Here is a 72,089-nt window from a genome sequence, read left to right on the forward strand (position 1 = left end):
TCCCCACAACCTCCTGACTAGGCCCAGGAGTTTTTTTGCATGGGGAGGCAGTCACGCTGCAGGGCTGTCTCAGCTGCTGGCACAGAGGTACACAACTGAATCCTTTATCTCCAGGTCATCCATTGTGAAGGAATAAGTGAGGACTGGCTGGATTGTCAAATGTGAATGACCTGGAACAGGCTCATTTTGAAGGAGTTCTTTATAGGTGTAGGAAAACACGAGTTCTGGAGCCTTCTTAGCATTCTGTCTATACCAGAGGAATGTGTCCCTGACATTGTTCACATTTCAGGGTCCTTTAATTCTCCATCATTGTCATCAGGTGTTTTAGTATCTGGGTACTTCCAGGGTTCACCGGACTTATAGGAATAAGAAACCAAATTTCGGCTAAGCCAGAGGACCATTATATGAAAAAGTTCCCTGAATAAGCTACAAGAACTAAGACAGTAATGCCCCACTGGGTCCAGAACTCACCTGCTCCCAGGACCACACAGCAGAGGAGCCTGGAGTCCACTGTAACATCACAGGATGGGGCCTGGGTCTCCCCTCAGGGTCCCCACCCTGCAGGAGGGTTTGCTTGGAAGTCACTACTCCTGTGAGTTGCTACAGCTCACACTGCTTTGCCCTTCATGCTTGGCAGGACTGCGCATGCCTAGGAAGGGCCCAAGAGACCACTCCCAGGTGCTTCCAGAGGTTGCTGAGGAAGTTGCTGTAGCCACTGCCCACCCCACAAGGCGGAACTAGGCATCTCTGTCTTCTTCCTGCTTCATGCACAGATTCCCTCCCTTTGGATAGGTGCCCTTCACTGCTTTCCACAGACCCAGGAAAAGCCCCCTGGAGCTTGTGCTCCCTCGTCCTGATTAATCCAAAGACACTGCCTTGCCGGGTTTATGGATCCTGCCCTAGAGCCAGCTGTGCCTCCTTTTAACACAGTAATTCAATGCTCATTAACCAGGTAGCCCTCCTCAGTGCATGCTGAGGGGATCCCAGAGGAAGAAGCTGCAGCCCCGCCCCCAGGGAGCATCTCCCCACACTAGACATGGAGCTTATTCCTACAGCCCAAGAACAACAAAAGGGCCAAAGGCACTGAGCTAAAAGGACTGCGGAGACAATGCCATGCAGGCTGGTGAAGTCCAGTGCAGGAGGGACATTAATGTCCCTCCCACTCCCGCTCTCTCCCAACCAGAACAAGGAGCAAACCCTGATGCCAGAGTCCTGCTTCCTCCCTTCCCTCCCTTCTCCCCAGGCTCTCTCCCACCCACCTCAGGAGTTTCAGCGAGGGCACAGTGCCACCTAGAGGTCACAGAGCACATTGCCCTCATCTCCATGTAACTCTAGGCCTCTGATAGCGCCCCTGAGGAGCACAGAGGTATGGACAAAGGGGTAAAGCAGGAACATTTAAGGCAGGGGAATCCATAGTCCAAGGAGGCATTTAGCAACTCTAAGTATATCACCTACTGGTAAAGCAGCAGGGACCATCACCATGTGAACATTGGATGATCTTTTTAAAAACTTATTCAGTAAGTATTTGTTGAGCATGTGCTATATGTCAGGCATTGCTCCAGGACCAGGAAGAGACATGAGTAAAACAGACTCTCATAGGTATAGAGGCTATATTAACTTGTTCAACAGGCATCTGTGAATAATGTGAATAATATACTCAAAATATTTATAGACTTGGAGGAGCAGTGAGACATATTTTCAGATAATGTCCAATCTGTAAGGTTATAAAATGCATGCTATGGAAGGCTTAAATATAATTGGCTTTTAAGTGCCTGAATCATTTCATCTACTCACATTCTCATTTCCTCATTCATGAAACCTAGATATGGGAAAAGGCTGAAATAATTATCTGTCACCATCTGACCAATTCTAAAGCATTGTGAGTTAATCTGGATAAACTTCTCTCCAGATGTCCACTAGTCTGCTGTTCCACGGGGCTCAGGATTCCCCCAATCCATCACAATACTCCATATGGTATAGGCACTTAATATGTGCTTATTTAATGAATGAAGGAACGGCTGTGTGGGATAGGACATAGTAAAATACCACCTGTAAAATGTAAGTTTGACCATTAAAAATTGTGTTTCTAATGAGCTTTGTTGGCATTGGCTTATTTGTATTGGTGGCTTTGCAAAAATCAAGAGCATGGTCTCAGGATTTAAGGCTGGAATGTAACTAATGAAAGTTAATGTGTCTGGCATGAGCTCAACTTGTTAATTTTCATTTAAATGGGAGTTTAAATAACCTTTCAACAGTTTGATAACTTTTCAAAGTGTGTCAGGCATTGTGCAGAGGAGGTATAGGAGGAAAGGAATCACCTCCCTTCTTAGATCCTCTTCCCTTGCTTTAAGGCACATTAAGATATTCTAGGTGTATTAAGAATTGTAATGCAAAAAAAAGACTACATGTATAATGGCATAAACTAGCACGAACATACTTTAAATACAGAGATACAAAAAATTGTGCTCTATATGTATAATAAGGATTGTAATGCATTCCACTGTTGTCGTGTATTTAAAAATAAAGAAATTAATTAAAAAAAAAAGATATTCTAGGCTTTCAGTGCTTGTATCTGGTCTTCTTCCAAAAACATCTGGTTCCTTTTAGTGGAAAAGGGTATTCGGAAAAACAGGAGATGGATACTAGATCTGTGATTCTGGGGTAACACCACTCCCAGGTTATCACTGTGGACAGAGCTATGGAATATGCACTTGTACATGCACATACAAATGTACACACACGTGTGTGTGTCTCTAATCCCATATCCATCCATATTGAGAAACCAGTTTACACGACAGTTCCAATCCAGTATAATAAGGCTTATTCTAGCATTCTCCCTTTCCATATTTGCAACTCCCTCATGTAATGCCAAGAAGCTTGGCTTCTGCTGTCCTTAATAGGCTTACCTATTTGATTACTCTCCTCACATGTAAATAATCATCTGTAGTACTTTCCACCCTCCTCACTCTGCTGAATTTCTAACTCCCTGTGCTGGAGAGAGCACCTCAATACAGTTTCTGACACTTCACACAGGGCATGCCTTTTTCCACATGGATGACCTTCTCAATCTTCTGAGGCTTCTACAGCCTGCACAAGGCTGCTTTCATACCCCACTTGGATTCCAACACCCTACTCCATCTGGATTGTCTCCTCACTTGGCTTGGTGTCTATCACCTTCCACTGGGCCGGGGCCTCCTTTCTACATAGAAACAAAGAACTACATTTGTTTAGTCCTCTGACCACAAAGGTATTTCCCTTCACAGTATGCTTGTTGCATAATTTGAGGCACCCGGGATGGTGATGGGAAGGGAAGGACTCAAGATCTGTCTGCCCCCACATGCACAAGACCCATCTTCCCAGTGTTTAGAGTGTCAGCTGTGACCATTGGACATACATCTAACTCACTTGGGCTCTCTGAGACCTTTGTATCTCTCAATTCTTTTTTCAACCTGTTTTCCAGGAAACAATGTCAGGTTCTTTGTTCTAGAAGCCCTAGATTTTCTCTGGCTTCCCTTCCAACCTAACACATTATTTTTGCATCTTTGTCTTTTCTCTGGATTTGATCTTCAAAGGTCACAGATTGGACCTTCATTTCTTTTTTCCTCCTCCCTAGCACAATCCCCCCTCTTCAGCTGCCAGTATTTGCATAGCACCTTAAGAGCGCATCTCCTTGCTGGAAACAGCAGCTGTTCCTGGTCACAAGCTTTTGTGCCTACTACCTGTTTTTCACCATTTCCTACCTTGAAAATGGGAGCTGGGAGATGCCTTCCAGTATTCCCAGGTGTGCAAACACGCTAATCATCACCCACACATCTTGCTAGGACCTCAGGCCTCAGAATCACAACCAGATGGTTTCTTCCCAGCATTGGAAGATCTGCCCTGAAGTCTAGGTTCCCTAAGGGGACATCCCAAGCTATGTTCTAGCCACCAAATGACCACTGATTGTGAATCTATAAAGGGCCCTTATTATAATGGGTACTATGAAAAAGGAAGAAGCAAAACAGTAATTTTTTAAAAAAGTTATAGGGTATATAGCTTTGTTTTTAGCATTTGTAAATGTTGTATATGGGGATAGAGCCAATACTGAGATGAAACAAATTTTTAAAAATCACTATGAATCAGGCTTGGTGATGCAGGACTGTTATCCCAGCTACTGAGGAGACTGATGCAGGAAGATCCCAAGTTCAAGGCCAGCCTGGGGAATTTAATGAGACATTAGTGGTAGAGTGTCCCTGAGTTCAATCCCAGTACTGCAAACAAACAAACAAAAAATTAATCTATGATTTTTGACTAATTGTAAAATAATGGATAGACACTGTTTTCATCAGCATGGAAAGTTCATGTAGAAAAACAATGATCAATACCCAGTACCATGAGGGAAGAACAACAATCATCATTTGAGAACTACAACAGTTGGTGAAGTCTTTCTGGAGGAAATGAATTTAAGTCATAGTTTAGATTGTTATTCTAACCAGTCCAGTATACAACTTGTCATTTCTAAGAACTTTTCTGCCAGATTGTCCACGAAGAGGTCAGTATCTAGCATCAATTAATACTATTTAGCATGCAATTTTTCAGTAGCGTGAAGCAACTTTAGGGATGCATTTTGGGGTTTGTAATTGCTATAGAAAGAGACAAAAACATCTCTGCGTGGTTGAAATTTTGACTTCTCTTGAATCACTCAACTAATTTTGAACCCACAATCCTCTGTTGGGTCTGGTCCCTGCTCACCACTTCTTTTTACCAGTGCTTCTCTGACCCTGAGTCCTCTAAGGGTAGGACTAAGAACAAATGGTTATGGGATCTAAGGAGACAGTTTACTCGTTCATCATCAGGAAGCATTTTCCATCTGGATGATTAAGAAGGCATGTGGTCTCCAGCATAAAGCCTGAATGACCTTTGATGGGAAGGTTGTAGATGAGGCTCGAATGTTCAGTGGTGCAAGGAACATCTGTCAAAGACAGTGTTTCAGAATGGGGAGTTAAACATGAAAACATTTGCTCTGGGAGATTATACTCAAGTTGAAGAAGTAGACAAATAAATCAAAACTATTGACAAAAGTCAAAAGCTATACTAGCAACATATGGGATTCTAACAAGGAACAGAAGAGTTCGGGCATGTCACAAATTAGGGAGCCATGGGGGTGGAGTTAGGGGTTGACACAGGTAAATGTCATTCTAAGAGTGATAATTTAGGATGAGGTTTAATGGATGAGTAAGAGTTCACTAGCAGTTCACCAGCAAAAAGGGAAGAAAGTAAGCCCATTCATTCAGCAAGCATTCACTGAGGAATTATTGTCCCTGGTTCTTATTGATTTTGAGGCATAATATTTAGCAAATAGGAAATTTTTGTGCCCTTGGAACTAGCAGCATTAAGCAGATAGTCACAGGCACAATATGAATGGGAGTAAATGTAATAAAAGTATAGGATTATGGGAAACCTCAGGAGGGCCTAGTTTTAACTGGAGAATGCAGGTTAGAGACCTGAGGACTGAGGACCAGGTGAGGTGCATGACATGGGGGGTGGGGTGGGCAGTGGTATAAAACCACAGGCAATGTCCAGGAGCATAAGCCTCAGTGCTGTGCCCTGGGACTTACAGCCGTGCTGATGTGGATGTGGAGCCACCTAAGGATTTTAAGCAAGACAAATGCATGGCCTGTGTCTACTTTAGAAAGCTTGCTTGAGTGTAGAGGGTGGATTGAAGGAGAATGTGTCCAGAAACGAGAAGGTGCTCATAGCACTGTTCCACCGTCAGGAGAGACTGTGGTCCAGAACTAAGGCACAGGTGGGTGACTTGACAGATGAGCCCAGGATCTTTGAGACCAACAAAATCTCCAAGACTTGGTATTTGAGTAAAGTGAATGGAGAAGTTAAAGGTGACTTCCACATTCAAGTGTGACTGAACTACCAGTGAATTTGCTTTGCACTGGCAGGAAACAGGAAGAGGAAGCTCTGACCAATCAAGTTACCTGGAGGAGCTTGGGCAGATGTGCTCAGGTAGAAGCTACACTCAAGGAAAGCTCAGGGAGAAGATAGCATTGTGTTGAGAGGGGGGATAGATTCTAAATGCTCAGGAAATCCAAGTAAGAGAATGTGTACATTGAAAAAAGAATTTTTTCATCACTTGTATTGGAAATATTTAATTCTTCAAGAGATGCAGAGTTCTGTTTAACAGGGCTCTCAGTGTCTGGAAGTAAATACTTACTAAACCAAGAAGGCCATGAGAGGCCCCTCAGATGAAGATCCAAACCTCATGCTGCGTCTGTTTCCCAGAGGCCTTGACCACAGGAAAGGTGACGAGACTGGGGGTCCTGGGGACCATTCCCTCTTCTTCTGTATCACTCTGAGTGCATTTAGAAAATTGCCATGAAGTTTCCATTTCTATCATGAACTTGTAAGCCTTTTTTCCCTCCAATTTTGAAGTAAGAGAGAGTGATATAGAGACTTAATTGCCAGCCTCCATGGTCTCCTGTGTAGGTAAGAGACCAAGAACAAAATTTGTGGTGTTTCCACTCCACTTGAAACAGCATGGAGTACTGGAACATGGGAACATGACTGTCTGAGGGTTCAGAAGGACAGCAGCAGTGAAACTAAGGGACAGCGGAGTTCGAGGGTTGTTCTGACAGAATGCCTGGGTTTAGACAACTCAACGATTTTGGAGGAATTTATTAGGAATTACTTAATTTGGTTTCCACCTCTATAACAGGGGGATGATAATCAGAATATCATAATCATAATTCCTAGGTAATGAGTTGAGTTTAAGCATTAAAGGAGATAATATATGGAAGGAGCTTTGAGAATTAAGTGCTCAAGAAATGTCAATATTGTTACTTTTATTTCTACAGGTTGAACACCCTAAAGTCAAAACTCTAAAATCTGAATTGCTCCAAATTCCAGAACTTTTTGAACACCAACATGCCACAGTGGAAAATTACGCACCTGACCTCATGTAAGAGGTCATAGCCAAAATGCAGACACACTGAAAATACCGTATAAAATTACTTTCAGGATAAGTATATAAGTTGTGTATAAAATGTAAATGAATTGCATGTGTCCACTTGAGTCTCATCCCTGAGATATCTCATTATGTATATGAAAGTATTCCAAAATCTGATAAAATTAAATCTCAAACACTTCTCATTATAAGCATGTTGTATATAGGGTAATCAGTCTATACTGGCTTATTGCTGCCCTTCAGGGATCCTGACCCTTGAGGAGATTGGAGAAAGGGGCACTGCACAGGTGGATATTAGTGTCTATAGATAACAATTATTGTCATGACTTTGTTCAAGAATGTGGTGTACAGAGAGTGTGTGAAGGGGGGAGCCTGGATCCAAGTTCCCTGCAGTGTCTGGAAGTACCTGTACTCTCCAACAGCACCTGCCCCAAAGCCTACCCAGTCCAATCAAAAGCAGCATGAGCTGCCTGGGTAGGAAGGTGGCCTGGAAGATGTACTTGAAACATCTTTTCCCTGGCCTCTGCATCTACTGAGGAGGTGGGCATACTTCTGATAATCTCTTCTGTGCCCTCAGGATGAATCATGTGGCCCTGTGGTCTGCAAAGCAGCACTTTGAGGCATTCTTTCCTGGGCAGAGTCTATGCCTTCAAAGGTAAAGTTGCAGACTTTGTCAAAACCAAAGTCTGCAACTAAGTGATGGGTCCAGGACACCAAGATGGCCAACTGGGGAATTTCCACCCTCCCAGGGTTCAGTTCCAGGGCATGGGACCCCCAGCCACCCATTTGAATGGGATCATATTTCTCAGGTAAAGGAGGAAATAAAATTGTTTCACTAAAACTCTTGCTCATCCTTCAAGGTCTAGCTTTCAAGGAAAAGAGTTAGAGTAATGGTTCACCAAATGCAGTCCCCAAACCACCTAAATCCAAATCATTCCAAGGAGCTTTTTTAAACTTCATGCTATTGGGCTCTACCAATATTCAAAAGTCCTCTGCATTTCTAACCACCACTTTCTTTCAGACCATATGCACCTCATGTTAGAGACCTCTGGCCTAGGGAAGATCTCTCTTCCTCTGAGAGCTTTGTCTCACTCAGCTTGTTACAAGTAAGGTGTTAGTACAAGCTGCCACCCTGATGTTCCTTCAATCTTTACAGCTGAAAGCTACAGAGATTTTGCTTCGTAGTATCTCAAGTATCAAAATATGCTTGTTTGTGTGAAAAGAAGTAAATGCTTTGGTTGATAAAGGCCAAGATAAAATAAAAATCTGTCAGAGAACATCAAAATCTTCCCTTAGAATAGCCACAAGATAGAGGAGGTCCTTACTTCTACTCAGACGGGTTGCTATTTGTTGCTAAAAAGTTTTGTTACACTGAAACGCTCTTTCTTGGTTCCTGTCCTGTCATCTGGAAACCTGAGGAGAAATTCTGTGTTTCCTAGCATAGCAGTGCTCCAGATAGTTGGCACTAGTTATCACACCCCTTGGGAATCTCTTCTCTAGGCCAAGGTCTCCTTAACTATCCCTCAGTGAGAAGAACCTCACTACTCTCACCAAGCAGCTAGTACTCCTAGAGACAGAGTCCATTTGTCTGTGTATCATGGCAGCTGAAATGTACTCTCCACAGGCCTCAGGAGTAGGCAGTTGGAAGCAAGCTGACGGACACAAAGCGGGGATTCTAGATCAGAGAAATGGAGGAAGCCCAGGAAGATAACTGTCAACCTCAGAGGAAATGGAGGAAGGCACTATGTTGAGCTCAGGGGTTGACAATTTGGTTACACAGACCAGTGAGAACAAGAGACTCCATGCGGTGTCTAAGGAATTGAGATAACATATGGATTTTAACATTAAAAAAATTAGAACTGGAGATGGTGTTAAATGAGGACTTTGTTGTAGCGACCGTTGCAAAGGCTGAGAAGCCTGACAAACACATGACTCTGTGTCAAGATGGTGACCAGTTCATGCTACATCATTGGCCTCAGTGTCCTTTGAGTCCACTTATTAGGGATGACATTAAATCTATTTCACAGGTGAATGCTGAGTCTGATATTATATAAAAGAGACCACATGATTGGGGAGAGCTAGGATTATAACCCAGCCATGTTTTAATTTTGAAGGAGATTTTTGTGTACCTCAATTCAGTTATCTGTGGCATTTATTCTCTCAATTCCTAGAGCTGTCAGCATTCGTCACTGCACCTTACATGGGCTCTGAGGCAGCACGTAAGAGGACATGTGTTAACCAAATGTGCATCTTCTTTAAAGTATTACATAATGAGCACTTTTCAATCCCTTAATTGCAAAAATACCATGGAAATATTACCTAGCCCTTTACTGAAAAAAGGTCTTCGAGGTTCCAGATTTTCTGCTAATATCTGATCATGATAAGCTCACTAGAAAGAAAAAAAAAATGAAATTAGTTTGATATGATTTGCTCTCAGTGAATCTGTGTTCTCTACTAAATTTGCTAAATATTTCTAGTCTGATTTCTATCACTCAAGAGGAGTTGAGTAGCAGAGTGACAGTGACTTTAGGGCTCCAAAGGCCACCATATTTGTGAATGGTTTCCTCACTACTTTGTGTCTCACTGGGTGTACACATTCTTTCTAGAGCAGAAATCAAAATGCCTATAAATATTCTTTTTCTACTTCCCAATTAGGAGTTTCCAAATCAGACTAGAAGAATATTTCTTAACTAAGTAATATTTCTCTGTGGGTATCAATTTATTTTGATATAAGAAAATTCATCCCATAAAATTAAGGTGAGTCTATTGAAAGGAGTTGGAATGATGGATCTATAAGACATTAATGAAAAAATATGTTTCCTAAGTTCCTACTATGTGTTCAACATTATTTTGGAGACATAAATATTTTCAATAGAAAATTGTCATAAAAAATTAATATGGAATTGAGGGTGTACCTTAGTGGTGAAGCACATGCTTAATGTACAAGACACCTTAGGTTTAATCCCTAGAATCATCAAAATGAAATCTAATGTATGAAATATGATATGTCAAGAGCTTTGTTATGTTTTGGACAACCAATAAAAAAATAAAAAAATAAAAAAAAGAAATGAATATGAAGTGTATATTACATGTTCTTTCCCTATTTTTATCTTTTCCACTTCTGATGCTCTATTTTGACCTTCAACCTCACTTCAGTCTCCATCTGTTTCTCTTCTTAATCTTATTTCCTTCCAATTTAATGGGATTCTTTTTATCCATAAGTCCCTAACTCAACCTGTTTAGAAGTGGCATGTTTTCAAGTTCTTTTATGATGGCATTTGTACCTCTTGTTTTGACAAGTGTGGATTTCTGATATGCACATGTGTCTACTTCTGCAATAAAATTTAATTCATTTTTTGTTAGGTCCTCTTTGCTGTCTAATCTTGTGGGACTGAGTTGGATCTGGCCACAAACAGGAGACAGAATGATTTAAAGTGAGCACATAGAGTTTTAACAGACATCGTTTTGTTGCCATCTGTGTTCGTCAACTTTGCATGTTATGACCAAAGTCCCTGACAAGAACGACTTTGAGGAGGAAAGCTTTATTTTGGCTCATGATTTCAGAGAATTCAGCACATGGTTGGCTGACTCCAGGTAGAAACATTATGGAGGGAAGAGTGTAGCAGAGGAAAGCTGCTGGGTTCATGGTAGCCAGAAAGTACAGAGAGAAAGAGAGAAGTGCTGGGGAGAAGATAAACACTTCCTGGCACAAATTCACTTTCAGTGACCTACTTCCTCCAAGTAAGTCCCACCTCCCAGGAGCCCATTTAGCTATCTATGGGTTAATCCATCAGGTGAATTAATCCACTGATGAGGTCAAAATCCTCATGAAAGTCATTGTCTAAAAGCTACACTTCTGACCCTTGCTGCACTGAGGACCATACTTTCAACACATGAGCTTTTAGGGAACATTCCAGATCCAAACCATGAGAGCACCCTAACAAAACTGTTAAATGTGGATCAAATATTGTGTTAATGTGACTTATTTGCCCATTATTCTCTGTGGTGTCCATTTTATTCATGAGGATATTTTCCAGAGAAGAAAAAAAAAATACTGGTGATGGAATAAAGTTCAGAATCTAGGCACCAAATTTAAATGTCCTTTCTCAATATTTTATTGTTTCTTGTACTTTAATGTGCATACTCTGCTTCTGTCAAACTCTCTCTTATGCTGGTCTCCGTCACTCTTGTCTCCCCACTCTTACGTCCTCAATCTTGTTCTCATTCTTTATTTCTAAACAACTATTTGAAGTAAAAAAGAAGATGTTTATCTTTATTTTATACTAATTTTTATACTAATTTTATTTCAAGTCATCTCTGATCATTAAAACTGAATTACCATGCAATTTTAAGTCTGGATATAAGACATTTAATTGGTTTTTCCCCTACTCTCTATAGCACAGTCAACAAACTTGTGAAACAAGCTTGTGAAAAAAAAATCTGGTCTTCAGTCTATTTTAATAAATAAAGTTTCTTTAAACACAGCCACATGCATTCATTTCCATAGCCTTTATAACTGCATTCACGTGCAATGGCAGAATAGTTGGAACAGAGACTGTATCACCTGGCATGCCTAAAGCATTTGCTACTTGATCCTTACAGAAAAGTTTCCCTGCAAACACTTTCGAGAGTCACATGTACCTAGAGTAGAAATGCACCCCAAACCTACAGCATTCTTGAGTAGGTTCTGAGACCTGTTCTAGGGTTTCCTTTCTCAAGAAAGAGCATTCTATTCACCAGCACTGACTTTCTGTTGTTGATGGCAAGTAAACCCTCAGGTCAGCATCAAGAGTATTTAGGAAGTATTTAGTTTGTACCTTGCTTCTTTCACACATTGGTTACTTTGACTGCTTACATCATATTTTAAGCATCTTGGGACATCTGTTTTCAATGAAAGGAGTTTTATTGAAATTTTCTCTACTCACTAGAGTGATTAAAAGCCAGCATAACCTCAGTGGCTTGAGATGTATTAGCCAGGAAAGTGGCTGGGGAAGCTAAGGAAAATGAAGAAACAGCATCTTTAGATGAAAAGAGAATGATATTGCCTTCAGAGGTTGGTGTCTCATGTTCCTATAAAAACAAATGCCACTATATTTGCTGGAGCTCAGCCAGCTCCCAATTTAGGCATAATATTAAATAGTCTTCCAAGGTCACTAAGTCACATGTATGGGAAAGAAAGGGACCAATACAGACTAATTAAATATAGGCACAGGCCTCTGGGCCACCACGTGTTTGAAATGAGAAAATGAAGTACAGACACCAAGGCACTCTGTTGGCAGAAGGGAAACGAACATTCCCCGTGGCTCATGGCTCTTATTTGGAGGCAACCCCTCCAAATGGTGGCATGATCAGTGCCATTTGCAATTGAGAATTCCTTGGTGCCACAGAGAACAGAAATGTTACATAAAGTGAGAAAAGAATACATTATTTATCAAGTCTGGGAACTTTGAATTCAATTCTACACTATCAAGCATCACAGAATGATTCACAGCGTCTCGGAAGTACAGGGTATCTTATAGGTCTAAGCACCTACACAGTACGTAAGGAAAACTCCTTCAGGTTTATTTATCTACTTTAAATAAATGACAGATGTACATTCATACATTCAGAGACACCTCATGCTGAGCCCCTACTTACCAGACCTCTTCAGTAGAATATTCTAATTATATCCACTGAATATCCTGACCCACTCTGCTCCATCCATTCCCTTCCACTGAGGAACTGACTCTGACAACACCCCAGTGACCACCATCCATGATCTTGGGTCTTTCCTGCCCTTGCTTCTCTGACCCCCTCTGCTATCACCATGTTTCCCAAAATGTAGTATATTCATCGCTGTTAGTCTTCACCGTGACTTTACATAATTTGGAGATGACCATTTTTATTTTAAAACTATGTATTAATTTTAATGTATATTAGATAAAAAGTTGATGACACACAAAAGTCAATGTTATTGAGAAGAAAAAAAGTAAAGTCTAAAAACCAATAAAGCTGAGTAATGGCAGCTAAGGCAGGGGGTGGCCATTTGTTGATCCTAAAGATTCGAAAATATGGATGAGTACAGGCTCAGCATGAGGTGTCTCTGTATATATGAATGTACATCTGTCATTTATTTAAAGTGGATAAATAAACCTAAAAAGTTTTCCTTATATACTGGGTAGGTGCTTAGACTTATAAGATACTCTGTGCTTCTGAGACACTGTGAATCATTCTGTGATGTTTGACAGTGGAGAACTGAATTGAAAAAACAAAAGTCCATGTAAACATCAAAATATAACAACGTGATAGGTATTGTGCTAACTGGTTTTCATATGAAACACTGTGAGAATGTTTTGGGGATAACTCATATTTGGAAAGTGTCACTCATGATTTTCCCCTGTGCCCATGGCTGCTTTAGATGCTAAAGACCCATCACACCAGCCAGATAGGAAGCACTTTCCTTTGTCTTGGAGGAAATTGCAATTATCCTAGATAACTGCTCTACCCATACCAACTATCAGGCAACCTCACTCTTTCCCTCCTGGAGGGAATCACAGTACTAAAAATCCAGATTAGAGCACCAGAGGGAGCACTCCAGGACATAGCAGTGTAAGAGCAAATTATTATCAAAAGTTCTGCTCTGAGAAGTGTTTTTCCTACACATTTCTAAGATCTCTGATGGGGCTCAAGGGAGGTTCTGGAGATGGCATAGAATCAGACAACTTCCAATATCTTGTAGGATGAGAGGTCACCAGTGAAAGTTAACTGAACAGGATGAGAAAATCCCTCCTTCTTTATATAGACAGTATTCCTTTGCTTACTCCTTAGTATTTTTTATCCTTGGGATCAATTAATGGTAGCTCCTTGCCTTAGCTGCCATTACTTACTAAGTGCTGAGTGCCTGCTTATGTTGTCCAAAGCTCAAGGTATTCTCTATGAATAAAGCTTTCTGCCTATTTTCACCCCTTAGAACTGAGCTTCTCAAATGAGGATGATTCTGACTCTCAGGGGACATCGGCAATACATGTACACATTTTTGGTTGTTACAACAGCAGGAAGAAGATAGTGTTATTTGCATCTAGTGGTGAGAGTTGCAGATAAACATCTTACAACAAACAGGACATTGGTCCCAAAGAAAGAATTATCTGGCCCCAAAGGTCATTAATAGCAAGATTGAGAAACTCTGCCTTTGACTAAACTGCCTTCAAAGCAAAAAAAAAAAGTTCAAATGAAAATCAAACAAATTAAAAACCAGAAACAACAGCAGGGGTGATAATTTGCTGAAATAATGTTGTGTTAGGCTATTTGAGATTAATTGTGTAAGTGTGAATTCTGGCTGAAGTATCCAGTTAATCTCCCTTCTCCTTGAGATTCACTCGTTCTGGGTATTTGTGTCATTCCTGATGAATTCTGAAAGTTCCTGCTCCAAGAACTAATTTCTTGTATTTTCCCTAATTCCATATACTTCTTCAAGTTAGCCCTGAGTATGACAAAATTCAGACTTTATCCTTTATTATATGTGCCCCTTACCACAGTTAAGGACATAGACCTTGAAGTAGGGCTGCATGACTCTAACAACCATTTAATAAATGCATATCTTTGAAAAAAAATTGAATTCTCAAAAAATTGAATTCCCCACCAACTCTTAAATGATGAAAATTATTACACAACATTTATAGTGTGGCCTGTGAGAACTGAGTCGATGCACAGACCCCTCTTCCACATAGCCTGTCACGTGGGAAATACTCCACATCCTCCACTTGCATCATCATTCACAAAGAATTTGATATTACCTGAGTAGGAGCACAGAGTCTGAAGCTGGATTTCCCTTGTTGGAAACTCGATTCTTCCAGGTGCTTCCTGTGTGATTTTGGCCAGTCCCCTATGATGGTGTTGCCTTAGATTTTCTATCAGGGTGATAGGAGGTATGGTCTATGTTGTTGTGAGAATACTGCAATAACACAGGCAAAGTATTTAGAATATAGTAATCCTGGCTTATCCATCAGAGTACATCACAAGTCCTGCTAGATGCCCAAAACTGCAAATAATACCAAATTCTATATGCAATATTTTCCCTATACACATACACATATGATGAAGTTTAATTTATAAATTAGGCACAGTAAAAGATTAATAAAAATAATTAATAATAAAATAGAATGTGCCTGATAATACTCCTTAATAGCTATTTTTAAATTGTATATTACTTATTTCTAGAACTTTTCTTTTGATAGTTTTGGGACCTACTTGGGTAACTGAAACTATGGAAAAATGAAACCATCCATCAAGGGGGACTACTGTATCTCTGATACATAATAAGCTATAGATGATCATTCATATTATCTCCTTTTATCAATGAAATTTCAAAAAGAACAATTTTTCATTTCTCAGAAGGAAAAGTTGTTAATAATGCAAAGTTAATCTGGATTTACAAAATCAGAACTACCATGAGACCAAATATATATATATATATATATATATATATATATATATATATATATACACACACACACATACATACATACATACAAGAGCCAATGTCAAATTAAACACCAAGTGTGCAGGGTTCCAGATTTTCCTCAGAACAAATATTCACACTTGAGACAACCAAGAACCTAAGATTTTGTTTGGGAATGCAGAAACCCCTAGCTCTGCCCTATGACCTATGACCTCACTCCCAGTTTTGTTTTGTTTTGTTTTTTCCTGTTGTGAGCAACAGTTCCCGCCAGGTGGGTCTGTGACTTCTTTCCTATAAACTTCTAAAAAAATGGGAAAATGTTGAAGTTTAAATTTTGTGCTGAGTCACCTTCCATAGATCACAGAATCTAATATAAATTTAGATGTTTGAGTTTCCAGTGAAATCACTTTCCTGGTACCTGTGGCCATAGTGGCAATGACAATCCTGTAGGCACAAATACCTGTGGATGAAAAATCTTCATTTGATTCTACAATCCAAATTCAGTGAGCAATCATGAAGACCTTCAACTTCCTTACTCTCCTGGGAGACGCTGGGGGGTATTTTTAATGATCAGTCAGCAGGTGTCAATCCTCTGTGGAAGTTTGCATGGTATACCTGGGAAACAGTGACAAACATTGAATATGGGCTCTATACCCAAGAAGCTTAAAATGTCAAAACAACAGGGTCTACTAACAAGGTTTGAGAAAACTACAGCTCACTTGTGTAAGGAAGATCATGGTGACCAGGAGTCATTCCAAATAGAAGGCATAGAGACATATTTGTTCTAAAATCCTGGGTAAGTTGTATGATAAGAGAAAAGGAAAAGATCATCTACATGAAAGAAGTTCTTTCTTTGACCTAAGAATTTGAGTTAATAATTGAAATTATTTTGTGTTCTTTGAAGGCACTTTGAACACCTGAACACTAAAGGGCAATTTACCAAGGGTCTTAAATATCAAAAACACTGTTTTTCAAGGACAAAAATCATTGGCTTGTTTTTGTGATGACTTTACTAATGATATTTCTCTTACAAACTCACAGGTCATTAAATCTTAGAAACACAGAGAAATGACAATTTCTATTTCCATATTAGTAATTTTTATAGTATTAGAATATAATAATTCATTTAACCAAATTGGACAGGTATAAATTTAATACATCTGCTTAAATGCCTGATTTCCCCCATAAATTATTTTAAAATTTGGGAAAAACAGTGCTCATATAATACAATCATCAAATTTTGAAGCTGTAAGAAATCTTGACACATCAATAGACCATACTTCACAATGCCAAATGCACCCAAAACAATGTAGGGAAGATAATTAGTATAAGTTTATAAAGGTTGAACAGGGAAATCTTATGAACTGAAAATGATTTAAACAAAAATTTTTACTAGAACCAATGAAAGAAACTGGTAAAAATAAAAGCAGAAAACAGACATTTTCTGCTAATCCAAAATATTCTCCAGGGGTTCCAAAAGACTTCCTTTCTGTTACCATTTGAGGACAGCAGCCCTGCACCACCAACACCACATGCCACCACATGCACATACCAGCAGGATTATTGAAAAGCTTTCAACATATTTCATGTCTGCAGAGCAGGGTGTTGTGCTAAAATGACCTTCTTTTTATATCCTCAGCATTGGTCATAAGGCATTTATGGTATAGAGAGTCTCCAACCTTTGTATGTTTGGGGTTTTATTTGAGTTTGTACATATATGCACATATATTTGTGTGAACTAATGGTACATATGTAAGAACACAATATATTGATCAAATTTAAAGTGTTTTTCAAAAATTTGGATGTTTCTTAATAGTGATAGAAGGCAGGTATATGTTAAAGGTATGGAATAATATTTTTTCAAAAATATTTAAAATTGCTCTTTCCTGCTTATACAAGATAAGAGAATTTAGTAATCTCTTTTTTTCAGGCATTTGCAAAATTGTCAAGGATGAGTAGGGATTCTAATGTGGATCTATTTAACAGAGAATTCCCAACTTTTCCTTGTCAGTTGCTTTCCCCACTGATGATAATGATAACAAGATCACTGGGGGCTACACTTGTGAGAAGAATTCCCTGCCCTACCAGGTGTTGCTGAATGTTGTCTACCACACCCAGTGGGAGGTGTCTGCAGCTCACTTCTACAATCCACAAGTGACCTTCATTCATAGTCTTGTAAGTACCAATCAATCTCTCTTTTCGTCTCCAGTTGCTTTATAGGGTCATTTGCTTCACATTCCTATTTACTGCTCTCACAAGGTGGTATGCTGTGAATCTCTAATAGCACCGATTCTTCTTAGGAAATCCTCTAATCTGCACCATGTTTGGGAGCACAAAATGCTTACCTAACTGTACAACCACCTGAGTGACAGCATGTTGGAAGAGAATAGAGTTTATGCTTATGTTAATAATTGGGGCCTGGGGGAAGGGAGAAAACCTCAAGTTGGAAACTTAGAAAACTTTCCACCTTAGCTTCTGATGAATGAAGGTGCATTGGGGAGAACATGACACTCATGTCATTGAGGAAGCTGAGCAATTCATTGATGCAGCCAAGTTCATCCTATACTCCAACTATGATGAAGTAAACTTGGATATCGACATCATGCTGATTAAAATGAACTCACCCACCACCATCAGCTCTTGAGTGTCCACTGTCTTTGCCAAGATCCTTTTTCTGCTGGGACTCAGTGTCTCGTGTCCAGCTGGGAAAGCACCCCGAGCTTTGGAAGTGTTACCAGGAATAAAAGTAACAGGTTTGAGCACAGTGGAAGTAAAAGACACATTGAGGGTTAATCAATATTTTCATTCAAGGAATGGTTGCTAGAGGGTAGCCTTCAGTATTACAGTGTTAGAAAATATTAACTGAAGTGAGGAAGATTCCTTTGCTGAGACCATGAAGGATTTACAAATTTTTTTTTAATGAGCTTATTATAAAGAGTCAGAGCATAGAACTGAAGGGTGATCGATGTGCAAAGATCCAGAAACAGGAAGTTAAGGAACATAGGCTAAACGGTTCTGTGCTGCCTGAAGTATACACCTGCTTGAGAAATCATCTCTGCACTTGAGATCTGTGGTCACTATTGCTGATATCAGAGAAAGAAGGGCTCTTTCATTTTTCAGTTGGGAAATTTTCTGGATAAAAATCTCACCCAAATTTGAACTCATTGCAAAATTGAATGAAAGAGCAGGAGACAGAACGTGTCAAAGAAATTTACACGATTGCTGTGGGTAATAATTTTCTTCCATTTCCTCTTTGCACAGCAGGCCAATGACCTTCCCTTCTGCAGTTTCTGGACGCCCCGTGCTCTCTGTCACTGCTTGCCACGATGCCTACCCAGGCAGGATCACTAACAATGTGTTCTGCCTAGGCTTCCTGGAGGACGGAAAGGTCTCTTTCCAGGTGAGGTTTTACTCCTCCTCCATCCAGATTGGTCTTTCTTCTCCACCATATTTCTCCTTCTGTGCAACACAAATAACTGTAAAACTGACCATTAATCGATCATGATGTATGAATAAAGCTTTGAGATAGGTTCCAGATTTTCTGTTTGTGATAAGTAAGGTTAGTGTTCAGGGTAAACAGATAGACCACAGAAGGTATTTGATGTACTTATGCACTCTCCTGAGAAGGGTATTGTGCAGTGTGACCTGTGAGAGGAGCACAGCTGCTGGGATGGCAGCGTTCCCAGTGTCCTGCAGTTCCTGTGACACATGCCCTTCGTTGTGTGAGGCTAGAACAGGGAAAACTCTGGAATTTTTTTGTGTCTCTAGTCCTCACATGCTCTTGTCCCAAGGGGTCCACTAGGAAATAGGAGCAGGCAGTAAGAAAGGAGGAAGAACAATAGGGATATAGAAAGAAGAATGAGGGTGGGGTTTCCAGGGGGAGAGAAGGTGCTTTGTGGAGGATCAGGGCCCCTGAGAATAGCCCCTATAATGTGGAGAATTATCCAGGAACCCATTCTCCCATGTGTACATAACCCATGCTCTCACTGTTTCTCCTTCCACCCCAGGGTGACTCTGGTGGCCCCATGGTCTGCAGTGGCAAACTCCAGGGTGTTGTGTCCTGGGGCTCTGGCTGTGCTCTGAAGGGCAAACCCAGTGTCTACACCAAGGTCTGCAACTACGTGAATTGGATTCAGCAGACATTTGCAGTCCTGCTATCAACTTTACCTTCCTTTAACAGCCCAAATCCTTCTCTAAATAAAAATACTTTGTTCTGCATCGCATCTTTCCAAGAGTATTCTTTGCTTGGAGCTAATTAACTTTCTCTTAAAACGTGTTGCTAGGTAGGAAAGTGGACAGAGAGCTGAACTATTGTATGGAGAGAATTTGAAGGTTGTTTAGTCATTCAACAATAATCAATATAACTAAATATAAATGTATTGATTGCCTACTCTAGAGCATGCTCTATGTTCAACATTGATGTATATAAAGGCAAATAAATTCATTATTACCACCACATTTATCACGTATAGTAGAAACTTTATTAATATATGAGCTACATTTTGCAATGATTTTTGCCTCAGGACACATTTGGTCATGTATTGTTTATGATAGATCATGTGTTCATAACCTGACAATAGATAATGACACTAGATTACAAAGAATAAAAATCAGTTGCCAAGAGAAAAGTAATGCAGGAGGCATAACTAAAAACTATTCTACAGAGTAATAGTAACAAAAACAACATGGTATTAGCACCAAAATAGAATTGAAGACCAATCGAACAGAATAAAGGACACAGAGATATACCCACATAAATACAGTCATCTCATACTAGACAAAGGCACCATAAACATACATTGGAGAAAAGATAGCCTCTTCAACAAATAGGGCTGGGAAAACTGGAAATCCATATGTAGTAGATTAAAATTAAACCCCTATCTCTCACCATGCACAAAACACAACTCAAAGTGGATCAAGGATCTTGGCGTTAGACCAGAGACTATGTGCATACTGGAAGAAAAAGTAGGTCCAACTCTCCACTGTATTGGCACAGGAACAGACTTCCTCAATAAGATTCCTAAAGCACAAGAAATAAAATAAAGAACCAATAAATGGGATGACATCACACTATAAAGTTTCTTCACAGCAGAGGAAAAAATAAAGAACGTGAACAGAGAATCTATATAATGGGAGAAAATCTTTACCACTTCCACCTCAGATAGAGCATTAATCTCCAGGATATAAAAAGAACACACATAAAAAAACTTAATACCCCAAAATAAAAACAAAAAATCCAAAAAAACAAATAACGAAATCAAGAAATAGGTAAAGGAACTGAACAGGCACTTCACAGAAGAAGAAATATGAGGGAATGGGAGGGGGGGATAGTAGGGGATAGTAGGGGATAGGAAAGGTAGCAGAATACAACAGTCACTAATATGGCATTATGGAAAAATGTGGATGTGTAACCGATGTGACTCTGCAACTTGTATTTGGGGTTCATAACCCACTTGAATCAAATGTATGAAAGATGATATGTCATGAGTTATGTAATGTTTTGAACAACCAATAAAAAAAAGATGAAGAAGAAGAAATATGAATCATAAACAAACCTATAAAAATTGTTCAACATCTCTAATGGTTAGAGAAATGCAAATTAAAAGTGCACTGAGATTCCATCTCACTCCAGTGAGTATGACAATTATCAAGAATAAAAGTAACAATAAATGTTGACAAGAATGTGGAGGGAAAGGTTCACTCATACACTGCTAATAGGACTGCAAATTGGTGCAACTATTCTGTAAAGCAGTATGGAGACCTTAGAAAATGGAATCACCATTTAACCCAGTTATCCCACTCCTCAGTTTATACTCAAAAGTACTTAAAATCAGCCTACTACAGTGACACAGCCACATCAATGTTTATAGCACCTTAATTCACAATAGCCAAGATATGGAACCAACCTAGATGTGCTTCAACAGATGAATGGATAAAGAAAATGTGATAAGTGTTTATATGCATATATACGTGAGTTTGTTGTTTGTGTGTGAGTGTGTGTGTGCGTGTATACACAATGGAATATTACTCAGCTATAAAAAAGAATAAAATTATGGCTTTTGCTGGTAAATGGGTGGAACTGGAGACTATCATGCTGAGTCAAGTAAGAGAGTTCCAAAAAGCCAAAGGTTGAATATTCTTTCTAATAAGTGGATGCTAATCCATAGCAAAGGAAGGTAGGGAAGGGAAGTGGATTAGATAAAGGGAATGAAGGAAAGGTAGGGGAGATGGGAATAGGAGACAGTAGAATGAGTCAGATGTAACATTTCTATGCTCATATATGAATAGATGACCAGTGTAACTCCATATCACGTTAGCCTCAAGAATGAGTTCAAAATTGCAATGGGTGGCACCCCATGTATGTATAATATGTCCAAATACACACTACTGTCGTGTGTATCTAAAACAACAAATAAAGAACTCAACCGCCAAAATCATTGAAATAGTCCATGTAAAACTACAATGAAGCCCCTGCTGTCCTTATTCCTTATTCCCAATACAGTTATGCTTCTGTGACAGGTGTTTTCTCTTCCTTTCATTCAGAAAGTTCTAGATTTAGATTTTCTTTTTGACTGAAAAAAAGAAACTTTGAATCCAGAGCATTTCACACTGATCCCAAGCCCTTTTAATTTTTAGTCAGGTTATGCTTAAATTTCTGACTGGCCTCAATCTTGTGATTCTCCTGAGTCTGTCTGTCTAATGAATGGGATTACAGGCCTGTCCACCAGAAAAAAAAATGATATTACATCACTATTTTCCAGAATTTGGTATCAAAAGCTTGGTCCGAGTCCCAGATGCTGATGCATTTTTGAGGGCAAGGTTTTGAGATAAAGGGGAAAAAACCAAATATATGAGCTTCATTTTTCAATAATTTTGCCTTATTGCTTTGCAAAAAGAATACACAGTGGACTCCTGTCTCAGAAGATGTGATTCTAATCTTCAGAGAGAAGGTGGGCTTTTCTTTTCTTTTTTTTTTTTTCCTTGTACCTGGGATTGAATTTAGTGGCACTTGACCAGCCACATCCCCAGCCCTATTTTGTATTTTATTTAGAGACAGGATCTCACTGAGTTGCTTAGGGCCTTACTTTTGCTGAGGCTGGCTTTGAACATGGGATCCTCCTGCCTCAGCCTCCTGAACCACTGAGATTACAGGCCTGCAGCACCACACCCAGTGGGGAGTCGGGCTTTTAAGAGAGGACACAAAGTCTACACTCCTGCTGTGCCTCTTTGAGAGTCATAATTCATTGGAAGACTTAAGAAATAGTGGCTTTTTAGTTTCAAAGTATGGATGCCTTTGTTCCTGTGGTCGATGAGTCAAGGGAAAGATAACTCAGTTTTATAGGAAGAAGGGTAGTTTTATTTTCCCCTGGTTAGAGAAGGGTAGAGGGAAAAGAAGAAAGAAAAATGTCAGTTTTAAAATAAGCTGCTGGGGCAGCGCAGCATGGGTTATATCCAAAGCCTGAAGTGGACCCCTGTTGCATATTCACCTACAAATATGTTCTAGTTCTTCAATATCTTTCTGGAAGATTATTGCTACAGCAAGCATGTAGCAATATGCTGGAGACCCCCAAGTCCCCGCCAAGTGCAGTTTAGGTACTAATTAGAACTAGAGGCCAAAGACTGTGGATACATTTGCAGAAAATAGAGGCATTACCCTGCCATTCTGAAGGTCTAGGCCCTCGAGATGTGATCTGTGCCCTTCAGCCTCCCTGAGAGGACACCCCACACACTCTGCCTTAGTTTCCCCTCCATCTGTCCCCTCTAATCTTCATCTCCCGTGGATCATCCAGAGAAGGTTTGCAGTGAAAGCCCCTACACAGGATTCCCATGCAGCTCTGTTATGAGGCTGTTGGAAAGACACACTGGGCTCTGAGCACAGGCACAGTGGAGTAGACAGAGCAGGACTGAATGAGGGAAATGCAGCCTTAGAGACAGGTGGAGACCCGGGTCTCAGCTCAGACTGTGGTAACAACACCAGTCAGGTACCTTACACAGCACACACAGAGTCTGGTGAAAACGGCCAAGCCACCAGCAGGCCTGATGTCTGGGGAGCGCTGGCCTCTTGGTTTGCTATGTACCAACTGCCTCCTGTCATTGTGTCCCCGCTGTGGCCAAGAGGGCGAGCTCTAGTCTCTTTCTCCTCTTATAAATCCATGAATCCCCTCCTGGTGGCTCCATCCTCTGATCTCATCTAAACCTCTCCAAGGCTCCCCCTTCTGACAAAATTTCATGAGAGATTAAGGCTTCAACATAAGGACTTCAGGGGGACAAGTGTTCAGTCTGTACTGGGCATTTCAGGAAAGAGGACTACAGGAAGAAACCTGTGCTCATGACCCACACTCTAGCCTTTTGTAACTCTGGATGATGTAGTGGGAAAAAAAAAATCCCTGTGTTCTTAATATGGCCTACACCTGTCTTTAGGCTGAAGGGAAATATCCTCAGTTACATTCAAGGCTTTTGAGTACTTGTTCATAACTAAACTTTTATGTTTTTACCTTCTTAGTTTTCCCTGAATTATGTTTATCTTTGTGTGTGTTCTAAACTGATCGTTAACAAAACTTTTATCTAAACCAGTCTCTTCAGATCTATAGTGACTAAACATTTCAGTATTCTCTCAGGAACAAGTGAGTTTGATATCTCCCTTTATCTCTCTTCACTACCACCTGTTCACATTTACTCTCCTTATGCCTCAGGTGACAAGAGAATTTATGTTCCTTAAAGAGGAGACATTGGGCAAGTCCACAGAAAAGTGTGGCAGGGGCAGACAGATCTTGATGCCATCCAGTAGCCCCTTTTCAATATGTCTTCCTGTCATTTTTAATCTCTCATTTAAAAATCTATCTTCACAATTTATAAATTTCTATTAAAGTATAAGTTTTATTACAACCTTTTTCATGACAACTTATCCCTTAGAGCCTACTCAAATATACATGTGTGCAAAAGTGTGTAAAATCATACCTGACTCTGAGAAGGAATGGAGTTGGGAGAGTGCCCAGGTCATAATGTCTTTAAAAATGCACAAATGGAAACCTAGGAGTGGGAGTGATTCAAGGATGGTTCCATTAAAAAGTGTCATCACCTTTGTCATGCCTCTGTCCTCTGCTTTCATCACTGTCACCTTTAGCCTAAGTTTAAAACAGTGGGATCACAAATGGCTCTCTGGTCTACACTCTCTCTTGTCTATAAATCAATGGAAATGGATAAAGTTTTCCTCAGAACATTTATGTTAATGCTAATTTTTCCCGAGAAGCCCTCAGTAAACATTTTATAGCTGCTTCTTCATTGAAAGCAGTCACTACTTGCCGTTAACCAGTAAGTAAATGAAAGTATGCTAACTCTTTTTACTACTAAGTTACATGACATAGCATAACTTTTTTTTAAAAGTGTATTTTTAATTCTGCAATTCTGAGCCTAACCCACTCCATACTTTCTTCCCTTGTGAACTGTGAGGAACTGTCCCAGGACTCTGCATGGATACCAAATCTGTGGTTACTTGGGTCCTTCTTATGAAAGAGGGCAGTATCTGCACATCCTCTGGTAAAGCTGAAATACTTTCTAAATTACTTATGTACCCAATACAATGGAAATATATGCCTCAGTACACAGACAAAATGCAGACAAATTATTTGCCAAGATGTAATATAAATGGCCTACATTTTAATTCCAAATAGACGGTTTTTTAAATCCCATCTGAAGCCTTGTAAGCTCAATCTTTACTATTCACATTCCCATCAGCATTCTGTCCTGAGATACTACCAGATGCCCATTAACCTCTACTTAGAACTTTTAAGGTTTCTCAAGCTTGCATTTCCAAATTTTAAAACTCCTACCTCATGCCAGTTCCAAAGGCTTTTGAACCCCTGGTTAGATTACTCACAGTAATGAACCTACTTCTGGGTACTAATTTCCTTGTTAGTCAGCTTTTGTCTCTGTGATCAAAATATCTGACAAGAATTATTTAAAGAAGGGAAAGTTTAATTTGGTTCACAGTTTCAGAAGTCTCATTTCATGGTATTGTGACTCCATTGCCCCGGAGCAAGGTGAGGCAAAATGTCATGGTGCAAGAGCATGGCCAATGAAAGCCACTCAGCTCATGGCTGCTGAGAAGGAGAGAGAGAGAGAGAGAGAAGGAAAGTCCAGAGACAAAATAACAAAGTCCCCAAAGGCACAACCCTAGTGACCCACTTCCTCCAACCATTTCCAGCTCCCAACAATTACCATTACCCTTTGAATTATTAATTTATAAAATGGATTAATCCACTGAAATGGTCACAGTTCTCACAATCCAATATTTTTTACTAACCCTAACCCTGACCTCTCTAAGAATTTGAGTTAATAAATAAATTAATCTGTGCTACATGAAGGGGCTTTAGACATCAAAGCCTGAATGTCCTGAAGACTAAAAGACTGTTGTTTCAGTCAGCTTTTCTGTTGCAATGACCACAAACATGACAAAAATAATGCGGAGGAGGATAAGTTTGAGGCTTATGGTTTCAGAGGTCTCACAGTCCGTAGATGTCCAACTCCATTGTGCTGTGCCCAAAGTGAGGCAGAATATCACGGCAGAAGGGCATGGTGGAGGAAAGTAGCTCAGGACAAGACAAAAGGAAGTGGAGAGAGAGTTCTACTCACTAAGAACAAAATACAAACCCCAGAGCCAATCAGTGGATTAATTCACTAATTGGGTTACAACTCTCATAATTCAATCATTTCACCTCTAAACGTTCTTGCATTATCCCACACATGGACTTTTGGGGAACACCACATATCCAAAACATAATATTTCACCCCTGGCCCCCCACAACTCATATTCACCTCACAATGCAAAATAAATTCAGTCCATTTTCAAGAGGCCCTATAGTCTTATGCAGTTCCAGAATTACCCTAAAGTCCAAGTCCAAAGTCTCCTGAGACTCAAGATAAATCCTTGGCATAAGCCTTTGTAAAAATCAAAAGCAAGTTACATATATCCAATATATAATAGTACAAAGGAAACATTTTCACTCCACACGGGAGAAATAGGGGTATAGAAAGAAGAGATGGGACCAAAGCAAGACCAAAATCAAGCTAGGCAAAGAAGTCCTGTAGCTCCACATCCAGCATCAGGGACAAATGACACCATGATGTCCTCTCCAAAGGTCTTGCATAGCTCCTTCCCTTTGGTCTGACTGGTTGTAGCCCACATGGAATCTCTCTTGGCTTTTCTCTGCTCAGTGCTTCAGCTTTCCTCAGCAGACATTCCACAGTACTATCATCTAGTAATGTCAGGTGTCACTATAGTTCTGGCTTCCTTCTCACTTCTTTATTTATCACCCTCTCAGGGACAGCCCAATGGGACGCCAACCCCGCTACACTTTGCCTTCCTTTGACATCTCAGTGGAAGCCTCCATGACCCACTAATTCCAGCATCTTTCATTCCTGCAGAACAGGAACCATATGGTTGCTACCAAGGTCTGCCACCATCTTGAGCAGTAGCCAAGCCTCCTGGGACCATGGCTGCAGCAGCCTCTGAGTGCCTGGGTGTCTGAGCATGGTGAAAGAACTTCCTAGTCCCCCTGCCCTGTATAAGCATGGTACACCCATGGTCCTTTCTCAAATAAATTTTTACTTTCATACCACTAATACTGAGAAGTGTGTGGTCTTGCCAATTTCTGAGATGTCTTCCATCCATCTTTCCTATTGTTTCTGGGTAAAGTTCAATGTACCCAATAATCTTTACTGGCAATAATCTCTTTAATAAGCACATCTTCCTTTGTTCCTGTTTTACTCAGAGTTTTGTGGACACACTGTTAGCTTTTCAAATTTTTCTGCTCTGCTTTATGCTCCTAATTATCACAGTAAATTTGTCTAAAAGCTGCCAGTAATATCTATGCCGCTGCCTTGAAATTTCTTCTGCCAGTTTAATTAGTCAGCCCATTGCCTTTAAATTCAGTTTCACAGAACGTCTCAGGACATGGGCAAAATGTAGACAATGTATTTATCAGAACATAACATGAATGGCCTCTGGTCCAATTTCCAATAGAGCCCTACTTCCCCTCTGAAACCTTGTGAGCCCAATCTTTACTGTACAGAGTCATATTGGTATTCTGGTCTTCTGAGCTCCAATTACAATCACTCATTAAGGAACAAGTACAACATTCTAAACTTTGCATCAAAATTTCCAAAATTCCTCCCATAAACTCCAAAAAGTTCCAATAGCTTCTGACTGTTGACAGGGTCAGGTTCGTCACAACCACCCCACTTCTCCAGTAATGAATTCTGTTTCAGTCAACTTTTCTATTACTGTGAACAAAAGAACTGATAAGAATAATGTAGAAGAGGAAAGGTTTATTTGGGTGGACTCAGTCCATAGATGGTGGACTCTATTGCTCTCATCTCAAATGTATCAGAATATCATGTAAGAAGGGCATGGTGGAGGAAAGTAGCTCAGAGTAGTTCAGGATGTGGCAATAAGGAAGCAGAAAGAGAGCTCTGCTCACCAGGAATAAAATAAAAACCCAAAAGGCCCACAGTGACCCACCTCTTTTAGTCACATCCTACCTGCCTACAGTTACCACCCAGCTAATCCATATCAGTGGATTAATCCACTGAGTAGGTTACAGCTCTCACATTCCAATCACTTTATTTCTGTGTGTTCTTGCTATATCTCATATATGAGCTTTTGGAGACCACCACATATCAAGGTCATAAGAGCTGGTTATTTACCAAGTGGCCTTAACTGGCGAAGATAATTTCTTTTCCCTCAAGGACCAAATCCATTGACTTGCTTCTGTAACAACTTTCCTAATGATGTCTCTTTGGTACAAAGTCACATGTTATTAAACCATGGAAACAAAGAGAAATAACTATTTCTATTATGATTCTAGTAATTTTATGCTAGTAAATTTAATATTAAACTTTTTAAAATTGGGCATACATAAGGTTTTACATCTATCTAAATGCCTGGAAATTTTCTTCCTAAAATCATATATTGGAAAAACATATATTGGAAAACAGGGCTCATAATGTATAATCACCTACTTTTTGAGATGCAAGAAATCTTGAGAATTCAGTGGATAATATTTCACAATGATGAATACACTCAAAAGGTTGAAAAGAAAATTGGTATAAATTTAAAGTTTGAACAGGAAAATATTATTATGGACTGAAATTATTTAATCAGAATTTAGGCTAGAAGCATTGAAAGAAATTGGTAGAACAAAAGTGTGAAACAGAAAACTCCAAGCCAAAATACTTTACAGTGGCTTCCCAGAGTTTCTTGGTGTTACCTTACGAAGACACTAGTTGTGCGACACCAATACCACATACCACAACAGCACATACCAGCAAGATTATTGAAAAACTTCCAACCAATCTGCATGCCTGAGAGCAAGTTTATGGGTAAAATGATACTTTATATCCTCAGTATTGGTGGTCAAGAATTTATTGTATGAAGAATCTAAATAAATCATTTTGTTCTGCACCACGTACATCAAAGGATGGTGTTTACTTGGTATTCAAGAACTTTCTCTTGAACCTTGCTACTATTTTAAAGGTGGACAGAGCATTAGACTGTTATATGAAAAGAATTTAAAAGTTAGTTAGGGATTCATAAAACCTGGTGAATATAAATTCTCTGATCACCAACTACATGGAAGACTGTAGTCCCTTGAGAATATTAAGGTGGAAAATGTTACTCTTAACCACCATATTCTTTGCAAGATAATTAGTATGTACTTTATTAACATATCAAAGTTTCTTATAAGATTTTGCTCTGATACACATTGTATAGTATAACTATATTAAATGTATAGTAAATTGTATAGTATAGTAAAACTATATTAAAGCCCAGTGCATATCACTACTTCTGAGATAGACAGATGTTCTCTCTCCCTTTACTACTCAATTCAGCTCAACTTTCCAATGCAGAGAAGTTTACAGAAAATTGATGCATTGTCCTGAGGTCATAAAGGTCTTGGCCCTAGAGGTGTGATCTGAACTCTTGCTCTCCCTGATAGTGCATCCCTCCTCACACTCTACCTTAGCGCCTCTCTAGCCCTCTCCTCTAATCTTCATCTTCCCATGGATCATACCGAGAAGTTTTACAGTGGAAACTCCTACCCAGTATTCCTTTGCAGATCTGGTATGGGACAACTGGTAAGACATACTGGGCTCTGAGCACAGGCATATTGGAATTCATGCAGCAGAAGTAAATGGGGGAAACACAGCCTCAGAGACAGGTGAAGAAGCACAGTGTCTCAGCTCAGGTTCCTGGGACAATACCAGAGCTGAGTGTCTTAAACAACATATATTTATTTCTCTTTCATTTCTGGAGGCTGGTTAAGTAATGGCCACCAAAGCACCAGTAGGCCTGGGGTTGGGGAGAATACATAATGATTCTCCCATCATTACGTATTCTTTGCCTCCTATCATTGTGTCCTATTGTGTTAAGGAGGGCCATCTATGTTCTCTTTCTCTTAACAGTAGCCTCAGTCAGCATCACCCTGAAAAACAAAATTGTACAAAGTGATCTTAACTCATAGATAGCTTTGCCACCAAAAGCCTGGTGTGTGCCTTACTCATTGTTTTAGTCAACTTTCTCACTGCTGTGACCAAGAGACCTGACAAGAACAATTTTAAAGGAGAAAAAATTTATTTGGGGGCTCACGGTTTCAGAGGTCTCAATCCATAGCAGGTTGGCTTCATTCCTCAGGTTCCAGGTGAGGCAGAACATCATGGCTGAAGAGTGTGGCAGAGGGAAGCAGCTCATATGATGATCAGGAAGAAGAAAGAAAAACAAAACATATAACCACCCCCAGATACAAAATATATAGCCCAAAGTCACACCTCCGATGACCCACCTCCTCTAGCCACACCCTACCTGTCTTCAGTTACCACTCAATTAATCCCACCAGGGGATTTTGTTGGATCTTATAACCCAAACATTATTCCTCTAAACCTTCTTACATTGTCTCATACATGAGCTTTTGGGGGACACCTCACATCCAAACCAAAGCACCCATTTACCCTCAAACAGCCTTATCAGCTACAGAAACCAGATGTGTCATTAGGGCCAGGATGCTCTTACCATGACTCTCCAAGGACAAACAACACAAAGGATACAGCTATGGAGGAGTCATCAAAACAAAAAGTTCCCAAGACCCTTCAATTTGTACTTGCCATGATTTGTGTTCTTCTCCATTTCCCATGTAAGGGTTCTCCTCACAGCTACAGTAACTCATCCTTAACAAAGAAAGCCAGGTTAACACTCTGTCAGCCAGTCCTGTGTCCCCCCTCTACTGGAGAAAAAGGCCCAATAAAGTATCTTTTCCTCCAGTTGTGCCTTTATCTGATTCTTCTGATGGAGACAAAAGAGCCCACTTGGCTGAAAACACACTATCCCCATCATGGGCCACCATCCAAAAGACTTTATTTAAACTTAATGATGGCCCAAAGTTTCCATCCTGTGTTAGCAACTCCTCAGAGGATGGGGTCGGTGTAGGAATTTCACAGAGACACAACATGCAGTTCATAATAGATATCTCAGGAGGGGAGAGTATAGGACGATACATGTGGTCATGACCCACTCTCTGATTTTTTGTTTTTAAACTCTGGATGACATTTAAGAACAGAGTTCTGAGTTCTTAATATGGCCTCATTACTGCCCTAAGGATGAGGTCAAAGTCTCTTAATCTTGCATTCAAGTCTCTCAAATATTTAGTCAAACTATCAAACTAACATTTTCTCTTCTTTTTTTCTAGCTGAATTACTTTCATGACTGTGTATGACCTGAACTGTTTTTATATGTAACTATTGTCTGCTTACATAAATAAGTTCAGATCTACCTTAACTACACATCTCGGGATTCTCCTTAGAAATAAATGAGATCAAGATGCCCCTGTTCCCTGCCGTCACTACCACCAAGCCACTCTTACTCACCTTACTCTGGTAAAGGGGAGGTTCAGAGCCCAGACAAGGAAAGTGAGGTGCATAAATGCTGAGACCTCTGGGCAGGCCAAGAAAGGTGCAGCAAGGCCAGACAAATCATCTGTTCTTGACAGCATTCGGTAGCACCTTGCAATACATCTCCTTGTCCTTTTCAGTCTCTTGTTTAATGACTAACTCTTCACAGTTTGTGAATTTCCATTAGAACATAAATTATTTATGCACTTTCTCATAGTAACTAGGGCTTTAGAAATTCACCTTATTCAAATGTACATATAAATACCAAAACTGCATAAACATGAACAAGACACTTAGGAGGCAGGCGGTTCAATGTTATTCACCTGAAAACATCTATAAAAATTCACAAAGGGAAGCCTAGGAGTAGGAGGGCTTCAAGGATGGCTGGATTCAGCAACTTAAAAGATGTCATCACTTTATTTCCATCTCTGCCTTCTGCTTTCATTGCTGTCAGCTTTGGCATCTATGCAACTAGGAAAAGGGACAAAGTTGTTCCCAGAAATTTTATTTGAAGTCCTCCTTCCTGGAAGTCTACAGAGGACACTTCATAGTGTCTCCTTAACTGAAAGCAGTCACTACACACTGCTGGACCAGTAATCAAATCAAATTATGCTGATTAATTTATAATTAAGCTATATGACAGAGCCCCAGAGTAAGGGGTAGAGTTCTCATTGTGCAAAAAGGATGACATTCTCTCTTCCCTTGGTAGCCATGAGGAGTTACTTCAAGGACTCCCATGGACACTAAAATCTGCAAATACTCAAGTCCTTTGCATAAACTGGGGAGGTATTTGCATATAACCTGTGAATGTTCTTCTATAAACTTTAAATTCTACCTACAGTAATTATGGTCCCTAATTCCATACCTAATAAGTAATGGAAACACTATGTGAACAGTTGTTTTTCATTTAAACTTAATAATGGCCCATACGTGTAGCTATAAATATATTTCTAATGCATGATTGAATTCTCATGCCTTATTGCATAAGGAATAATGATAAGAAAGATAAATCTGTACCTATTCAGTACAGATGCCATATTTTAAAAATATATCTGATATGTGGCTTCTTGAATATGAGGTCCCCCCACAGACTTGAGGCACCAGCTTTTTAAATTTAGTTAACTAAATGATGATAGAACTGTTGCCAAGAGAAGGAGCAGATGTCAAGATGCAAAAACAATTTCTATTAGAGTAGTCATCTGTGTTCATGAATGCTTTACATATCTAGCCCAGAAACAACCCAAACAGCCACTGATACAGGATTGACTAAATATATATGACATTACCTTCAGTGGAGAAAATGTAAGCATTCTCCTAATTTATACAATAAGTAGTACTTGTCAAGTACGTTATTGAAGGTCTGTGGTATTCCTGAGTCTGTTTAATGCACCAAGGATGTAGTAGTGAAACAAATATTGCAAACCCTTCCCAATCAAATATATTCTGATTGGTAAATAGACAAAGAACAAATAGAATATAATGCTGATCTATGTGTTAGTTGTAAAGAAAACGAAACTAGATAAAGGGTTGGGTGCTTGGAAAGCATGGACCTCCTTCTAATGTAAAACCAAAAAAAGATTTATCAAGGCCCTATCAAAATGTACTTCTGTTTAAAATAGTCACTCTGAAGAGTCAGAGGAGATCACTCATACGTGTAGCTATAAATATATTTCTAATGCATGACTGAATGAGATCCAGGGAAGCATGGCATCTCTATGGCAGATATAAGGACATGTAAAGAGGTAGCCATCTGAGGTAGGGGGTAACTGCATAGGGACAAGGTTTTATACTTGCTATGTCTAATTATTGTACAGATAATGGCAACTTGAGGAAGATAAACCGTAACTGTTAAGCTCATGGTTATAACATTTATAACTTTTTCAATGAAGTGCTATCTCTACTTAGAAGCTTAGCTACCTACGAAAATACATTTATTTTTTTTTTCTTTTAGAGTATATAAGCTGGGAAAAACTTACTTTATTTCAACTGGGTACACTCCATAATCTAGTTGTTAGTTCTCCCATAATCAAGCAGTAACCTCAATATGTGCTCAAGAACAGTTTATCTAAGAAAATTTGCTTTAATAAGACAAGCTCAAGCCTTTCTTCCCCTGGAAATCTTACATAACTCATTATTTAAATGGAAACTATGAGCATATTTTATGGCAAATCACTAGTACTTTTTTTCTTTGCAGTACTTTGAATAGAACCCAGAAGTTTTCTAACACTGCTCTACATTTCCAACCCATTTTTAAATTTCTTTCTTTTTTTATTTAAATTTTTATTGTAATACTGGGAATTGAACCCAAGTTGTTCCATCATTGAGCTACATCTCCAGCCATTTTTAATTTTTATTTTGAGACAGGGTATCCCTAAGTAGCTCAGGCAGACTTTAAATTTTCAATCCTCCTGCATCAGTCTCCCAAGTCACTGGAATTTCAGATGTGCACACAAAGTAACTAGTATTTTAAATGGATTTTAAAATAAAAATATTTATTGTGTTAGTATTATTTTAGTCTTACTTTTAAAACTCAATTTAGAAAGTCAAACTCTTAAAAGGATACAAATTCCAAAGCCTTCAGTATTAGAGATACTCGTTTGTTCCAAATATCCCAGTCACACACCATCTTTTTCAATCCTACATAGACTATGGTATTTCCAGATCCCAGTAGGGATTTAGAGTTTCAAAGATTTCTTTGTTTCTCCATTTTTTTCACAAGTTCAAACTTTTATAGAACAAGGCAACTGTGCTTTAGTCTTTTCACATTGAAGCACAAATTCCTTCACAAAAAATAACCTGCTGCTATTATATGACCTCTAATATTATACCAATCATCCATGGTGATTTTACATATACATATACATTTATAATAAAATTCACAGATGAAATCTTAATTAGTTATCAAAGCTTTATATGAAGGTTGCTATAAATCGAATATGTATAGAGTCTGACCCCAAATGTCAAGAATGTCCCAATTGAGAATCTCCTTCTTTGACTAAGTTGTCTTCAAAGCTACACAATTTCGAATGAAAATAAATCTCACCCAAACAATAATAAAAAAACAGCATCCAGAGTGATAATTTGCTTGAGTAGAAATAATATCTTGGATGGAGATTTCAGATTTATTGTAGAGATGTGGAATCTGATAGTTTTGTCTAGTGAGAAGTTCCTTCTTGAAATTCACTCACTCTGGATACTTGTACCATGTCATTAATTCTTATAATTACAGCTCCAAGGACCTATCCATGGATTTTCCAGAATTTGCTTTAGCCCTCAATTTGATAGAGCTCAGATTGTAGCCCTTATTATGTCTATGGCATCATAGTTGAGAACATGAATACTGAAATGAGTTTCCTGGCATTGAAGCCTGGATTGACATAATAACTATCAGACTCTGCAAAAACATTTGATTTCTCTAAGCCTCTCCCCACAGTCTCCTAAATGGTGAAAATAATAGCACAACAGTTACCCCCAACCTCAGATGGTTACCTCTTTATAGTGTTATCTGTGAGTGTAACAGGGGTCCCTTTCATGTAACAGGGGTCCACTTTATGTTTGAATCTAAACCTTGTTGCTCAACCACTGGCAGCTTATTTTAAAACTGATTTTTTTCTTTCCTTTTCTCCTTTACTTCAGGGGAAAAGAGATGAACGTTTGTCCTGTGTTAAGTGGAGTTATCTGTCCTTCATTTTTTTTTGCCCACCTGAACAAAGAAACTCCAGACCTGGAATGGGAAAAGTTGAATATTAATCCCATCTACAGGTACAATTGGGAAGCCAGCCCTGCGTTCCCCTTGTTAAAGCCCTCCATCCCCCTGGCACTTAGAATATAGCCTCAGTGCCATGAGCCTATTGGCTTTCTCTTTGGCCAGCAAAGCAATAAAAGTTCTTTTTTCTTTTTTTCTCAATGCCCTGTCCTGGGGGACAAGGACAGAGCTTTTGATATCATGAGGACTGAAAGAGTCGATGCATGGACACTTTGTCCCCAATGCCTGAGACATCGGAAACTCTCCATGCACTTCACATTCATCCTCGTCTACCAAGAGCTCCCCATTACCTTGGTAAGAGAGCGTCTGAAAGCACATTGCAGGGTTGGAATGCTGATCCTGTTAGGTGCTTGCTGGGAGGTGTTGGTTAAGTCTCCATACCTTTGTTACCTTTCCCACCAGAGGGAATAAGTGGGGTTGACAATAGATACCTGTAGAAAGTTCCCCCTTATACATGAGGGAAACATTTCGACTCTTTAGGGGATGCCTAAACCTGCAGATAGTACCAAATTGTATATATAATATTTTTTCTATACCTAAATATCTAAGATAAAGCTTAATTTAGTACCAAATCCTATATATAATTTTTTCTATACCTATATCTAAGATAGAGCTTAATTTATGAATGAGGCATAGTATACATTTAACACTAATATCTATTAATAAAATAAAACAGATACAGCAATATAATATAATAAATTTTAAAAAATTTATGAACTCTTATTTCTAGAATTTTCCTTTTAATGTTTTTTGGTCCCTGATTGAAACAAATCTTCACATTTGGGGGTAGTGTTGTATCTTGGACATACAGCAAGTTTCAGATTTTTTCCTTTTTTCTACCGTTTTTAATCTATCAAAATTTTCCTATTCTCAGGATAACATTTGTGGGGCCAGGTGCATGGAATACTGCATACATGGCATACGTTAAGGGCGCCTGAGTGGCAAACCACTCCACTTGTGCTAGGTGTGTGAGCAACAGGCCGCTTACCCCATAGACACAGCATCCTGAACATGAACCCACTCGATTGGTCGCTACAAGGACAGTTGGCCAGAAATTGTATTGGTGGCTGCCTATAATCTGCTTAGCTACTGCCTGAGTATACATACATGGTAACTACACAATAAAATCAGACCTGCTTCCAGCTTGGTCCCTGGAGGTCTTGATTAGTGACTCCACAGCCACACTCTCCTCTACCCTGTTCCGTGGACCTCCTCACTGGACGATAGAGAGCCCACGCAAACATTCAGTCCTCAAAATGAATAATAACCATGAATATACAAGATCAGGACTAATATAAGACTAAGTAAGGACTGGGGACATAGCCCCATGTTAAATGTTTGCCTAATATTCCCAAGTACCTGCATTCAATCTTCAGCAGGAAAAAAAAAAAAAGACAACTATCTAAGTGTGCAAGAGCCAATGTTAATTAAACATCTTGGGTGCAGGGTTCCAGATATTCCTTAGTACAAACGTTCACACTTGAGACAACCAAGGACCTAAGATTTTTCTGTGGGAATGCAGAAACCTGGAGCTCTCCCCTGTGACCTTATTCTAACATGTTTACCTGTTATGGGGAACAGGCTCCAGCAGGTGAGTTTGTGACCTCCATTCCCATAACCTTCGGGAAAAATGGAAAATTTTTGATGTTTAAGTTTGGTGCTAAATCACCTTTCATGTGCCACAGAAGTGAACCTAAATTTAGATATGTGAGTTTCCAGTGAAATCATTTTCCTGGCTCCTGTGGCCATGGGTGTCAATGACAAACTGTAGGTATAAATACCTGTGGGTGGAAAGCCTCCATTCCATTCCCGGTCCAGACTCAGTGAGCAGCCATGAAGACTTTCATTCTCCTTGCTCTCCTGGGAGCTGCTGGTGAGTCTTCTTAAGGAACAGTCAGCAGGTGTCGATCCTCTCTGTGTGATTGCCTTGTGCTCAGGAAAGCAACCATGAATGCTAGATGCAGGCTCTGTACTCTGGAAGGGTGAAATGTCAAAACAGGAGGGTCAGGCACATGGGTTTAGGATAATGAGATACTTGTCTGAGGAGGGTCATTGAGGTTATGAGGGGTTCAGAGCAGAAGGCATAGGCAGGCCAAACTTGTCCTGAACTTCCAGGCAAATTCTGTGAAGAAGGAGAGAAAGGGAAAGGAGAGTCTACATGAAAGGAGTGCTTGTCTTGACCTCTAAGAATTTGGAGTTAACATCTGAAACTAATCCGTGCTTCTTGAAAAGGCTGTGAACATCAGAGGTTGGGTCACCTGTTTACTAAAGAGCTACTTATATCCAACATCTAACAGCAAAGGTATATTATTTCAGAATAAAACCTTTGATTTGATTTTATGATAGCTTTCCTAATGTCATCTCTGGTATAAAGTCAAATGTTATTAAATTGAGAGAAAATAGAGATGACTACTTCTATTTTGATAGTAGTGATACTATTTTGATATTAATTAAACTCAATTACTCTACCCACATAGAACAGGTATAAATCCAATACACCTGCATATATGCCTGGAACATTCTATCATAAACTTATTTTCAAATACTGAGAAAACAGGGCTCCTGTGATAGAACAACAGAATTTTGAAGCTGTGAGAAATCTTGACAGATCAGTGGGCCATGTCTGTGCTGAATACATTGATAGACATTGTAAAGATAAATGGGATAGTGGAGAAGTTGTGGAAAGTGATTTATGGATGACTAAAGACAGAAAACAAGTGAATAAAGATACAAACAAGTGGACATTTCCTTCCAGGCCAGGTTCATCTCAGGATGGCTCCTAAAAGCCTCCTTTCTGCTTCTTTACAGAGAAAGCTATGCATCACAAACACCCCATTAAACACCACGAATGCACACCAGCAAGATTATAGCAATGTTTTCTTCTTATTTGCATGAGTACAAAGCAGGGTTCTGTGTAAAAACAGTTCTCATATCCTCAATAGTAGTGGTCAGACATTTATTGTGTTAAAAACCTCTTACCTTTGTGAGTGTTTGGACTGTGTGTGTGTGTGTGTGTGTGTGTGTGTGTAAGGCACACATGTAAGAACATATTTATCACAAGTAAATCACAAATAGAAACCTAGCAATTGGGGAGGCATTAAACTCAGAGCCACTCGACCACTGAGCCACATCTTCAGCCTTATTTTGCATTTTTACTTAGAGACAGGGTCTCACTGAGTTGCTTTGCACCCCACTTTTGCTGAGTCTGGCTTTGAATTCACAATCCTCAAGCCTCAGCCTCCTGAGTCGCTGAGGTTACAGGTATGCACCACCACGCTCAGCTACTAGATGTTTTTTAATAGTGATGTAAGAAGGGTATGTTAGAATATGAAAAATAAATTTTAAAAAATCCCATATAATACCCTTTCCTAATCATGACAGATAGGAGAACATTGTCATCTCTTTTCTGGTTGGTTTGCAAAATCTTTATGGTGGAGTAGAAATTACAAGATGGATATTTTTAACAGAGTTTAACTTTTCCTTGTCAGTTGCTTTTCCTACTAATGATGACGATGACAAGATTGTTGGGGGCTACACCTGTCGGAAGAACTCCCTGCCCTACCAGGTGTCGCTGAATGTTGGCTACCACAACTGTGGTGGCTCCCTCATCAGTTCCCAGTGGGTGGTCTCTGCGGCTCACTGCTACAAGTCGTAAGTGACCTGTATTACATTCCTAATATCAGTTTATCATCTAGCCCAGGGAAGCACAAACAGATTGACTAGTTATACCTGATGGACAAAGCATTCAGACCCAGAGAGCCTGATTATTCACTCAGAATTATACAATGTGTTAAAGGACTTTTACATGGAGGGGTATCTTAGGGCTTCCTGGTGTGTTTCTAAATGATGGTAAAGATGTGGAGGGGACACAGTGGCTGGTGAAGCATGATGAATGAGCACATGGTCCTCACCATCACAGCTCAAGGAAGCTATGGCACCTGGGGGTGATGAAAGCACCACATTTCAGCATAAAATAAGCACATCCTGCTGTCATTATATCCTGCCTTATCGTGATTCCTGCCTCATCTTCCTATGATATTTGATAATACTAAACAGAGGAGGATTCCCTTTTCAGTACCATCTTTCTTTGGACCCATTCGTCCCATGCCTGTCCCTCACGGTTCTAAAGTGATGGGGGACTGTGAGGCGCTAGTTGGGATGACACTGGCCTAGGGACCTCTCTAACCTGCACTGTGTGTGGTGGTATATAATGCTGCCTTTGGTACACAATTACCCATGGGGCCAAATGCTTGATGAGAATGCTGTTTGTGTTCCTGGTCATCATTTGGGGGTTGAAATAAGAGGAAGAAGCTCAAGCTGGACACTTTGAATCCTTGAATCCAGCCGGATACAGGTGCGTCTGGGAGAACACAACATTGACGTTGTCGAGGGGGACGAGCAGTTCATTCAGGCAGCCAAGATCATCCAGCACCCCAGCTACAATAAGAACACCTACGATAACGACATCATGCTGATCAAACTGAGCTCCCCTGCCACCATCAACTCTCGAGTGTCTGCTGTCTCCCTGCCGAGATCCTGTCCATCTGCTGGGACTCAGTGCCTCGTGTCTGGCTGGGGCAACACTTTGAGCAGTGGAAGTAAGTGTTGGAACACAAGCACCAGGGTTGAGGACAGTAGAGTTAAAGACATGTTGAGGGTAGATAGTATGGATTTTGACTCAAGGCAAAGCTAAAGAGGATAGGATGCATGCAGCCTTAAAATGTATTAGGTAAAATAAGGAAGATTCCTTTTTCTGAGAACATGGACAAGATAAAAACAACTATAAAATGTCAAGACATTTATCTGAAGTGTGATTAGTGATGTTCAGAGAGCCAGAGATAGAGGAGATAATGGGAACAGAGGCCATAGGTTCTGTGCTGCCTGAAGTATATACCTGCTTGAGCAAGCAGGCTCTGCACTTGAGGTCTGTGGCCTCTGATGCCAGAGAAAATGTCTCTCAAATTACGAGTCTTTGGAATATTGAAAAAAAAAGTATGAGAAGAGACAGTGGCAAAGAAATTTACAGTGTGTAATCTTCTTCCATTTTAACTCTTGCACTCCACAGCCAAGTATCCTTCCCTCCTGCAGTGTCTGGATGCCCCTGTGCTCTCTGACACTTCTTGCCGCAATGCCTACCCAGGCAAGATCACTAGCAACATGTTCTGTCTGGGCTTCCTGGAGGGGGGAAAGGACTCTTGCCAGGTGAGTGTCTCCTACTCCTGCTTCATCCAGATCAGTCTCTCTTCTCCACCATGTTTCTCCTTCTCTGAAACTCAGAGGATTGTAAAATTGTCCACTCAAAATCGATCATGATATATGAAGAAAGCTTTGAGATAAGTTATACATTTTCTGTTTGTGATAATGAAGTTTGGTGTTCAGGGTAAAAAGATACACAAAAGTAGGTGTTCACTGCTTTTCTGGCATTCTTCTGAGGAGGTGTATCTGCCGTGGACCCTTCGAGAGGAGCAGGCTGCTGGCTTCTTCTGGCTTGATTCAATCTATCTGAAACTCTGTGATGCTGGAAAAGGGAACACTCTGTGCATCAAACATGTTTATACTTCCAGTCCCCACATGTTCTTGGTGCAATGGATCCACAAAGAAAGACAAGGGGCAGGCAGTAAAGAAGGAGGAAGAACAATAGGGATAGAGATAGAAGAATGAGGGTGGAATCTTCAGGGGGAGAGGAGGTGCTTCCTGGGAGATCAGCAGCCCCTGAAAATAGCCCCTATATTATGGAGGATTATCCAGGAGCCCATTCTCCCATGTGTATATAACCAGAATTCTGCTTCTCCTTCTACTCCAGGGTGATTCTGGTGGCCCTGTGGTCTGCAATGGTGAACTCCAGGGTGTTGTGTCCTGGGGATATGGCTGTGCTCTGAAGGGCAAACCCGGTGTCTACACCAAGGTCTGCAAATACGTGAATTGGATTCAGCAGACAATTGCTGCCAACTAAACACCTTTATCTCTTCATAATGCACTCCTGCTATCTACTTCACCTTCCTTCAGCACCAAAAATCTTTATCTGAACAAAAACACTTTGTTCCACATTTCATCTTTCCAAGAATTTTCTTTGCTTGAAATTGATTAGCTTTCTTTTAAAACTTTTTACTAGGTAGGAAGATGGGCAAAGAGCTGAACTCTTGTATGGCGAGAATTTGAAGGTTGTTTACTCATTCAATAAAAACCAATATAACATACAAATATATATTTACTGATCACCTACTGTACAGTATACTCTGACATCAATCCTATAAAGATAAATAAATTCATTATTACCATCACATTTATTACAAATAATTATAAACAACTTTATTAGTATATCAGCTACATGTTTACTATGATTTTGCAATGATACACATTAGGGTATGGATTATTTATGATAGATAATATGTTCATAACTTAACAAACAATAATACTAAACCACAGGGTTTTAAAATCAATTGCCCAAAGACACTGGAACAGGTCACAGTAAAGCCGCAGTGGAGCTCACGCCTTAACCCAGTGCATTGCTGCTGTGTGGCAGAGGCTGGGTCTTCCTTTTATCCTTCAATCCTTCTGACACATGGGGGGTGAATCTAGAAAAAGTAGTCTTCTAGGTGTAGTATTTGTTTTGTTTGGGCACTGGAGATTGAACCCAGGATGCTCTCCTACTGAGCTACATTCCAAGCCCTTTTTATCTTTTATTTTGAGACAGGGCCTTGCTAAATTGCACAGCCTGACCTGGAACTTGTGATCTCCCTACCACAGCCTCCTGAGTACTTAGAATTACAGGCCTGTACCACCGCACATGGCAGAGTTTTTTAAACATTTTTTTTTTTTAGTTGTCAGTGGACACAATACCTTTATTTTATTCATTTATTTTTATGTGGTGCTAAGGATCAAACCCAGTGCCTCACATATGCTAGGCAAGTGCTCTACCACTGAACTAATACCCCAGCCCAGATTTTATTTTTTTAACTTCTCAGTTTTCTTGCATCTTTTTCAGGATTCACCCACATATAAGTTCCAATTCTCTAAGATCCACTTGTTTTCCAACTGGAAGATGATTGCTATAGGAGGCATGGCATATGGGGACAATCGGAGTCCCCCTCCTACCCCCAGACCCCCAATTCCCACCCTGATTTAGATATTAATTAGAACTAGAGGCCAAAGAATGTACAAATGTGGATAGGTGTTCATAAAATAGAGATATTACAATGAGGTCCCAGAGGTTCTGTTCTTAGAGGTGTGATCTGTCCCCTTCCGTACTCCGAGTACACCCCATACCCTCTGCCTTAGTTCCTCTCTAGCTATCCTCTCCAATCTTGATCTTCCATAAATCATCCAAAGACGGTTTGCAGTGGGAGTCCCTACACAGGATTCCCATGCAGATCTGTGATGGAACAATTGGAAAGACTGACTGGGCTCTGAGCACAGACACATTGGAGTACACAGATCAGGACTAAATGGGAGAAATGCAGCCTCAGGAGGCAGGTGAAGAGAACACAGTGTCTCAGCTCAGGCTGCTGCAACAATACCAAAGTCGGGTGCCTTACAGAGCACCTTTCACAGTTTCTCACAGTTTCAGAGTCTGTTAAGTAACACCAAGTCACCAGCAGGCCTGATGCCCCTGGAAGACTGGCTTCCTGGTTTGTCCTGAGTTCTTAATATGGCCACACAGCTGTCTCTAGGTTGAAGGGAAATATCATCAGCCTTGTTTTCAAGGCTTTGTTTATTTATTTGATTTTATTTTTTTAATATACAACTTTGGAATGCATTCCAATTCTTATTACACATATAGAGCACAATTTTGTCATATATTTGTATATAAAGTATGTTCACGCCAATTCATGTCTTTATACATGTACTTTTTTTGCATTACAGTTCTTATTACACATATATACCACAATTTTTCATATCTCTCTTTGTATATAAAGTAGGTTGACACCCAATTCAAGTCTTCATACATGTACTTTGAATAATGATGTCCATCACATTCCACCATCTTTGCTAATCCCCTACCTCCTCCCTTTCCCTCCCTCCCCTCTTCCCTACCTAGAATTCATCTAATCCCCTCATGCTCCCCTCCATACCCCACTATGAATCAGCCTCCTTATATCAGAGAAAACGTTCGGCATTTGTTTTTTGGGATTGGCTAACTTCACTTAGCATTATCTTCGCCAATGCCATCCATTTACCTGAAAATGCCATGATTTTTTTCTCTTTTATTGCTGAGTAAAATTCCACTGTGTATATATGCCACTTTTTTTTTAATCCACTGAAAGGCATCTAGGTTGGCTCCATAGTTTAGCTATTGTGAACTGTGCTGTTATAAACATTGATGTGGCTGTGTCCCTGTAGTATGCTGTTTTTAAGTCCTTTGGGTATCTTCCAAGGAGAGGAATAGCTGGGTCAAATGGTGGTTCCATTCCCAGATTTCCAAGGAATCTCCATACTGTTTTCCTATTGGCTGTACCAACTTGCAGTCCCACCAGTAATGTATGAGTGTGCCTTTTTCCCCACATCCTGTCCAATACTCATTGTTGTTTGTCTTCATAATAGCTGCCATTCTGACTTGAGTGAGATGATCTTAGAGTAGTTTTGATTTGCATTTCTCTGATCCCCATTTTGTGGTGGGCGTGGCTATCAGATAGGCTTTGCAGGCTTTTAAGCAGTCATGGTATTCTTTTCTGTTTTATTTCCTTAGTTTTCACTGACTTATCTTCATGTCGTATTATCACAAAGCTTCTCTCTGTCGAAATAAGTGGCTTCCGATCTACTTTAACTAAACATCCCAAGATTTTAAGGTTCCCTGCTACCCTGCTATCACCTCTACTAATCCACATTTACTCACCTTACTGCCCCAGGTAAAGGAGATACCGAAAATTCAGTCCCTGTCCCTGATATCAATCAAATAATGAGGTCAGGGCTTTGAGAAACAGGAAAGTTGTATTGCTTTTCCAGTAAAGGAGTAAGGCGGGGGCCTCCTGCCACCCAGACTGCAGCTTTAGTTGCCATGGGGAACAGAGAGGTTTAAACAGGGGAATGCAAGGACTGTTTTCCAGATATTATTAATAGTTGGAATTCATGAACTCTATCCTGAAGAGAGCTGTTTCCCATTTCCAGGTCTGGAGTTTCTTGTTCAGGTGGGTAGTAAGTGGAGGACAGAAAACTCCACTTAGGAAATGAAGAATGTTCATCTCGTTTTCCTAGCAGCTAAGTGGGGGAGAAGATAACAAAATTAAAAAATGAAAAAAAAAATAAAATAAAAATGGCAGCTTGAAAGTAAGCTGCCAGTGGTTGAGCATCAAGGTTTACAATCAAATCATGAAGTGGACCCCTTTATGTGAAGTAGTCCCCAGTTACATTTTCCCCTCTATTAATTTGTACCCTCCATTTTTATGGAAAAAATGGGCAATGCCATCTCAAAGCTGCTTCTTTCTGGGAATGGATGATTAAGGAGGTTCCTGGAATGGGAGGTTTTTACCTGTTGCTGTCTCCCTGCCCCCCACCCCCAGACTTTTCTGGAAAGAACGGAAAGGGGATTTGAAACTTGGTGGGGACCTGGAAGAAGCACACTCATGCACAGCAGTCCATATTTAACTGTCTTACAGTTTTAATCTAGTTTTTTCCTGCTCTAGTCACATTCATCCTCTTCCCCAAGATACCAGGTAGGGTCTCCCATATACAATGCTGTAAGGACTCAATTTCAGCCTATTTCTGGGGTTACCTGTATGTACAGAGCAGTTGATCACATCTTATGCCATTGAAGGTGGGTTTGAAGACAGAATTTTATCATCTTTATTTTAAAGGTATGCTTTATTTTATGTAAGTTGAGCTCTCTAGATTATATGTAGTTTTGTTTCTCCCTTGCTGTGGCCTCAGGCTATAGTCAGGGGCCAGGGGGTCTCTGGATCCTGGATGTGGAAGCCATAGCTGGGCTCCCACAGAGGTGACGCCTCTTTGTTTGGATGGAAGCCTCCTCTGTTGCTCCATCAGAAGCAGTCCCTACTGCTTTTGACTCTGACTTTTGCCCCAGAGCCTCAAAGTCTGACTGAAGACACTGTGGTTTTTGTGTTTCAGGCATCGGTCTTCCAACCACTGCCAGGTGTGGTTGTTTCTCTCATGTGATTGTTGGTCTTCCTGTGCATTTATGTCTGTGAGGTATTGCTCTAGTGGGACTTGTCTGGCCTTAGCAACAGGTGTTTTCCTGCCCCAATGAAGTATCCTATTGGGTTTTAAAAAGGGAGACCATTCCTATCCCCAGATCCTTACCTCTCATTGACAGCTGCCTCCATGTTCTAGAGGGCAGAGGAGAGTCTGCTGGAGCCAGAGGCAGGCTGGAAGGGGTTCCCCCTCCTCCGCTTGCCAAAATATTTTTAGGGCCCAGAGAGCTTTTCATGATTTTTTTTTCTTTAGCCTGGGCAGCATCCCCAACCCTCAGTGACCCTTTGCTCTTGGTGCAAAGATCTGCAGCCACCTGGGACTGAGGTAAGAGCTGGAGGTAGGACAACAGGCAGCACAGCCGCAGCACTGGGTTGAAAGTGCTGAATCTCCTTCAACCACTTTTTCTCCCAATGCTCTGCTATCTTTGCACACTGGAGGGGGTGCTTCTTTTTGCAGCATCAACTTACTTCCTGGCTATTTAGACTCCTTATCATGTAACTGTATTAGTGCCTGCACATATAAAATCTTTATTTATCTGACCTCTGACAAACCAACTCCAATACTTATAATAATTGTATAATAATTCAGAAGGTCATAGAGTGGCCGCCGTTCCTCACCTTTCAAATCATACAGAGACCAGACTGTGCTACAGTAAAACACCACCTTGTTACTTAGTCGTAGACTTATAGCATTGTGTCAACCCTTTTTAATTATTAGTTGTTCAAAACATTACAAAGCTCTTGACATACCATATTTCATACATTTGATTCAAGTGGGTTATGAACTCCCATTTTTACCCCGTATACAGATTGCAGAATCACATCGGTTACACATCCACGTTTCTAGTACTACCATACTAGTGACTGTTGTATTCTGCTACCTTTCCTATCCTCTACTATCCCCCCTCCCCCCTCCCATCTTCTCTCTCTACCCCATCTACTGTAATTCATTTCTCTCCCTTGTTTTTTCCCCTTTCCCCTCACATCCTCTTATATGTAATTTTGTATAACAATGAGGGTCTCCTTCCATTTCCATGCAATTTCCCTTCTCTCTCCCTTTCCCTCCCACCTCTTGTCCCTGTTTAATGGTGATCTTCTTCTCATGCTCTTCCTCCCTGCTCTGTTCTTAGTTGCCCTCCTTATATCAAAGAAGACATTTGGCATTTGTTTTTAAGGGATTGGCTAGCTTCACTTAGCATAATCTGCTCTAATGCCAGCAATGTACAAGTGTACCCTTTTCCCCACATCCTCGCCAGCACTTGTTATTGTTTGACTTCATAATGGCTGCCATTCTTACTGGGGTGAGAAGGTATCTTAGGGTGGTTTTAATTTGCATTTCTCTGACTGCTACAGATGGTGAGCATTTTTTCGTGTACTTGTTGATTGATTGTATGTCCTCCTCTGAGAAGTGTCTGTTCAGGTCCTTGGCCCATTTGTTGATCGGGTTGTTTGTTTTCTTATTGTTTAATTTTTTGAGTTCTTTGTATACCTAAAAAAAAAAAAAATCAAAATGCACAAGGAGTAGGAGGGCCTCAAGGATGGTTGGATTCAGCAACTTAAAAAAAATCTCATACCTTATCTCTGCCTCTGCCCTCTGCTTTCATTATTGTGAGCGTTATCCTAAGGACCAAGTTTTGAGGTCACAAAATGTCTCTCAGAACTACACTCTCCCTTCCACCTATATCTAGGGAAAGGGATGAAGTTGTTTCCCCAAAGCTTATTACAGAGCATCTTTGCCACCAGAAGCATGCTGAGACATTGTGTAAGTATCTCATTATCTGAAAGCAGTTACTACATACCCTCGAACCAGTAATCAAGTGAAATTGTACCAATATCTTTATAATTAAGTTATATAGCCAAGCATTGGAACAAGGGGTGGGTTGTTCATTCTGCAGAAAGCATGACTTGGTGGCACTGTGGTCTCATGGTAACCAGGAAGAGTTGATAATAGGATTCTCCAGAGATATCAAAATCTGGAGCTATTGAAGTCCTCTATGTGAAATGGGGTGCGACTTACATATAACCTGTGCATATCCCCCTTATCTTTAGATCACCTCTCTATTAATTATTGTACCTAATACAAGAGAATTGCTTTGCAAAAAGTTGTTTTACTGTATTTCTTAGGAAATAATGACAATTAAGTTAGTGAACAATAGTGTACATGTGCCCTATTTTTAAAATATCTTTGATCTATGGTTCTTGGAATCCAAGTGTGCGGAAACTTGGGTTCAGAGGATCTGTTTGGTGTAAGTTTGATTAGCTAAATCGAGCTAGGAGAGTTACAAAGAGAAAAAGGAGAAGACCAAGAAGCATGAACAGTCTCCACTACTGACATATGTCTATTGATGAATTCTCTACCTGTGGTATAAAAGGGAAAGAACACAGATAAACATTAACAGAGGATTGACTAAATAAACATGGCATTTCCTTCAATGGAGGAAATTTAATTTTTCTATTCATTTAGCCAATCAGTTACTTGTCAAACACTGAGGGTCTGTGATATTCCTGGTTCTGGTTTATGCAGTAAGGATAAAATGATGAAACAAGCACCTATAAACCCTGACTTCCTCACATATGGGTTCTGATTGGTAAATAGATTGCAAATAAGTAGAATATGATGCTGATCAGGGGGCAAATGCTGTAAGGAATGGGGACCTGACTAAAGTGAAGATAGACCTTCTGCTTAAAGTAAAATCCAAGAAAAGTATAAAAGACCCACCCAAACACACTGGAGTTCAGCATAAAGAGCCACTCGGAAAAGTCAGAGGAGATTACTGAAACATATGGAGTGTAATAAATATCTAATTCATGGTCCAATAAGGGGTGGCATTTTTGTACAAGTAGGAGGGAATGTGAACGGGCAAAAATCTGAGATGATGGGTAACTGACTGAAGGCTGGGTTTTTCACTTGCTATAACTAATAATTTGAATACATGAATGTATTTATCTTTTGCTACTGAAAGCTTGGAGAAAATAATTCTCAAATGTCAACCTCATGGTTATGAAATTTTATATAAATTTCAGTGAAGTACTATCTCTACTTAGAAGCTTAGATACTTATGTAAATACATTTATTTATTCTTATCAGTATATCATCTGGGAAATAATTACTTCACTTTGCAGGGGAAATTTCATAATCAAGTTTCCGTTGTGCCATGAAAAAGCAATGAAGTTCAACACATGCCCAATTTCCCTTTTTGAAGGAAATTGTCTTAAAATAAGACCAAAACAAGTTTCATTTTGCCTTCCAATCATATTGACTTCATTATTTTATGGAAAAGCCAAACTGAGCAACTCACAGAGAGTAACTAGTAATTTAAAGATCATTCAAAAATAAAAATATCGACTGTCTTAGTATTATTTTAGTCTTGCTTTCAAAATTCAATTTAGAATGCCAATCTGTTGAACAGGCACAGGCAAATATCCTCAGTCTTAGAGATGCTCCTTGGTTCTAACTTACTCAGACTGCTCCCTCCAGTTTCTCTCCCACATTGGCCTTGAGATTTCTGAAACATTACCCGGAAGCAATATTTTAAATGATTCCTGTCATTTCTCTATTTTTCTTTTCACCAGACCACAATTCATTTTCTCCTCCATTAATTACTCTCTTCTTTTACCCTGAGCCACGAATTCATTCAACAAAACAAATCCATTGATCATACATGTCTTTTAACATTATCACAACTGTCCAAGGATTATGTATATGCATATACAAATATGTACATATGCAATTTGCCTATTAAACTACAGTCAGTCGTTACAACTTATTTTTAAGTAGGCTATACAGTTGTATTTGGATAGTATCTGTACCCAAATATTAATAATGTGGAGGTTGGAGGAACTATGCATTTCCATCAGTGTCCTTAAGGCCACCACTACAACAACAACAACAAAGTCAAATGGAAACACAAGAAACCATAAACAACTTCAACAGTGATAATTTGCCTCAGCAGAAATAATGTCCTGGTAGGCAACTTCAGATACATTGTATAGGGGTAGAAACTGGCTATTTTATGCAGCTAAAGGTTATTTCTCCTTCCCATTGACTCCCATTGGCTACTTGTGTCATTCTCCATTAAGTTTGGTAATTTCTGCTCCATGAACCATTTTTTTTTTGCAATTCCAGAATATGTTTTCATACACACTCTCTATTATTATGTGAGTTTGGCAGTTGAAGAAATGGACTCTAAAACAAGTTGATGCACAGACCCCTCTTCGACAGAGCAGGTCACGTGAGAAACGCTCCACACAGTCCACTTGCATGATCATCTGCCAAGAATTTGATATTACCTGGGTAATATCAAAAGAGCACAGAGTCTGGGAATCCCAATTCTTCCAGGTGCTTCCTGTGTGCTTTTTTGGCCAGTCCCCTATAACCATGTTGCCTTAGTTTTCACATCAGTGAAGTGGGATGATAGGAAGTATCTTCTATGGTTGTTTTGAGAATACTGTATTAATATAGGCAAAGTACTTAGAACACAGTACTCCAGGCTTATCTGTCAGAATGTGTTCACGTCTCAGTGGATTCCTGATATTGCAGATAGTACAAAATCCTATGGATAATGTTTTTCTTATACATATATACATATGACAAAGTTTAGTTAATAAAATGGGCATAGTAAAAGATTAACAACAAAGGCTGGGGACATAGCTTACCGGCACTTGCTTAGCATAGGCAAGACCCTGAGTTCAATCCCCAGCACTACCCAAACAACAACAACAATGATAATATCTAATAACAACATAAAACAAATATGATAATGTAGTATAATAAAATTAATTAAAACTTCAGTTACTTATTTCTAGAGTTGTCCATTTAATATTTCTGGGGATTGTTTGTTACTGAAATCGCATATCATGAAACAAATTCTCCCTGACATACAGCAAACTCTAGATAAATGCTACTTATTGTCATTCTTCTACTTTTACTTTTTTACTATTATATTTCCAAATTAAACCTACTTTCCATTTTGGGGCACAACTAGTTGTTCCTGATAATATAGAAAAGTTAACTTGGATATACAAGATGAGGACTAGCATAAGACTAGGTGTATAATTGTTAACAGACACTTGAAATTAAACATAAGGGTGCAGAACTCCAGACGTTTTTTAGCTTAAAACTTCACAATCAGAGCAACCAAGGATCTAAGATTTTTGTCTGGGAATGTAGAAACCTGGAGCTTTGCTGTGTGACCTTATTAAACTTCCTATTATGGGGAGGAGTTTCTGGTGGGTCTGGGAATTTTATTCCCATAAACTTCTGGAAAAGTGGAAAATTGTGGGTGTTAAAATTATATGCTGAGTCACTTTGCATGTGTTGAGGAATTAATCTAAACTTAGATATATGAGTTTCCAGTGAAATCTTTTCTGGCTCCTGTGGCTATGGGTGACAAGGACAAAATGGAGGTTTAAATACCTCCAGTGGAAAGCCTTCATCTCATTCCCAGTCCTGATACAGTAGTAACCATGAAGATCTTCATTTCCTTGCTTTCCTGGGAGCTGTGGGTGATTCTTTCTAATGATCCAATCAGCAGGTGTCTATCCTGTATGTAAATCTGCATGCTGGGCTGAGGGAAACAACCACAGATGTTAGATATAGGCTCTGTACCCAAGAAGCTTAAAATGTTGAAGCTACAGGGTTAGAGATGATTAGCGCTCACTAATCCAAGGAAGGTCATGGTGACAGGGGACATTCAGAGCAGAAGACCTAGAAAAGCCCAACTTGTCCTGAACTTCCAGGTGAATTCTATGAAGAAGGAAAGTAAAGGAGAGGATAGTCCACATGAAATAAGTGTTGTCTTGACATCTGTAAGAATTTGGAATTTATAACTGAGACTACTCTGTGCTTCTCGGTGGGCTGTGAACATGAAAACCTGAGACTCCTGAATATCAAAGGGATGGTTATTTACCCAAGGAGTCATGCTTTTTTCCTCCCACTCCTCTTGTTTTTTTTCTATGACAACTTTTCTAATGAAAATTTTCTGGAATAAAATCAATCATCATTCACTCATGAAGGAAAATAGACAAATGTGAATTTCTATTTAGATACTACTACAACTTAATGCTGCTGATTCCAAAATTGGACAGCTATAAATTTAATACATTTAAACACATGCCTGGACACTTCTTTATTAAATATATGTCCAAATATTGGAAATAAAAGAAGTTATGTAATAAAGTCACAGAATTCTGGAGCAGTAGAAAATCTTGTCAAATCAGGGGACCATACTTCACAATGCTGAATGCATGGACAGACATTTGAGAGATAATTGGGATCTATGGAAAGGTTGAGGAGAAAAATCCTATAATCCTAAAATCTCATCATGACATAGTGAAAATTTTAGGCTAGGATTGAGGAGAGAAATAAAGAGAATAAAAGTACAAAACTCACACTTCATTCAAGGAAAGAATAATACAAAATCTGATGGAGACTGCTGTACAGAACAACACTCCATTAGTCAACCACAAACACACATCAGTCAGAGGACTCCAAAATGTCTGGTGGGTTTGTATAGCTACAGAGCAATATTCTGTGAAAAAGGACTCTTTAAAACCTTGCTAGTGGTGGCCAGCCACTCATTGTGTAAAGAGCTTCTGTTTTTGTTGAGTTCATGGGTGTGTGGGTGCCTGATTCTCTCTGCATGACACATAAGGTGCACGTGTAAAAACACAACATAGAACATTTTAAACAATTTAAAAATTAGATGCTTATTCATAGGGATATAAGAGGGGTTCAGGTTAAAGTGATGGAATAATACCTTTTCAAAAAAAATGCCATAAACTACCATTTTCTGATTCTATGAAACAAGAGAACATTTTCATCTCTTTCCTGGTTCTTCTGCAAAATTTTCATGGTGGAGTCGGGAATGCAAAATGGATTTGTTTAATGGAAGTTACCCAATTCTCTCTGTCAGTTGCTCTCCCCACTGATGATGATGACAAGATCGTTGGAGGCTACACCTGTGCAAAGAATTTGGTGCCCTACCAGGTGTCACTGAATGCTGGCTACCATTTATGTGGAGGCTCCCTCATCAGTGACCAGTGGGTGCTGTCTGCGGTAAGTGACCTGCATTCACGTTCCTGAATTCTAAGTCCATTTTATCCTCTCACTTGGGCAAAAACACAAACAGTATATACTGGAATTATGCTTAATAAGTAAAGTATTCAAATCCTAAGAGACTAACTGTTCATTCAAGAATTGTAAAATGCATTGAGAGATTTGTAAATGGAGCAGAACCCATAGATGTTCCTGATGTCTTCCCAAACTTTGGTAAAAAATAAGTGGAGGAGAAAGAGTGGTGGATGAAGTACCCCTAGCAATGGCAAATGAACATGGATCAGTATACAGCCCTAATCATCACAGCTTAACCAGAAAAGAAAATAGCTAATGAAATGCATCCTATTTCCGATAATACCTTACACAAAAAGCATAATTCATCCTGCTCCTTTAATTTTCTGCTGTCTCTACGATTCTTGCATCATCTCCTTATGGTGCTCAGTGATCCCAACTGGAAGAGAAATAGCAGCTGTCACCAATCCCCTTTTTTGATACCGACTGTTTCCTTGGTACCTATTCCTATGCCTTATTAATCTAAGAAGATGTGGGAGTGAGTCTATGTGTGCAGTGATTTTTGCCTAAAACGTTCCATAAGCTTCACCTTGTTTGGTAGTACACACTGTTACCTTACATGCACCATTACCTGTGTAACTGAATAGTGGAAAAGAATGGAGTTTGTGCTTCTACTATAAGTGAGGGATAGGGGAAGGGGAAGAAGCTCAAGTAGGACATCATGAAACATTTAATCCTTGAATCCAGCCGGATACAGGTGCGTCTGGGAGAACACAACATTGACGTCCTTGAGGGTGATGAGCAGTTCATTCAGGCAGCCAAGATCATCCAGCACCCCAACTTTGATAAAGACACCTTAAATAACGACATCATGCTGATCAAACTGACATCCCCGGCCACCATCAGCGCTCGAGTGACTACTCTCTCTCTGCCGAGATCCTGTCCATCTGCTGGGACTCAGTGCCTCGTGTCTGGCTGGGGCAACACTGTGAGCAGTGGCAGTAAGTGTCACCTGGAACACAAGCACCAGGTTTAAGAACATGGAGGTGAAAGACACCTTGAGGGTCAGTTATAAATTTTCACTCAAGGCAAAGTTGACAGAGGATAGTTTTGACTAGATGCAATGTTAGAATATATTAATTAAAATGTATAAGACTTCTTTCCTGAGATCCTGGAGAAGACCAAGAAAAATTACCTTCTAAAAATATCAAGGTATCTATCTGAAAGCTTATTAGAGATGTGCAAATAACAAGATACCGTGGAGGGAACTAGAACAGAGAGGCTAAAGGGTTCCGTACAGCCTGAGTTATACAGCTGCTTGAGAAAGCAGTCTCTGTCTTTGAGAACTTTGGCTGCTGATGCTCCTGTCAGAGAAACACCTGATTAGAACTTTTCAGAATATCTTCTAGAAATTAAATTTCCCTGAAATTACAAGCATTGGAAAGTGGAAAGAAAAGAGTGGGGATATTATGAAAGAGAGGAGACAGAATGGACATGAATCTGGGAATCCTGGGGTTAATCTTCCATTTTCACTCTTGCATTCCACAGAAGTGTATCCTTCCCTCCTGCAGTGTCTGGATGCTCCTGTGCTCTCTGACACTGCTTGCCACAAGGCCTACCCAGGCAAGGTCACTAACAACATGTTCTTCCTGGGCTTCCTGGAGGGGGGAAAGGACTCCTGCCAGGTGAATTTCTCCTACTCCTGCTTCATCCAGATCAGTCTCTCTTCTCCACCATGTTTCTCCTTCTCTGAAATGCACAGGACTGTGGAGTCCATGCGACTGATTGAGAGAGGGGAGCAGCAGCTTTGAGATAAATTACAAGTTTTCTCTCTGTGGTAATGAGGAGTAGGGTAAAAAAGAGACCTAAAACCTCGTGTGCAAACAGGTCATCAAAGTGCCCTTCTGAGGAGGCATATGGTAGAATGGAACCCTTGTAACAGGGACAGGACAAGTAGCACGACATTAGATCTGTACAGTTCTCAAAATTTCTTGGCCCTATGGTGCTACTAAGGAAAGAAGAGGGGCACCTGATTAGAAGGAGGAAGAACAATAGGGATATAAGGGGAGATTGAGGGTTGCATTTTCAGGAGGAGAAAGGTATATCATATGGGATCAGAGACTGGATGAAAATATACCACCTGGATCATGGAGAAATGTTTTGGAGCCCATTGTTGCCTCTGGGCATGAACAAGAGCTCTGACTGTCTTTTCCCTCTTGCCCAGGGTGACTCTGGTGGCCCCGTGGTCTGCAATGGTGAGCTTCAGGGTGTTGTCTCCGGGGCCTTGGGCTGTGCTCTGAAAGGCAAACCCGGTGTCTACACCAAGGTCTGCAACTACCTGGACTGGATTCAAGAGACCATTGCTGCCAACTAAACACCTTTCTCTCTTCATTATCCACTCCTTGGTATCAACTTACTTTCCCTCTATATTAGCCACAGAAGATATCTTCGTGTCTCTTTCTGATCAATATACTGATCCCATTGCTAACCCTTCTGTGCAAAAAATAAACATCTCAATAAAAGCATTTGATTCTATACCTTGTCTGTCCAAGTATGCCCCTTGGTTGGTATTTATAAACATTCCATTGAGTCTTGCTACTAGTTATGTATATTAATAAACAGGTGAGTTTTCTGTGATAGAGAGGATTTGAAAGGTTATTTAGTCACTCATTCAACCTAATGAATGTACTGTCACCTTCTCTATGGCAGATCTGTGTGTGACGTTGTGCATGTAATGATAAAGTCACCAGATTTTTTTTGCAAGTAAGGACAAAGTACTTTGAATATTTCAGAAAAAAATGTTTTTTTTATAAGATCTGACTAAAGTAAACATTTGTTTCTACCTCTTTTGGGGTAGATTATGTGTTCATAACAACAGACACTAAAGCAAAGACTTAAAATAAATTGTCCAAATTCATTGAGACAGTTCACTGTATAGCTACAACAAAGGGCACAGTCATTATCCCAAGAGCTTTGCAACTTCTGTGACAGGTGTTCTCTTTTTGCTTTTCTTCAATTTTCTGAAAATCTATGATGATAAGGGAAAACTCTAGCTGTTGAATTTTTTAAATTTGTAGATTCTGTGTTTTCCAAGAATATATATGCATATATATGTTCCAGTTCTCTGAGATCTTGTTTTCCAACAGGAAGATTAATGCCAGACAGGCATGGCCTCGGGAGACAATCTGAGCCCCCGTCCCACCACCAGTCCCCTTGTTTTAGTTAGCCTTTTCACTGCTATGACAAAAAGCCCCATCCAACACAACTGTAGATGAAGAGAAGATTGTTTAGGTGTTCACGGTTTCAGAGGTTTCAGTCTATAGACAGTAGGTTCCATTCATAGGGGCTGGAGGTAAGGTAAAATATCATGGCAGAAGAGTATGGTGGAAGGAAGCAGCTCACATGAAGATCAAAATTCAGGGAAAGAAATCTCCACTTGCCATATACAAATACAGAGCCCAAAGCTGTTCCCCCAATGCCCTACCTCCTCCAGCCACACCCCACCTACCTCCAGTTAGTTACCACTCAGTTAATCCCATCAGGGGATTAATTCACTGATTGTGTTAAGGCTCTCACAACCCAATCATTTCTGCTCTGAACCCTCTCGTACTTTCTCACATGATTTTGGGGGACACCTCACCTCCAAACCATAATACCACTCAAGTCATGGCTCAGTTTTAGCTACAGATAAAAGAAAGTTACAAATGTGGAGGTTTGTAGAAAATAGATGTATTATTACCCTGTGGTCCCAAAGGTCTTGAACCTAGAGGTGTGATGTCCTCTTGCGCCCTGCTTGAGAACGCACGCCCCACACTCTGCCTTGCTTCCTCTCCTGCTCTCCCCCAAATCTTTATCTTCCCATGGATCATGCAGAGAAGATCTGCAGTACAAACTTCTACACAGGATTCCCAGGCAGATCTATTGAAAGACTCCCTAAGCTTTGAGCATAGGTTCATTGGAGTATATGGAGCAGGACTGAACAGGGCAAATGCAGCCTCAGGGACAGGAGAAGAGAGCAGTGTGTCAGCTCCACATGCGGTGACAATTCCAGAGTCGGTGCAGGGCACACACTGTTTCTTGCAGTTCTGGGAGCTGGGAAGTAACAGCCAAGACACCAGCATGCCTGATGTCTGCAGAGGGCTGGCTTCCTGGCTTGTTATGCACCCTCAGCCTCCTGTCATTGTGTCCTCTCACGGCCAAGAAGGCCAGCTCTAGTCTCCTCTCTGCCTATAAACCCAGGAATTCCCTTCCAGTGGCTCTACCCTCTGGATCTCACCTAAACCTAATTACCTCTCCAAGCCTCCACTTCCTAATACCACCTAATCGGAGGTGAAGGCCTCAACATGTGGACTTCAGGGGAACACAACATACAGCTGTCCTAGGCATCTCAGGATAGGGGAGTCCAGGGAGAAACACCAAGACAGAGTGGGACCATGACCCACTTTCTAGCCTTTTGCAACTCTGGAAAGCCCCTGAAGAGATAAGCTCTAAGTTCTCAACTGAGCCTTATGACTCTCCCCAGGATGAAGTCTAAGTCCCTTAGATGGACATTCAATACTCTTGTCTGCAGGAAATACCCTGAACACACCTGATATCCTCTGAAATTTAATGCTCTTAAATATTTAGTCACAACTCACCTCTTTCTTTTTCTTTTCCTGCTCTTCCTTCCTTTCACAGTCATGGAGATTGAACCCAGGGACACGCTATCACTGAACTATATCCCCCGTCCTCTTCATGTTGAGACAGGGTCTCACTAAATTGATAAAGTTGACCTAGATCTTGTGATCCTCCTGTTCAACCTCTGGAGTCACTGGAATCATAGGCGTGCACCACCATACTTAGCGTCTTTTCTGTCTTATTAAAGAGAGAGCTGAGTGTACTTATTTAAATAGACATATACATTTTTGTGTGTGTATGTATGTACACACACAAGCATTTAAATCATGCAAATATCTAAAAGTAATTCAGCAAAAACTAAAGAAATAAGACAGAAAAGATGCTAAGTATGGTGGTGCACGCCTATAATTCCAGTGACTCCAGAGATTGAACAGGAGGATTCTCCTTATGCAAATGAGTTCAAGGTTTCACTGTTGTCTCTGAAACATTTTGCCCACCCCCACCACTCCACACCTACCTTGTAAGGGGCTTCACTTCATGCTTTGAACATGTCCCTGCTGCCCGCCACTGCAGCTTATTTTAAAGCTGACATGAGTTTGGGTGTTGTTTTTTTTTTTTTTTTCCCCTTTCTCTTTTCCTTCATCCCCTCTAACCTTGAGAGAAACAAGATTATCCCTCTTCCCATCCTAGCCTGAGTTTTCTGTCCTTGAGCACACACACACAACACAGGGAAAAAGCAATTCTGACCTTGGGGATAGCTCCAGGAGACCTCAGGAATAGGTGTCTCTCAAGGCTACAAATGAGTTATGACCCCTGACTGGGCATAGTAGCCCTTCACTCATCTCTTTAAAAACCCTCTATTCCTCTATTCTGACGGTCAGAATCAGTCTCTAGGACAGGAGTGCCCTGCACTTCTCCTTTGATGGAAAAGCAATGAAATGTCTTTTTCTTCTTAAAGCCTTGACCTTGTATGAGGAATGGCATCAGGGACAAGGGCCCAACTTTTGGTAACAACCTTACCATCACAGATACAGGGGAGGTTCAGAGACCTCACAAGGGAAGTCGGGTGTTAAAGATGACTCATCAGAGGCACACAGGGACAAGAGGCAAGGCAAACAGGTTTGTTTTTTATTTGTTTTGTTAAATTTTCAAATATTTTATTATGTGATAACTTCTTGAGTAGAAAGTAGAATTTTTAATAGAATATGTAATATTAATTTTAATATAAAGGTGATCATTTTTTTCTTTCTCAATTAATTACTTCATTTATTCCAATTACGTGTATATGACAGCAGAATACACTTTGATAATTGTACACAATTGCTGAAAGTTTTCATTTCTCTGTACACAATGTAGCATCACACCATATGTGCAGTCATACATGCACCCAGGGTAATGATGTCCGTCTCATTCCACCATCTTTCCTGCCCCCATGTACCCTTTTCACCCCTTTCTCCCCTTTGCTTCATCAGAGTTCCTCCAATATTCCCATGCCTCCCCCACCCCCATTAGGGGTCAGAATCTACTTAGCAGAGAGAACACTTGGCCTTTGGTTTTGGGGGATTGGTTTACTTCACTTAGTGTGATATTCTCCAACTCTATCCATTTACCTGCAAATGCCATAATTCTATTCTCATTTAATGCTCAGTAATATTCCACTGTGTATTTATACCACAGTTTCTTTATTCATTGATCTATTGAAGGGTCTCTAGGTTGCTTCCACAGTTTAGCCATTGTGAATTGAGCTGTTATAAACATTGGTGTGGCTGCATTAATATAGTATGCTGATTTTAAGTTCTTTGGGTATAGACCGACGAGTGGGATAGTTGGGTCAAATGGCGGTTCCGTTCCAAGATTTCTAAGGAATCTCCATACTGCTTTCTAGATTGGTTGCCCCAATCTGCAGTCCCACCTGCAGTGTATGAGAGTGCCTTTTTCCCCACATCCGCACCAACACTTATTGTTGTTTGTATTCTTGATAACTGCCATTCTGACTGATGATTTATAATCAATCAACAAATATACGAAAAAAATGTTCAACATCTCTAGTAATTAGAGAAATGCAAATCAAAACGTCTCTAAGATTTCACCTCATGCCAGTCAGGTTTTTTTTTTTTGTACCAGGGATTGAATTTAGGGGCACTGAATCACTGAACCACATCCCCAGCCTTTTTTCTTTATTTTGAGGCAGAGACTTGTTAAGTTGCTTAGGGATTCACTGAGTTGTGGAGGCCAGGTTTGAACTTGTGATCCCCTTGCCTCAGTCTCCTGAGTTGCTGAAGATCATTTGTTCTTGATATAATTCAGTAGCACATTTCAATACATCTTCCTGTCATTTTTAGTCTCTTTTGATTAAAGACTAACTCTTCACAATTTGTGAATTTCTGTTATAATGTAAATTCTTTGCACCTTTTTAAATAGCAACTCAATCCTTCACTAATCATCCCATTCAAATAGATACTCAAGATAAAAAAAAATGTGTAAACCTGAAAATAACCCTTACAAGATATTTGGTCGTAAGAATATTCATCTTATAAGATCTTTTAAAATGCATAAATGGAAGCCTATAATTAGGAGTAATTCAAGAATGGTTTGATCCAGCCTCTTAAAAAATGTCATCACCTTATTTCTGTCTATGCCCTCTGCTTTCATTACTTTCAGCAATAGCCTAAGTTTCAAGCCTCAAGATCACAAATGGCTTTCAGATACACACTCACACTTGTCTCTGCAACAAAAGAAAGGAATAGAGACATTCCAAAAGTTATTTTAAAACATCTTTCCCCAAAGCTCTCAAAGGATATTTTATAGTGTTTCCTTTGCAGAAAACAGTCACAACACACTCTGAACCAATAATCAAATGAAATTATATGCCTTACTTTACCTTTAGGCTACATGGAAGAGCATTGGAGCAAGAGGTGGACTTTTCATTCTTCAACAAGCATGCATTTCTAGGTACTCGATTCCATGGTGACCATGAAGAGCTGCTTCACAAACTCCCTCTGGATACCAAAATCTGCATATCCTCAATTCCTTGATATAACATGGTGTTGTATTTGCAAGTAACCTATGAAAAACTTCCTGTATCATTAAATCATCTCTAAATTGCTTATGTTATCTAATATAATGGAAATGCTATACAAACAAATGTTATCCTATTTTCGTTAGCAAATAATGAGGAAAAAATAAGACTTGTGTTTAGTACATATGCAATGTTGTTGTTTTTTTAATATCTCTGATTCAAGTTTACTTGAACCCAAGGCTTAATTATTTATGTTTGGTTAACTAAGTTGTTATAAATGTTTTAACTAGAAGGAGAGGTTAAAAAGGCCAGAACATCCTCCACTAGAGTAATCATGTATGTTTATTGATGCATTCCTTATCTACCTTGAAAAATCAGAAATATTGTAAATAACTTTAATAAACAAATGACTAAATAAATATGGTATGTCCTTCAATGAAGTAAAGGAAAGCATTCTATTCATTTATTCAATCACTTACTCATATACTTGTTGAGGATTGGTGATATTTCTGGCTGTGTTCTATGCACTAAGAATACAACAGTGTATATTTCACTAGAGAGTGTGCCAGGATGTACCAGTGTGTAGTACCTCAACTTAGATTGCAGCATTCCTTGACATACATGATAGAAAAAAATCCAGTATGCATTAGATATTGAGACTTAGAATTTTATTGAGAAATATAGAGTACCCATTAAAGGAAAAATGTAGGTTATCTTGAGAGTAAGATGCCCTTTTTGAGTCTTGGATTCCTCTTTTTAAAGGAAATTTTGTAAGAGGTGGGCATGGGAAGGTATGTAAAGACTCATCAGTATACTGATCAGAAGCTGGTTTATACTGATTGATTATACTGAAGATCTTAACGTCAGTATGTTCCACGCTATGTGATTAATAGATAAAACTGAGAACGTTCCCTATGTTATAGATTTCTATATGTTTCTTTGTTCAACCAACTTTAAAAATGAATGCATTAGTGAACTCATTAGTGCTACACAGAGTAATAAGTACAAGAGGGTGATTTTTCAGTGACTTTAAGATTCTAAAAGAAGATTGGTACATTCCCCAGAATTTGAGGAGTGGTAGATCTAGGAGAGAGAACTGACTTGGAAAGGAGGAGTGTGAGGAACTTTAGTGCAAGGCTTTTCAATGAAAGTTATAGTTTCCTTTTTTCTTCCATTTGTCTCCTTTTTACCTTTTTTATTTGTTTTTGTCCTAAATCAAAATGAACAGTGCAAATCCTGTCTTACTAGCATATATATTCTGATTGACAAAATAGAAAAAAATAGAATATGATGTGAATAAGTTGTGTAAAGGAAAGGAAAGCAGAGAGGGAAGATAGCAGAATACATGGGTCACATTCATAGGGGATCAGTTGCATGAAGAAAGAGAAGAAGGGTTCAGGGTACCAAATAATCCTTAGGAAAAAGTACATATTTAATACAACAAATTACCTAAGATTTTAGTCTAGGAATGGGGAAACCTGGAGCGCTGATCTATGACTTCAGTCCAATTGATTTTCCTACTATGGAGAATGGTTCCTACCAGGTGGGTAGGAACATCCATTCCCATAACCTTCTGGAAAAATGAGGTTGTTTAATGTTGATGCTGAGTCACATTTCATGTTTCACACAGGTGAATCCAAATTCAGATAGGTGAGTTTCCAGTGAAATCACTTTCTGGCACCTGTGGCCATGTGTGTCAATGACAAACTGGAGGTATAAATATCTGAGGATAAAAAGCCTTCATCCCATCCCACTCCTGACCTAGTGAGGAACCATGAAGACCTTCATCTTCCTTGCCATCCTGGGAGCTGCTGGTGAGTCTTTCTAATGAACCAATCCATAGGTGTGTGTCCTCTATATAAACACAGACACTATCTAAAATGACTTAATAGAAAGTTTAGTTAGATCCAAGGGAAAGATTGGGAGAATTAAAGTACAATGTTCTAGGGATATTCTCAGTTGACTTCTCAAAGATTTTATTTTTATCATGTTATCTAATTGAGACAACTATGCAAAACCAACATCCTATTGACCAAACACAAAGTAGAATATTACTGCAAAGATTTCTATCTATTTACATGACTCCCAAACACAGTTTATGTAAATATGATTTGATAACTTCAACCTTGGTGATCAAACACTAATTGTGAATAGTGACTGATCTCTCTTGAATTTACAAGTGCCCCTATGTGAAGCTGTGTTTTTGGGGAGGGGAAGTTGATCATTTATAAAAACAAAGCACATCATGTTTAATGCATTTATGAAAACTTATAGGCTTAATGATAGTGAACAAGTAGGGTGTGCCTAATGTATAGACAAAGAGTTGTTTTTTTTGTTTTTTTACACGTCCTTAAACTTCTTTCTCCCAATTGTGTGAGAAAAGACAACTCTGTCATCACTTTTCTGGTTAGTCTAAAAAATATCTTCCTGGTGGAGTAGGAATTGTAGGATAGATCTGTTTAACTGTGAGTTTCCAACTTTTTTATTATCAATTGCTCTCCCCACTCCTGATGATGACAAGATTGTGGGAGGCTACACCTGTGCAAAGAACTCCCTGCCCTACCAGGTGTCACTGAACGTGGGCTACCATTTATGTGGAGGCTCCCTCATCAGTGACCAGTGGGTGCTGACTGCAGCTCACTGCTACAAGTCGTAAGTGACCTGATTTCACATTCCCAAGTGCTAAGATGAGTTTATCCTCGACCAATGAAGCATAACTGTAGGTATTCTTGATGGATGCAGGATTCAGGTTCTGAGTCCTGATGACCCACTCAGCTTGTACAACAGGTTGAGAGTCTCCTGTGGAGCAATACTCTAGAGTTCCCTGGTGTATTTCTAGCTGATGGTACTAAAGGTGTGGAGGGGACAGAGTGGCTGGTAAAGTGCCATGATCAAAGGTGGTCCTCACCATCACAGCTTAGCCAATGAACATGGGGGCAATGAGAGGCATTATAATTATATTACAGCATAAAGACAAGCACAACACAATTTATTCCCTTAACATTCTGCTGTCTTTGAATCCTCCAGCCTCCACTCTCTGTGACCCTCAGTGATGCAAAGGGGGTAAAATGGCAGGTGCCACAAATCCAACCTTATCCAACTCTTTTCTTGGGGTCATGTTACCCATTATTAGACCTTCCTATTTTAACACAATGGACGGCATGGTCTGTCTAAGCTATGACACTGACATAAGGACCTCTCTCACCTGCACCATGTGTGGTGGTCCACATGCTACCTTAAGGGCACAATCCCCTGTGTGAACAAATGCTTGATGAGAATGCTTTTGTGTTCATGGTCACGATTGGGGATTTGGGGAAGGAGAAGCTCTGATTGGAAACTTAGGACACTTCTAATGTTTAATGCAGCCGACTCCAAGTGCGTCTGGGAGAACATGACATTGACGTCCTTGAGGGAGATGAGCAGTTCATTCAGGCAGCCAAGATCATCCGGCACCCCAACTTTAATAAAGACACCTTAAATAACGATATCATGCTGATCAAACTGACATCCCCCGCCACCATCAGCGCTCGAGTGTCTACAGTCTCTCTGCCCACATCCTGTCCATCCACTGGGACTCCGTGCCTCGTGTCTGGCTGGGGCAACACCCTGAGCTTTGGAGGTAAATGATACCTGGAAATAAGCACCAGGCTTGAGTCACTGGAGGGTCAGTTAGTCTAAATCTTCACTCAAGGCAAGGTTGCCTAATCATAGCTTTGGATATAGGTACTCCTATATGATGCTAAATGAAATCTGTAAGGCTTCATTCCTGAGAACATGGAGAAGATGGAGAAAGATTACTTGATAACAAAAAATTCAAGGTATTCATTTAAATCATGATTAGAGTGGTACAGTGATTAAAAAAAGAAGTAGAAATAAATCAGAGGCACTCATGATTTCTTACTGCCTAAAATATACACCTCCTCCAGAAAACAGTCTCTGTACTTGACATCGGTGACCAGTGATGCTCCTGTCAAAGAAAGAATCACTTGATTAGAACTTTGTGGACAACCTATGTAAATGTTCACGCGTAATACATGTCACTGGCTTCTTGGAACACTGAAGAGTAATACTGTGAAAGAGAGGGAATAGAATGGAATCAGGGAACCCTGTGAATAATTGTCCATTTTCATTCTTGCTTTCCACAGTCAAATATCCTTCCCTCCTGCAGTGTCTGGACGCTCCTGTGCTCTCTGACACTGCTTGCCACAATTCCTACCCAGGCAAGGTCACTAACAACATGTTCTGTCTGGGCTTCCTGGAGGGGGGAAAGGACTCTTGCCAGGTGAGTGTCTCCTACTCCTGCTTCATCCAGATCAGTCTCTCTTCTCCACCATGTTTCTCCTTCTCTGAAACTCAGAGGACTATAGAGTACATGGGACTGATTGTGACAGGGGAGCAGCATTGAGATAAATTATAAGATTTGTCTTTGTGGTAGTGATGAGTAGAGTAAAAGAGGGTAAAACTGATACCTAGAAACTGGTGTGCAAACAGTTCATCAAGTGCCCTTCTCAGGAGGCAAAGGATGGAATGCAACCTTGTAAGAGAAGCAGGACAAGTGGCACCACATTCGATCTGTATAGTCCTCAAGATTTCTTGGCCCTGTGGTGCTACTAACGAATTAGGAGGGTCTATGGGTAAGGAGGAAGAACAGGAGGGATATAGGAATAGATTGGGGTTGCTTTTTCAGGAGGAGAAAAGGTATATCACCCAGGATGGGAGGGTGTATAAAAGTATAGCACCTGGATCATGGAGAAATGTTCTGGAGCCCATTCTCCCCTCTGGGCATGAACAAGAGCTCTGACTGTCTTTTCCCTCTTGCCCAGGGTGACTCTGGTGGCCCCGTGGTCTGCAATGGTGAGCTCCAGGGAATTGTGTCCTGGGGCTTGGGCTGTGCTCTGAAAGGCAAACCCGGTGTCTACACCAAGGTCTGCAACTACCTGGACTGGATTCAAGAGACCATTGCTGCCAACTAAACACCTTTCTCTCTTCATGATTCACCCCTTGGTCTCAACTTTACCTTTAATCTGTTACCTCAGAGGACATCATCATGTCTCTTTCCAATTAGTACACTAATCGCATCCCCTATCCTTCTATGCAAAAATAAACATCTCAATGAAAGCATTTTCTTCTGTGACATTTCTGTCCATATATGATCCTTGCTTGGTATTTATACATACTGTGTTCTGTCTTCATAATATGTGTTGACTGACAGTTGACCTTCGTTTTATAGATAGAATTTTAAAGCTTATTTAGCCACTCACCCATCCTAACAAATTTACTAATCATGTACTCTGTGGTAGATGAGTGTGTGACATTGCGGATACAACGATGATGTCAACAGAATTTTTTTTTCTATACATACAAGAAACTTTATTAATGGTCAGAAAAAAATTGTGTGTGTGTGTGTGTGTGAGAAAGGACACAATCAGTATCCCAAGTGCTTTGGGATGGTCTCTCTACCCTTTTCTTCAACCTTCTGGAAATCTATGTTGAGGAGGGAAAACTATAGAAGTAGAAATGTGTTAATATATAGTTTTCCAAGGAGTCACCTACACATATGTTCCAGTTCTCCAAGATCTACTTGTTTTCCAACTGGAAGCTGACTGCTACAGGAGGCATGGCCTGGGAACATGATCTGAGCCCCCACTCCCACAACCTGTCCCCTCCACTCCTGGCTCACTTTTGGTACTAATGTAAGCTAGTTGTCTAAAAGAAAGTACAATATGGATATGTTTGCACAAAATAGATGTATTACGTGAGATCTTTAAGGTCTTCACCCTAGAGGTGTGATCTGTCCTCTTCCACCCCCAAAGACAAGACACCACACACTCTGCCTTGGTTTCTCTCCAGCTCTGCCACAATCATTCATCTTCCCATGGATGATCCAGAGCAGGCTTGCAGTGAGAGTCCCTACACAGGATTCCCATGCAAGTCTGTTAGGAGTCCTCTGGAAAGACTCAGTGGGCTCTGGGCACAGGCACTTTGGAGTAGAGAGAGCAGGGATGTATGGTGGAAATGCAGCCTAGAGACAGGTGAAGAGGATATAGGGTCTCAGCTCAGGCTGCTGTCACAATCCCAGAGCCATGTGCCCTACACAACACACTGTTTCTCACAGTTCTGGAGCCTAATGTGGGACACTCCAATCACTAGCAGTCCTGATACCCCATGAGGGCAGCCTCCTGGTTTGCTAGGTACCCTCATCCTCTTGCCATTGTCTTCCTGCGTCCAATGGATAGCTCTATTTCTTTTCACAATTCCCATCCTGGTGGCTCCATATTCTTGTACTCATCTACATCTAATTACCTCTATGAGGCCCCATGTTGTAATACACTCTAATCAGAGGTGGAGTTTTCAACAGACCCCCTTCAGGGGTCACAACATACAGTCTATACAAGGCATCTCAGGACAGAGGAGTCCAGAGAGAAATATCAAATGAAACTTCTTTTTTTACGTACTCAAACTTTGGTCCTTGTTTTTGGAATGACATCAGGGACAAAGACCAAGCTTTTGGTAACAAACTTACCATCACAGATAAGGGGAAGTTTCAGAGACCTTATAAGAGAAGTGAGTTGTTAAAGATGACTCATCAGATGGAGGAGCAGGGGGAGACCTAGGGCACCTGCATCTTGAACTCAGGAAGTAGGAGGAGGGGCCATGACAACATGCCGCCTTGGGGGAGGAGGGTATGAACCTGCCACGTGAAGATGATGTCCACTCTATAGCTCCACAACACCAAGGAGTTGCTCCTTCCACGGCACCTCCATCTGCAGCCACTGCCATGGTCCTTACCAAGTGGCAGTCCCCACCATGGAACAACAAACAGATAGGGGTTGGAGGCAAGTGCCTGCTGCAGCACTGCACACCACAGTGGTTCATCCGTGAACAGGCATCCCAATGCCATCGCACAGCCCACCCTCCCAGCCCCATCTCTGAAAGCAGTTATCACCATCTTGGATTACCTCTGCTGCTGCCTCTGCCATCTTTAGTTGGGACAAATTCCATCTTGTGCAACTGCCATGGTACCCTGAAGCGGACTTCCAGGTTTCACAAGTGCCACCACTAACTAGGTATATGGGTGCTTTCAACTAGGGACAACAACCAGGACCTGTGGGTCTGGTTACACCAGAGATATCCCTAATACGTATGCTAATAGACACCATCTTGATGCATGTGGTCACTTCTTTCTCAATTTCCTAATGCTAAGAGCTAACTCCTTTTGATTCCCCTTTCAAATTTCCTATGAACTAATACCTCTATATTCTCAATCCTACCTCATAAACACCTCATTCTACACCCTCTGGTCTCTCTCTGAATAGCATTAGAAACTGCAAACCCTTATGCAAATCTACTGTCTGTATGGCAAATGATAATCAAATACATCATTTCTATTTACAGTGACAAAATCTGGCATTTGATTTATATTGGCACATTTTTTGTACTGAGTGTTGTAAACATTGATCTCCCCCTTAAAAGTGAGGTATTGATAACCTGCAGGGACACTACAAGATTACAGGGTGGAAATTGTAACACCTCAAAACCACACTGCAAGAGAGAAAGACACAAAAACAACACGAAAAAACAAGAAAGAAAAGTTTGCCAAACAAACCAAGACGCTATAATAAAAGTTTCCAATGACAGAGTAGTAGATGAAATATCAGAAAAAGAGTTGAAACTGTACATAATTAACATAGTCTGCCAATCGAAAAATGATATAAGAGGGCAAATATGGGCACTGATTGATCACTCCAACAAGGAGACAAGAGGTCAAAGACAGGTAGCAAAGATTATATCAAGATAGAGATATTCTGGAAAAAAAAAACACAAAGAAACATCAATCTTCAAAATGAAGGAAACAATAAACAGATAAATACTTAGCTACCCTAATGAAAAGGAGGGAGAAAATGCAAATTACTAAAATATATAAAGAAAAGGATAATATTAAGGCAGACACACTGTAATACAAAGAACAATTAAATCTATTTTGGCAATTTATACTCCAGTAAAATTGAAGAAACTGTCAAATTTCTAGAGGCATATTATCTGCCCAAACTGAATCACCAGCATATACAAAATTTAAGAAGATCAATTTCATGCAAGAAATAGAAGGCACCATCAAAAATCTACCAACCAAGAAAAGCCTAGGTCCAGATGGATTATGTGCTGAGTACTGTAAGACATTTAAAGAAGAATTAATATCAGTACTCCTCAAATTATTCCATGCAATAGAACAGGAAGGTCCCTTACAAGCTTATTTTATGAGATTAGTGTCACCCTGATAACAGATCCAGACAAAGACACATCAAGAAAAGACAACTTTGACCATTATCCTGAATGAACATAGATGCAAAAGTTCTCAATAAAATTCTGGAAAATTACATACAAAAACATTAAAAATATAGTGTAAAACAATCAAGTGGGGTTCATTACAGGGATGCAAATTTGTTTCAACACACAGAAATCAATAAATGTAATTCATCATATCAATAGGCTAAAAGGTAAGAATCGTATGATCATCTCAATAGATGTAGAAAAAGCATTTGACAAAATACAGCTCCCCTTCATGTTCAAAACATAGAACACCTAGGGAAGATAGGAACATATCACAACATTGTAAATGCTCTATATGCTAAGCCCAAGGCCAACATCACTCTAAACAAAGAAAAATTGAAAACAGTCCCTTTCAGAACTGAAACAAGTTAAGATTGCCCTCTTTCACCACTTCTATTTAACATTGTCATTGAAATGCTTGACATAGCAAAGAAATTAAATTAGACAAAGAAATTAAAGTGATATGAATAGGAAAAGAAGAACCCCAACTATCACTGTTTGCCAACAACATGATTCTACAATTTTCTATCAGAAAAATTCAAGAACTAATAAATAAATTCAGCAAAGCAGCAGTATATAAAATCAACACTCATAAATCAAATGCCTTTCTGTTCAGCAGTGATGAACCCTATAAAAGAGACATTAAACAAACTACTCCATTTACAATACCCTCAAAAGACAAAATACTTGAACATCAACCTAACAAACGAGGTGAAAGAAATCTACAACAAAAACCACAGAAAACTAAATAAAGAAATTTAAAAAGACCTTAGAAGATGGAAAGATCTCCTTTGTTCTAGGATAGGCAGAATTACTATTGTCAAAATGACCATACTACCAAAGGTGTGTTATACAGATTTAATTCAATTCCAATCAAAATCCCAATGGCATTCCTCCTAGAAATATAAAAATCAATCATCAAATTCATCTGCAAAATAAGAGACCCAGAATATCCAAAGCAATCCTTAGCAAGGAGAGGGAAGCAGGTGGCATCACAATACCAGAACTTAAACTTCACTACAGAGCTATAGTAACAAAAACGGCATGGTATTGGCACCAAAATAGAGTTGTAGAATAGAGAACACAGACACAAATCCACATAAATATGTTATCTCATACTAGTCAAAGGTGACAAAGATGTGCATTGGAGAAAAGAGAGCCTTTTCAACAAATGTTGCTGGAGAAACTAGAAATTCATAATTGGTAAAATAAAATTACACCCCTATCCTCTCACCACGCCCAAAACTCCACTCTAAATGGTTCAAGGACCTAGGAATTAGACCAAAAGACCATGCACCTACTAGAAGAAAAAGTAGGCCCAAGTCTTCATCATGTTGGGCTAGGATCTGATTTTTTTCAACAAGACCCCAAAAGAGCAAGAAGGAAAACCAAGAATCAATAACTGGGATGAGTTCGTACTAAAAAGCTTCTTCTCAAAAAAAGAAACAATTAATTATTTGAAGAGAGAGTCTACAGATTGGTGAAAATATTTACCACAAACATCAGATAGAGCACTAATCACCAGGATAAATAAAGAACTCAAAATTTAATACCCAAAACCCCCCAAATAATCCAATCAATAAATGAGCTAAGGAACTAAGCAGACACTTCTCAAAGAAGATATACAATCAATCAACAAGTACATAAAAAATGTTCAACATCTCTAGTAATTAGAGTAATGCAAATCAAAACTACTCTTAGATTTCATTTCACTCTAGTCAGAATGGTGGTTATCTAGGACACAAGCAACAAAAAGTGTTGGCAAGAATGTGGGGAAAAGGCAAACTCTTGCACTGCAGGTGAGACAGCAAATTGGTGCAAACAATCTAGAAAGCAGTATGGAGATTCCTTAGAAATATTGGAATGGAGCCACCATTTGACCCAGCTATTCCATTCCTCAGTCTATACCCAAAAGACTTAAAAACAGCATACTGCAGACACACCAAAATTTATAGCAGCTTAATTTACAATAGCTAAACTGTGGAAGCAACCTAGATGCCCTTCAATAGATGAATAGATAAAGAAACTGTGATATATATGCAAAAGTGAATATTACTCAGCATTAAAAGAGAATAAAATTATGGCATTTGCAGATAAATGGATGGAGGTGGAGAATATCATACGAAGCGAAATAAGCCAATCCCCCCAAAATAAGGGCCGAATGCTTTTTTCTGATAAATACAAGCTGATCCATAATGGGGGGGGGGGCAGAATGAAAGTAGGAACTTTGAATTAGGCAAAGGGGAGAGAGAGGTTGGGAGGGGCCAACTGATGGGAGGGGGCAACGGGATAGAAAAGATGATGGAATTAGATGGTATTATTAACCTTGGTACATGTATAATTGCATCCATGGCGTGACTCTAGTTCATTTAAAACCAGAGTTATGAAAAATTGTGCTCCATTTGTGTACTATGAATCATAGTGCATTCAACTGTCATGTATAACTAATTAGAAAAACTGATATTTTTAACAACAACAACAAAAAAAAACCTGGATAAAGGGATGCCTGATGGGGAAATCAGACTTTAACTTATACATAATCAAAGAAAGTTATCCAAGACCTATCAAAGCCTACTGCAGTTTAAAATGAAGAGCCATTTGAAAGAGTCAGAGGAGTTTATGGACGCATATTGACTATAAATAAATCTCGAATTCATGATTCAGTAAGATCTAGTGAGAGGCAAATGGTATTCATAGAGAATGTAAGGAAATGCAAAAAGGTCAGAATCTGAGAATAGGGGTAACTGCATAGAGTTTTCAATTTATCTAATTACAGCAAAAGATGTATATTTATCTCTTCCTCCTGGGGATTTGGAGTAGTTGACTCTCTAATTAGAGACTTATAGCTATATATGTTGAAGTCATAGCCATCCTCAGAAGTTTAGCTACTCGTGGCTGGGAAATATTCTATGAATTTTCCACTAACTTGGCTGTAGATAACCTCTCTGGTGTGGGGATTATGATGACAGCAGTTGCCTAGGTTAACTTTCAGGAATGTGCAGGCTGTTTTTGCTGAAACTCACTCTTCACCGGGGCTGAAGCTGTCCTCTGGGGACAATAGCAGCATGAAATTGCCTGGCATCTGTTTCATTTTGTGTCTGTTGTCTTTGCTACTTTAACCCGTTAGGTCAGATTCTCCTCAGCTCTGCATATAGACATGTCAATCACTTGGGAAACATTTTGTCCAAAATTAAAGTACAAGGGTAATTTGCCTTAGCATTATTCAGATCTATCTCTTTCTCTCCTTCCTCAAGGTTAAAGACAATGACCAGATCCCATGACCAGAGACTCCATGTCCTGAAAGGAGTGAAAAGAAGTGATACCCAAGGTCCTGGAAGAGCTCTGCCTATTCCCAGAAAAGACAGGACTATTTCTCTGCCCACCTATCCCAGCACTCATTCTTACCCTGTACCTGTAACCCCTCAATGCTGGAGTTGAGAAACTTCTATGAGCAAGAGCCCTCGCTTCTCCTTTCTTTGATCGGTGGATGAAGTCTTTCTTTCTCCAACACGTTTCTCTCTCAGATGTTCCAAGGGATGAGCTTCAGAACCTAGTTTTAGTATCACAGTAAGAAGAAATAAATATCAAGATCATTTTATCTGAGAAAATTTTCTTTAATAAGACCGATCTAAGCCTCTTTTCCCTTAAAAATCTAACGAGTTTCATTATTTCAGTGTAGACCATTATTATCTTCTATGACAATAACTTCTAAATGGTTTAAATGTAAATGTTTTCTGTCACAGTAATGTTTTAGACTTGCTGTTCAAATTCAATTAAGACTGTATGTAATATATCAAAAGGATACAAACAT

At 39.9% G+C, this 72,089-nt stretch overlaps 2 protein-coding genes and 1 pseudogene across 4 annotated transcripts; all 3 read left to right on the forward strand.

The window, feature by feature from the left end:
• Window positions 1-5,137: 5,137 nt before the first annotated feature.
• Window positions 5,138-19,651, forward strand: LOC107149106 (annotated as a pseudogene).
• A 17,188-nt stretch (window positions 19,652-36,839) lies between these two features.
• Window positions 36,840-54,849, forward strand: LOC107149176 (cationic trypsin-3). 3 transcript variants are annotated; one of them, XR_007341833.1, is made up of 6 exons: window positions 36,840-36,973; window positions 38,589-38,751; window positions 39,445-39,698; window positions 40,166-40,302; window positions 52,160-52,302; window positions 54,539-54,849. XR_007341833.1 is itself a non-coding variant. In XM_015493934.2 (5 exons), the coding sequence occupies exons 1-5, from the start codon at window positions 36,934-36,936 to the stop codon at window positions 41,051-41,053; spliced, it is 744 nt and encodes a 247-aa protein (XP_015349420.1). In that variant the 5' UTR covers window positions 36,841-36,933; the 3' UTR covers window positions 41,054-41,381. The 3 variants fall into 3 exon arrangements, 2 of the variants coding, with proteins under 2 accessions (XP_048642758.1, XP_015349420.1); XM_015493934.2 differs by lacking the exons at window positions 52,160-52,302; window positions 54,539-54,849 and adding an exon at window positions 40,904-41,381 and having other exon boundaries at window positions 36,841-36,973; XM_048786801.1 differs by lacking the exons at window positions 39,445-39,698; window positions 40,166-40,302; window positions 52,160-52,302; window positions 54,539-54,849 and adding exons at window positions 53,062-53,315; window positions 53,866-54,140.
• An 8,472-nt stretch (window positions 54,850-63,321) lies between these two features.
• LOC107149177 (cationic trypsin-3-like) lies at window positions 63,322-65,026 on the forward strand. The gene is made up of 3 exons (XM_015493935.2): window positions 63,322-63,569; window positions 64,096-64,232; window positions 64,774-65,026. Exons 1-3 carry the CDS (start codon window positions 63,440-63,442, stop codon window positions 64,921-64,923), a joined length of 417 nt encoding a protein of 138 aa, XP_015349421.2. The 5' UTR covers window positions 63,322-63,439; the 3' UTR covers window positions 64,924-65,026.
• Window positions 65,027-72,089: the final 7,063 nt, after the last annotated feature.

Source organism: Marmota marmota, unplaced genomic scaffold (assembly GCF_001458135.2).
Source record: "Marmota marmota marmota unplaced genomic scaffold, marMar, whole genome shotgun sequence".
NCBI classification, from domain to species: Eukaryota; Metazoa; Chordata; class Mammalia; order Rodentia; family Sciuridae; genus Marmota; species Marmota marmota.

Bases quoted from the DNA above. Each gene is read 5' to 3' on its own strand.
- LOC107149177 (XM_015493935.2), top strand. From the start codon at position 63,440: ATGCTGATCAAACTGACATCCCCCGCCACCATCAGCGCTCGAGTGTCT. The intron at 63,570-64,095 runs GTAAATGATACC...TGCTTTCCACAG, and splicing joins CAACACCCTGAGCTTTGGAG to TCAAATATCCTTCCCTCCTG. The intron at 64,233-64,773 runs GTGAGTGTCTCC...CCTCTTGCCCAG, and splicing joins GGGGAAAGGACTCTTGCCAG to GGTGACTCTGGTGGCCCCGT.
- LOC107149176 (XM_015493934.2), top strand. From the start codon at position 36,934: ATGAAGACTTTCATTCTCCTTGCTCTCCTGGGAGCTGCTG. The intron at 36,974-38,588 runs GTGAGTCTTCTT...TTTCCTTGTCAG, and splicing joins TGCTCTCCTGGGAGCTGCTG to TTGCTTTTCCTACTAATGAT. The intron at 38,752-39,444 runs GTAAGTGACCTG...CCTTGAATCCAG, and splicing joins GCGGCTCACTGCTACAAGTC to CCGGATACAGGTGCGTCTGG.